This window comes from Paramisgurnus dabryanus, chromosome 6 (genome assembly GCF_030506205.2).
Source record: "Paramisgurnus dabryanus chromosome 6, PD_genome_1.1, whole genome shotgun sequence".
NCBI classification, from domain to species: Eukaryota; Metazoa; Chordata; class Actinopteri; order Cypriniformes; family Cobitidae; genus Paramisgurnus; species Paramisgurnus dabryanus.
In genome coordinates, this window is record NC_133342.1 from 6,473,977 (window position 1) to 6,546,065 (window position 72,089).

At 38.4% G+C, this 72,089-nt stretch overlaps 2 protein-coding genes and 1 long non-coding RNA gene across 4 annotated transcripts; 1 reads left to right on the top strand and 2 right to left on the bottom strand.

Moving 5' to 3' along the window:
• The first annotated feature begins 12,131 nt into the window (after positions 1-12,131).
• Positions 12,132-25,690, top strand: LOC135744312 (uncharacterized). The gene is made up of 7 exons (XM_065262339.2): positions 12,132-12,181; positions 19,921-20,822; positions 21,092-21,188; positions 21,668-21,769; positions 21,929-22,104; positions 24,318-24,419; positions 24,689-25,690. Exons 1-7 carry the CDS (start codon positions 12,158-12,160, stop codon positions 25,446-25,448), a joined length of 2,163 nt encoding a protein of 720 aa, XP_065118411.1. The 5' UTR covers positions 12,132-12,157; the 3' UTR covers positions 25,449-25,690.
• Positions 25,691-25,739: 49 nt separating this feature from the next.
• On the bottom strand, positions 25,740-35,594 carry LOC135744121 (uncharacterized). The gene is made up of 22 exons (XM_073815064.1): positions 35,371-35,594; positions 35,243-35,268; positions 34,400-34,521; positions 34,284-34,316; positions 34,042-34,131; positions 33,862-33,933; positions 33,600-33,688; positions 33,400-33,502; positions 32,624-32,723; positions 32,235-32,260; positions 32,124-32,151; positions 31,681-31,710; positions 31,523-31,570; positions 31,311-31,358; positions 31,099-31,146; positions 30,887-30,934; positions 30,675-30,722; positions 30,463-30,510; positions 30,318-30,372; positions 27,479-27,669; positions 26,419-26,545; positions 25,740-26,289 (listed from the first exon to the last, which is right to left on the bottom strand). The coding sequence occupies exons 2-22, from the start codon at positions 35,247-35,249 to the stop codon at positions 26,133-26,135; spliced, it is 1,518 nt and encodes a 505-aa protein (XP_073671165.1). The 5' UTR covers positions 35,250-35,268; positions 35,371-35,594; the 3' UTR covers positions 25,740-26,132.
• Positions 35,595-45,851: 10,257 nt separating this feature from the next.
• On the bottom strand, positions 45,852-47,738 carry LOC135744315 (uncharacterized). Of its 2 annotated transcripts, XR_012336921.1 has the most exons (3): positions 47,026-47,738; positions 46,360-46,807; positions 45,852-46,216 (listed from the first exon to the last, which is right to left on the bottom strand). It is a non-coding gene; the product is annotated as an uncharacterized lncRNA (long non-coding RNA). The 2 variants fall into 2 exon arrangements; XR_010530716.2 differs by having other exon boundaries at positions 46,360-47,738.
• Between the last annotated feature and the right edge of the window lie 24,351 nt (positions 47,739-72,089).

Genomic DNA, 72,089 nt, shown 5'->3' on the forward strand with positions numbered 1-72,089 from the left:
AGTTGGGAAATACTGGTTAAGGGTGCAAGCACTTTTTCACACAGGGACATGTGGGTTTGGATTTTGTTTTCCCCTTATAAAAAAAATCATTTAAAAACTGCATGTTGTGTTTACTTGTGTTATCTTAATCTTATTTAAAAGGGTCATATTATGAGATTTTTTTAAGTTGTAAAATAAATATTTGGTGTCCCCAAAGTGCATATGTGAAGTCAGGGACGTGCACAGGAATTTTTAGGGGCAGTTGCTCTGACTTAAATAAAGGGCACCCCCCCCCCCCTAAAAATTTTTTTTTTAACTCACGGCCTATATGAAGGACTGAGAATAACATGGTCTTTATTAAAATCAGCAAACATGTTTGCCTAATGCCTACCAAAAAAATTGTAGCCTAGGCTGCTTGTCTGCAAGCTGTAGCTAGCTGCTATCTGTCTGATTATTTAGGCTTAACTGTGGCAAACTCAGCCTAGATTCATGAAGATTTTAACAGAGGTGGAAAGAGTAGCCAAAAACTTTACTCAAGTAAAAATACAAGTAACTAAATTAATAATTACTCAAGTAGATGTAAAAAGTATGCTATGAAAATAATACTCAAGTAGCAAGTTACTAGTTACTCATGAAAAAATAAATCTAGATATACACGCGCAAACACACACACACACACACACACACACACACACACACACACACAATACAGTGCCCTCCATAAGTATCAGAATTGTAAAGACAAGATTTTTCTGTTTGCTATGGAGACCAAAAATTGGTAAGATAAATATCAGAATGTCAGAAGTTTAGAATGTCACATTTTATTAACCTTTGTTTATGTTTCAACACATACATTCTTTAACAACAAAGAACAGCATTAAATGCTGACTTATGTGTGTTGTACACAAATGCACATAAGTGAATCAAACTGATCCTACACATTTTATGCTTTTCATGTGTAAACAATCAGGACACAGCTAAGTGACCATTAAAAAATAATGATGTGACAGATGCTGTACTTTTGTCTCATGTTCATCTTTTAATGTTTAGACATTTCTTGAATCCACAACAAACAGAAGAAAACTTATGAAGGGCACTTCTACAGTATGTGTAAAACTGCAACATACACAAACAGTACAGAAAAAATAATACAAACACAGAATAGACAAGCATTTCAAATTAACTCTAGTCTCAATGTTGATGTAGCTTATAGCTGAAATATCAGACAAGTAAACTGACAACAGTTTTGCATATGTATAAAGTTGGAATCTCCTAAGATGGTCTGAGGACATTGACAGTTTACACATAAAAATGATTTGAAACAAAACTCATGTTTTCTTACGTTGTCATGTCACGTGTGTTTTGTGAGAATCACTTACATCATATACAGTACAGTATACAGCGAATCAGACGTCAATCATTGATGGATTTTCTTCAATCTGTGCTGCAATGCTTCTGGAGGTTGCACACGTTTAACTGTGTCTGACGACGAACAGGTCGCGTGTATGCAATGGCGGGTACATGTGTGAAGTTTTGCTTTTAGTTAAAAGATTAGTAAATTCATTTCCACGTCACCCAACACTGGTTATATTCTGCGTGTTTCTACATAGGTTACGAGTAAAACAGCTTCGAACGATTCCGTTTTTGCAGCGATCTGAACAATTCATTCAAACTGATTCGCGAACCAATTGTCACAGGTCGGGGCGGACCCGAGATAGCTAAAGGGTCACGCCCCTACCTAGTTCCCACCTCGAGGAGGTTCCCAAAGTCACCCCAATGACCAAACCAACACAATATTAAAATTTAACAACTTTTATTAAATATTAAAAGGTAAAGGGGGAATGGGGAAGGGGCAATTTAAAATGTCTCTCTTTCTCTCTTCCTTCTGGTTTTAGACGGGTCTCCACAAGACGTGAAAGAGTGGGGTCCCTATCTGGGGTTTCCCTGTTGTCCGTGGCGCCCTCCGCTGTCAGACTGGAGCTTTAAGACCTCTCTGCACCGGTTGGTGGGGAGCAAAGGTAAGTTAGCATTCATAGAAGTGCGTGACCCACCGACTGGGCTTTCTGGTTTCTCCACAGGTTCACTGAGGACGGAGGTAAGTGGTCGTTTAATAACACACGTTACTCACAACGTAGGGCTCTGGAACGTTCTGCACAGGCTTGCTAGAAGCAGAGGTAAGTTAGCATTCATAGAAGTGCGTGACTCACAGACTGGGCTTTCTGGTTTCTCCACAGGTTCGCTGAGGACAGAGGTAAGTGGTTAATACAGATGTGGCCTTTAAAAATGCGCGTCTCTGAAAGCAGAATGCCGGGGGCACTTCCGAAATTCTGCGAGATCCCGCAGAAGGGGGAATTGGTGGGGGACGCAGGAAATAAAAAACCTGTAGAGGGCAGTCGTGTTTCAAGTAGGGCATAGCCTACTACGACAATGTGTGCTCGACTTTATGCTTTAAGCATTCTATATGATATTGAAGTAACATGACAGGGATTCTTGGTGCATTGGCAGTACTTTGATGTCACATGCAAGCTTTTTGACAAACATTTGGTTGGCGAAGTTTTCTTTTAGCAGTTACATAAACAGTCAAATATTTTTCATAAAAATCTGACTTAAACGCGGATCATTCGTCTTATTTTTTTTGTGTACACTTACAGTAGAAGAGACGTGATGATAACGGAGTCTTATAACAAAATAATTCGCAAAGACCTTTGAAGAAACCGAGAGCATTTGCGCAATATCATTAACTAGTTTATCTAATTGTACATTTAGTTTATCTTTGCATCTGAGCGTTTTTAATAGCTTGATTGTAATGCGCTTTTCTGCATTATTGTACTTTTTATATTATCATGTTTTCCTTTACATGGTATGAAACTCGACATAAAGTGTGCAATGATGTTGAATAAATTTGTATAATGTGTTATATTTTGTAGTAAGTAAATAAAATCATGTTGTAAGTGTAAATATTCAATTCGAGGAGTTTCTGAGGTGTTTGTCATCGGCAAAAGGCGCAGTTTCTCTGTTGCTGATTAAAACCCGTTGGCTATATGATTTTTCAAATTAACATTTGTTCTACTTATTATTTTATTTATTTGCCTACATTTACTCAAATAATATCAATGTAAAAATAGTAAGTAAATCATAGTTCAAGTTAGGCGTAAAACGTACATTTTTTTAAGTTGTTGTTAAATACAAATAATATTAATTTGAAGAAAGCAATTATTACAGGTTTAAAAACTTAAATATATAATTCTGACATTATCAAATATATTGATTAAAATAATCTGTAAATTATATTATTAAGGCGTATACATCAAATAAAATATGTACATTTTAAACAAAATATCTATTTCTAGTCATTAATTTTGGTTTGTCTAACTAAAAAAAACCACATAACTGAAATTAAAAGATTTTATTAAGTTACTTTAATCATTTATTTTAGATAGCCTACATTTACAAAGCCACTGAATCATTTTTTACAGTGTATACATTGTGATCTTACGGTATTATTAAATGCATATAAATAAAAATATGTAAAACTAAATAAAATAGATGTCATACACGGACTCCATGAAAGCATACGTTTTCTTGTTCGGTCCACGTGGGTTAAACGGTCACATAGCCTATTCTCCATAAAAATCCGACTAAAATGCAGATCATTTGATTCATTTTTTCTGTGCAATTAGAAGAGACGTGATGTATAACTGAGTCTTATAACAAACCTCTATTCGCGTAGACCTTGAAGAGACCGAGAGCATTTGCGCAATATCATTAACTAGTTTATGTAATTGTACATTTAGTTCATTTTTGCATCTGAACGTTTTTAATAGCTTGGACATGGTTGTAATGCGCTTTTCTGCATTACTGTACTTTTTATATTATCATGTTTTCCTTTACATGGTATGAAACTCGATATAAAGTGTGCAATGGTGTTGAATAAATTTGTATAAGGAGTTATATTTTTGTAGTAAGTAAATTAAATCATATTGTGAGTGTAATAATTCATAAATTCGAGGAGTTTCTGAGGTGTTTTTCATCGGCAAAAGGCGCAGTTTCTCTGTTGCTGATTAAAACCTGTTGGCTATATGGGATTTTTTAAAATTAACATTTGTTCTACTTATTATTAATTTATTTTTTTGCCTACATTTACTCAAATAATATCAATGTAAAAATAGTAAGTACATCATAGTTCAAGTTAGGCGTAAAACGTACATTTTTTTAAGTTGATGTTAAATGCAAATAATATTAATTTGAAGAAAGCAATTATTACAGTTTCAAAAACGTGATGTATAACGGAGTCTTATAACAAAACTCTAATTCGCGTAGACCTTGAAGAGACCGAGAGCATTTGCGCAATATCATTAACTAATTTTTCTAATTTTAAATTTTTTGTGATTTGTGAATTCATGTTCTGCTTGCCCCAATTCCAAATATTCTGTTGTATTATTATTCCCATTTTTTGTTAAACCGAGTATAACTCCCAAGCTGAACACCTACAAAACTAACCGTTTTGTCCAGTCTTAACAGTGTATGATATTCAGCTGTCTTAATTTAATTATTTTATTCCGCCGAATGGAAAAAAAATCCATAGGCTATCTGAATGAATGGGATTCAGGAATTAAGTACAATAGTCTATACGTGCGTTAGTGAGACCTGTCGGCAGATCACGTTTGCCAAAACATGAAAAGAAACGCGTTTTCAAAACATATTGCGAGCAAACACAGACGTCTTCATCCGGACGGGATTACATTTCTCAGATGACCTCTGAGTTCGGCGTGAAACAGTAGGTAAAATGCTCTGAAATTTACAGATTACAGAGGTCGTCAGAGAAAAACACAGATATGGCCGATTCAGACGGGATTAAAAACACAGTGGACCTCTGAGAAGCATGATTTTCTCAAAATGATTTTTGTCGAGGGTGCCCCGCAAGCACGAGTTTGAAGCCTATGAATGAAAACGTTATTATTCGCTTTGCGTCAAACCCTGTTGCTGAAGGAGACGGACCGGAGCTCCGGCAAGGTGTGTTGTGGACCCGAGGAGGCGGAGCTGCGCTCCGGCCCAATTTAACCTATTACTTCCACTAACTGAGGTATCCTTCCTCCTTTGCTGTCTGCCTGGTATGATTTTATTGGTCATCTAGGAATAATTTTCACTTTATCTTACTTAATGGGGCGCAGCGCAAACGTTGGCCTGTGACATCACACTACCGCGAGATCTATTCAAAAGCATACTGTAGGCCTACTGTCTCGCGGTGCTAAGACGTCACATGCCGTCCGATCGGGCTGCGTGGCGCCGCAAGTCGTCAAACGAGCGCTGAGCATTGAGTCAAATAAGACACGCGTCAGAAAATTACAGAGGTCCGGGCGGCCATGCCCTTTTTTGCCTCAAAATGCAGACAAATAATGTTTTTAGTAAGGCATGTTTGTTAAAACTAGTTATATTTCCTATTTAAACTAAGTCCTGGCTTAAGCTTATAAAGACCCCGCAAAAACCCTGCTACAGCTCCTGAGGGGGTGCTCTCACTATTCACATGTAAATAAAATGGTTAGAAACCGTTTTTTCTGGTTCTCATTGCAGGACTGTGCGGGGGGAGGGCATTCCGTTTCCATGTGGAGACATTTAACAAACACATTTGATATAGGCTACACCAAGTTCCAGATTACAACACCAAAAACACATCACGTTTGATAGCAGTGCATGTAGGCCCTACTTATTTGAGTATATTGATAGAGTAAGTATTATGTTGGACACTATTTTGGATATCAAATTGTCCTTTTCTCCAGACAAATAAAACACTGATGTGCATGTCTATAGATCTTATCTAAAGAGTCATTGCTATCATTTTCACTTTTGTGTTGGGTTAATTCCCTGACCAGACCTCTGTCATTTTCTTACGCTCGTCTTATAATTTGACTCAACGCTCAGCGCTTGTGTGGCTTCTTGCTGCGCAGCGCAGACCAATCGGCATGTGACGTCTATAAGCAGAGGTGGGACAAAGTGAAGGTGGGGCACTAAACAGAAGATACAGTCTGTCAGAATATCTCTCCATAGTTAGAAATGTAAAGCAGAGACGAATCCTCACTAAATACAGACTCAGTGATCACAGTCTGGCAATAGAGAAAGGCCGACATAGACAAACATGGCTCCCAAAAGAAGAGCGAATCTGTGTCCATTGTGACAGTGGCGAGATCGAGACAGAGACACACTTTCTCCTTTACTGTGGTAAATATAAAGAGCTTAGAGAAAAACACTTTGACAAAATCTCAAAGCTCATACCAGAGTTTCATAAATCTTCAGACTCAGATCAAATGAAGATGTTACTGGGGGAAGACAGACACCCATCAGCTGCTGCTAAATTCATTTATCAGTTACACACCATCAGAAATAATCCACAGCCCTGATCTTGTACAGTACTTTTATTTTACCTCTCATGTGCCTCCATAAATGTACATTTGTATACTTCATATTTTTATATTTCAAAGTCAACTTTATATTGTAAATATCCTCTGATTCTATTTTATTTTATTTTGCAGTAGTACTTCATCCATCACCCAGCACCTTAGCTTAATTGCACCTTAATGTTTGTTAATATTGTGTTATTGTATGTTTCTTGTTTTATGTATAATGCTTTGGCAATATTGTAAGTGACACAATCATGCCAATAAAGTTCTTTAAATTGAAATTGAAATTGACAAAGTCATTGTTATGCAAGTCACAAGTAAGTCTTTGCCCTCGAGTCCCGAGTCAAGTCATGTCAAAAATGAGGCAAGTCCCAAGTCGAGTCAAAAGTCAAAGCCAACAAGTCTCAAGTCGAGTCCAAAGTCCTACCATTTTAGTTTCAAGTCATGTCAAGTTCTCTTACAACAGAAATAAAATGCATGCTGTGGACAGGTGGAGGGAGGCCCCTATACTGCATTGCATTTTCAAAAGATCAAATTGGCCATGATGCCACCATGGCTGAAAACTCGCTCCACTGTAGCACTAAGCAGGCACTGCCAAGGCTACTTGAAAGAGTGAAGGAAGAGTGCCCAGAACAAAATGGCATTCTGTCCTTCTGCCATGTCAATGTAGTGACTTAGCTGCAGTGGTATAGATCTCTTGGTGATGTCAAAGTACCGCGAGAGCGATTCCAGTTATCACGTGGCTAAATCCGCTTTGAATCGCTCTCGCGGTACTTTGCTGTCACTCGCCTGTGGGTTTTGTAGCGCCACACTGCTCCCCAGTCACTTTCGCGCCGCTATAGGGATTTCATATGCCGATCGGATCGCGCAGTTCGGCAGAAAGTCAAACACACCAAATATATAGCCTAATATGTATATGCATTTCAACCCGCTAAAGTAGCAAGTGTAGCATGCTAATGGTCAGTGCTTCACTATTACTAAAAGTTTGAAATGTCACAAAACCATGCTGTTACGCATCCTCACGCTATTTTTAGCGGGTATACGGAAATCCTTTACAATTCCTAGTAGACTACACCACTGCTGAGCTGTACTGGTACGGTCCCAACATCCAAACCAACGTGGGACTGCAGTGATTGGATGTCGTGCAGGCAGCGCGCGTGCTCTCTGCATGCAGGTGGTGCACATTTTTTTCATAGATGCAGACACACAGAGACCGGCGCGGCCGTGTGCATTTTTTGTGTAATGGGTAGGTTGCTTCACTGCTGATTCTTGCCATACCTCCGTTGCCTAATGCGCACGCATACGGTGCCATGTCAACATGGTGTACAAACAGTTAAAGGGTCTATTAAGTAAGATGAAGTCAAAATGAAACCGAGATGACCAATAAAATCAAACCAGGCAGACAGAGGTGCAACACAGAGGTCAGATGCGCAGTTAGTGGAAGTGCAAGAGAGATGTAAGTAATCAAACGCTGACTATTATACAGCAGTTTATTGACGAGAAATATGAAACCGTAGTGACTGTCAAGGTGACAGGACAAGAAACATTAATGCCGCTGAGCACTTGGGTGTCCAAATTTAATGCGCTGCTTTCTCTCCCTCCAGTAATTCACTTTCCGTTATTCAGCATGTTTATTAACAACATTCCACGCCACCCTTTAATTCTTGAAGATATGTTTTTAACTGTATAATGATTAGATTCCCTGTGTTGCACTGGACTTCTGCTAAGCTTGAACTTGAAAACAGGATGCATCACGTGCGCGGTACAACGCTTCATCCACCCGTAGCGCGCGTGCACGGAGTTTAAATGTTCATATTTTGGCTTGAACATTTTATTGCATTCAGTCTTAAAGCCTAATAAACAGTACCTGTTGAAGTCATTAAAGTTAAATAAATAACAAAAGAAGAGAAAGTGTGCAGCAGTGTGCCCAGGATGGTAAAATAATTATTACAATGTATTCCTAATGACCAACACAAGTCTTCTGCATACTGACATGGTTTGAAATCTATAGGTATTTGATTCTTTGGTTTTCTGATGTATTAAAATTCATATATGTAGAGCAGGGAAATAAGAAGCTTTTTTTCCTGGGGTGCATGCCCTGGAAAATACTTATATGGACCTCGGTATTTATAAAATCATGCAATGCGGCGTGTTTGTCTTTACAGTTATGAAATTTATTATTTTAAACACACATTTCACAAAGTATATATTGTAAGTGTAAATATTCATAAACTCAACACTTCGGAGGCGTTTTTCTAAAGAATAATGTTTAAACTTTATTGGTGGTGGTTGAGAATAATTCCTCTTTCCATATGTAACGCATTTTAGCGCAATATAAATGTATCATATTGTTATTCTTAATATATAAGAATACTAATATATTTTTTAAAACATTTATAACATATATATATACATAAGATGCTTAGGACAATAGCTTTGCTTCATATAAGTTTCTGTAATAAATCTTTAAATCAATCACAAAACGTGTTGACAGTGGCAAATAAAATGCTTGTTAATTTAAACAAGGCAGAAAGGTGTATAAAACAGCTTTAATTAACAATATCTGAATTGGCTCTTTGCACACTTCTAATTTTCTCATGTCATAATTTATAATTATTAATTAGATTTAATATAAATAAGTTTTGAAAAGTGTTGAATGCGAACGTGTAAGATATCTGGAAGGCGATGCGGCGTGTTTGTCTCTACAGCCACATGTTATAAAATTGATTATTTTACACACACATTTCACAAAGTACATATTGTAAATATTCATAAACTCAACATTTCGGAGGTGTTTTTCGTCCGCAAAAGGCACAGTTTCTCTGTTCGCGTCAATTATTTTGGTTTGACCAACTAAAAAAACACAGAAGTGACATTAAGACATTTTATTAAGTTACTTTAATAAATTATTTTAGTGATATTCTATTTTACAATAATATTTTTTACAATTATGAATTACGTAGAAACACTGACTGCATATGCGCAAGAAAGGTAGCCTATTATTAAAGATTTTATAAATATAAATATGTAAAAACGAAATAAAAAAGATATCATATGCCAACTGTACAGCCCGGGTTTAAACGCCTTTTTTCTAAAGAATAATTTGTAAACTTTATTGGTGGTGGTTGAGAAGAATTCCTCTTTTCATATGTGAAGCATTTTAGTGCAGTATAAATGTATCATATTGTTATTCTTAAAATATAAGAATACTACTATATTTTTTACAACATTTTTAACTTTAAAACATGTCTTTTTTTATACCACATTAATCTCTTTAAAATATTGATACTTTTAGAAAAACTGACAATTATAAATATTATGAACAAACAATGAAACGGTGTCAAAATTCGACAACACAAATAATTAAGATATTCATTGTAAATAGAGTCGCGTTTATTAGGCTCACACTAAATTCTCTGTTGCACTTCCTATAAGTTCGCATTGCACGTATCTTAATAGTTGTATGCGCTGTTATGCTGGCAAGAATGGGTTGACATATCACTTTGCTGTTTTAATACAGTAGCAATGTAAAATATTCAGCAATGCCCTTATTAACCCTCTGGGGTCTAAGGGGTTTTTAGGGCCCTTGGGAAGTTTTGACATGCACTGACATTTGTGCTTTTTTCAGTTGCTTAAAAACATATTAATGGCAAAAGTCTCATAACACTGTGTTCATCACAAACTGGGCTACAATATCATATAATCAACATGTATGTACATGTTTGTATTTTTGAGAGAAAAATGTTTATGCGTGGTTTTTGAAAAAGCAAAATTTTTAAGTCACTGATATAACTCCACAAAACTCATTCTAAACATGTTTTCCCAAGACTTTCCAAACTGGATCTAGTAGTCTAGAGTTTTTTCTTCAAAATGATGTGGAAATCATATGGCCTACTCAATCACATAAAGCAAGATATTGATTTACAATTTCTAAGACACTTTTGCTTGGGAAAGGCTGTATGCATGGAGGCGGGAAAGCTCCTGAATAATCAGTGATTGACAGCTGAGAGACAAAAGAGTTGAATAATGAGCCACTAATGAGCCTTGTGTGGATGTTCAACAGGAATAACTTTCTCTGTAGTAAAACCATGATAAGGTTTACTTTTCAATATAATGTAAATACACACACACACACATTATATATATTTATATATATTTCTATTGAAATATTTTCTATTAATTTCACAAGTATAAGTTACCTTTTAAAAACCATAGTAGCTTAATCATGGTAAAGATACTGTTTGGCCATCTTAACATGAACACACTTCAACCCAGGGTTAGTGTTTGGTTGGCCAGCGAGAGGTTTACTTCTGTGCAGTAAAAAGCTCAAAAGAACAACTGCCTATCGTTGTCTGGACTCTTATTTGTGTATTTGTAATCATTATAGAAGAAACACAACAAGGGACACGCGTGGTAAACGTATCAATGTTTGTTTACAACCGCCGCCATTACCAAACGTGTTGATCATGAAAGCAGTGAATGTGTGCACACGCGAGTGATCCTGTGTTTAATAAACTTGCTGTGCGGAGATATGCGCTTAGACGCAACTAAATAAGGATTGTACTGTTTGGAATCGCGCATTATATAAGAATACCAAAAAGCGCGTCGAGTTTCCTGACTCGCGTGTTTGTGTATGTGTGTTCCAATCGCGTGAACTCTTTGACGGAAGAACAAAGAAAACACTCGCGTCTGGAGATACTGACACACATACGCAAGGAAATAAGGATTTATGTCATGTTTGGTGCAATCGGATGGAACAACAAGGAATGGAGAGACTGGATTGTGGATTGCATATCCATTGACTGCAGGAGGCACGAGTCATGCATATGGATGTTTCTGCTCATCATTCACTTCAATGGCGCGGGGGTGTGGCGATCCGATCTCATTACAGATAATGAGGTAACTGGCGAAATACGGTACTTCTCCTCCTTCTCATACAGTTTACACCGAATGACAATATCTGTTTACAATTTCACTTATATCATTTAAAAGGAGACATTCCAAGCATTATGTAGACATTTATCTTTTGTTTCTACACCAAGTATTCGTTAAGTTACAGTTTATTTTTCTGACGCGTTTCTGAAAGGACTTCACTGAGGGAGAGAGAACAAAACGCGCATTATGTTTATTTTCTTAATTTTGCGAAAAGCACAACATTCTGTTTTTATTGGGAGTGGACAGAAAAAAACTAGACACTTTAACGTTTGAAATGATGTATAAATCATATCTGTATGTCAAAAATCAGCAGAGTAATTTAAGTCTCTTTGCGGAGTGATTGAAAAATAAAGAGTTTGCGGCGCCCGCGCCACCGTCGACCCCAGAGTGTTAACTTCTGGAAACAACGCAATGCAATGTTTTTATGCGCCACCTGGTGGATATTCTGTGAAGCGAAACACATTAAGGGAAAATGGAAAGTAGCCCCCCCCGAAAGCACTTGCAGAATGCTGCGAGACTCTGCGAGACGAATTGGCGAATGCCGCGGGAGAAAACGCGCATTTTTAAAGGCCACATCTGTAACACACATTACTCACAACGTAGGGCTCTGGAACGTTCTGCACAGGCTTGCTAGGAGCAGAGGTAAGTTAGCATTCATGGGAGTGCATGACTCACAGACTGGGCTTTCTGGTTTTCTCCGCTCGTGGGAATTTTCTTGACTCAAAGTTGTCCTGAGGGCAGAAATGTTTGTGATTGGTTTAATCTGACAACCAATCGTGAGAGAGGAGCGAACTGCAGAGGCGGGGCCACCATTTCCAAGCTCAACCGTCAAAGTCCCGCGGCCGGGGATGCAAGAGGACGAGCGTTTCAAAGTAAGTTTGTAAAAACAAAAACGTAATATTCTCGAAAATGGAGCTTTTTATTAAAAATAAATAAATGAATATTTAGGGCGTTGTAGTCTAATTTATAAATTTGGCTTTTCTTCATGACTGTTTAGTCTCATCTGGTCCCAGGGCAGAGACTTTTTCCCACAATTTTGTCCTAGAGCACGGTGAATCAATCCTGACATATCGTTAGTAATTATCTTAAGACAAATAGTCTTACTAACTAAACTGAAGAAAGACCATTGCATAAAATAAGCTCACATCTATCTCGGAGGACCATCTCAAAATGAAATGGACAACGGAAATGATAATTGAAATATACGGAGACGAATCTCCGATGTTTTGGGGATTCCCCGGGGGGAGCAAGAGCGGAGTACCGGGCGCACGTTACCCACAGCAGGGAAAGATACACGCGGTCGCGCCGTCGCGGTCTCCGCTGTCGCATCGATACTCTCGTGAGTAATAATGTTTTGATGGCGATTATTATTATTTGCTTCATTTTAAACACTGCAAGCTAGCGGGCGCACGTTACCCCCAGCAGGGAAAGATACGCGCCGTCGCGGTCTCCGCTGTCGCATCGATACTCTCGTGAGTAACGTTAATAATGTTTTGATGGTGATTATTATTATTATTTGCTTCATTTTAAACACTGCAAGCTACTGCCGTTTTAGATTGAGTAACACTTATAATCTTCTAGTTGAATATGAGATGAAACTTGACAGTTTATTTGTTTCCATGGCAACATAGATTGTAAAGGAAAGTTAGCCAAGGGGTAGCCTACCAGTCTTACTTTTTTGGCTTACTGTAAATTAGACCAGTCTATAATGTTATGCAACTGACTTAAAAAGTAAATACCAGCGGCCGGTTGCATAAACATAGCCATAATGTTTAGACAGTGTCTTAAGTTCTAGTATGACCTACTATCAGCTAGTCACCGGTTAATTACCGGTCTTAATTTTCGGTATCAATGTAGGCTTATCTACGTTTTTATGTAACTGATTTAAAAAAGCTATGAACCGTCTTGAAGAAAATAAATTGATGTCTAACTTGTAAGACTAGTCTTAGAGGTTTATGCAACCGGCCCCAGTCTTAAAGAAAAAAAGTAGACGACTAACTTGCAAGACTAGTCTTAAATAGATTTATGCAACCGGCCTGGTCTCAGGGCAGGAGTCATATTTTTCTCTTCTCAGGACAACGTAGTTGCACAAAATGGAGTAAGCTGTCTTCTCTGGTCTCAGGGCAGAAGTTGTCTAGGGGCAGGTGAATCCCATACCCTCCTGGTCTCAGTGCAGACAGATATTTCTAGATTTGGCTTTTCTTTATGACACTTTATCTGGTCCCAGGGCAGAGACCATTATTTTCCAGGTGAATCCCTCCTGGTCTCAGGCCAGAAGTCATATTTTGTATGTATTATTTAGTATATAAGTTGTAGGGCTGTCACGATATGATATTGTGATTATCGTATCCAAAATATAATTTTGTATTTACATTGTAAATGTGTGTGTACTGTGTATAATTATATGAATATGTGTGTATGTATATATATATATGTATGTATATATGTGTATATATATATATATATATATATATATATATATATATATATATATATATATATATATATATATATATATATATATATATATATATATATATATATATATATATATAGACACACACACATGCTTGTATATATTTAAGAAAAAATTGTTATTAGATATACAAAATTTATATTTATATAAATTATATTTTAATCTATAAACATGAATACAAATATTTATACATTTATACATGTATATACATGCAAATATTTCTTAAGGGAATAGTCTACTCATTTTCAATATTAAACTATGTTATTACCTTAACTAAGAAGAGTTGGTATCCCTCTATAATCTTACTGCGTGCACGTAAGCGCTGGAGCGCGCTGCGACACTTCGATAGCATTTAGCTAAGCCCCATTCATTCAATGGTATCAAACAGAGATAAAGTTAGAAGTGACCAAACACATCAACGTTTTTCTTATTTAAGACGAGTAGTTATACGAGCAAGTTTGGTGGTACAAAATAAAACGTAGCACTTTCTAAGCGGATTTAAAAGAGGAACTACATTGTATGGCGTAATAGTACTTATGGGAGTACTTCGACTCGCCTGAAAAGTCGAGATGGTCCTCACTGCGGAACACAACATCCAGGGGGCGGGGTTGGATCTAGATCCAACTCCTCCCACTTTATATACTTTGTTCCGCCAAATGAACCAGTATATTTGCGTTGTTGCAGCCCGCAATTAGTTGCAACCTGTGGTCGCCAACGTTTGCTCTTATCAATTTAAGTGTACGTTTGATTAATAATATAGTTGAGAAAGATTCATAATTTAGAAAGTATCACAGTTAGGTGTAAGGAGAGGTACGGACACGTTCCCGACAGTTTGATATCACTTAAGGGATTTATTTGTACATTATCCCACTTATAACACAGCTATTCCTATACGAGAAAATATAAAAACAAATGTATTTGATATCTTTTATTAGCAAATAAAAAAAAGGAAACCATCTACGAGGGAAACCTGTTTCCTAATGGCTGTAAGCAAAGACGCTGTAAGTTCAAAGTCCATACAAGATAAACATTCAATTTATTAATTTCTAAATAACATGCCATAGCCTATATATTTTAATAATTATGCATATTTGTACTGTATCCATTAATAGGTATTAAACTGCATGTGGTAAGATTACTCATAGTAGGCTTACCCGAAATGTTTTACTCCAAAACATTATAGCAAAAAACTTACATTTCACCCTAAAGGCACTACTCTTATTGTAGACATAAGTAAAGTTAGTTTTTATGTCAAAATAATAACTTAATTTAGTTACGACTTAATGCGGAACTGGTAACGCAGCAACACGTGTATGACGTGTCTTGTGGTAAAACTGCCGACCAATGGGATCTCTGGATCGGGATCCAGCTCCGCCCCTGGATCTAAATCCAACCCGCCCCCTGGATGTCGCGTTCTGCAGTGAGGCGCTACTGGAAAAGTCTGCTCCCCTTCTCCCTCTCATAATGGGAGAGGGAGGGTGTTACTGCGCAGAGTCGAAGTACTCCCATAAGTGCTATTACGCCATACAATATAGTTCCTCTTTTAAATCCGCTTAGAAAAGCGATACGTTTTATTTTGTATCACCAAACTTGCTCGTATAACTACTCGTCTTAAATAGGAAAAACGTTGATGTGTTTGATGTGAACTTTATCTCTGAGTGGTACCATTGAATGAATGGGGCTTAGCTAAATGCTATCGAAGTGTCGCAGCGCGCTCCAGCGCTTACGTGCACGCAGTAAGATGACAGAGGGATGTATCAACATTTCTTAGTTAAGGTAATAACATAGTTTAATATTGAAAATGAGTAGACTATTCCTTTAAAGGGCGTGTTGCAGGTTAACCACCACTGTTGATTAATGGGTACATAAATCACTCAAGATATGTATATCATTTTTAAAATGTCTCAAAAAAGGTCTTAAAGACCCTTTTTTTAAATGTTTTTGGTATTAACGGTTTTTTTAAGCAATTCGGCGATGACGTCACGTTGGGTAGAAGTAGATGAAAGCCTCAGCCAGAGCTATAGAAATAGATGAGACATTTATTGCCGTTTTATTAATACTTACGTTTATAATATGGAAATCATATATACATAATAGGAAATATATAATGTGGTATACTGCAAAGTTACCCTGCTAATTATTATTTATGATATATGTGGAGATAAATAAAACTTTGCAAATCTGCTGATTCAATCCATTCATGTCCTGACCACCAGGCTAGAGAGTTTTAAACATCCTTAATCCACACTTACTAGTCCATCATATAATATCTAAAATATATTTTTATGTGAAATAAAAGGAAGTTTTGTTATATTGTTTATGCGATCATAACGAATCACACGATCATTTTATACACAGAAGCAGCGGTCAGCAGCTGCAGCGGGCTTGAATCCAACCGCATACTGCAATAAACAGGCGTTCGGCGGCTTTTTACATCAAAGGATGACAGGCTAGAAACCAATCACTGAGTGATCCCCGTATTTTTATAAATCCTGGACATGATTGGACCGGCCGAACGGGTTGAGCACTTTTATATTTGTTGAGCAGAGAGGCTGCATAGTTTGACCAGCGGGCTGCGGGAACCGGCCGCACATCAGACCGACAGACGGTGTTGCTAATATAACTCACAATGTATAACTATTATCAGACCGGCCAACCGGGAAAGTCCCGACTCTCCCGACTGAAACTCCGCTACTGGCTGTAGGGAAATGTGTGCGTTTTGATCGGTGTTCGAGGCTCTTACCTCGCGACCAGATGTGACGACGTGACGCCTCACTCAGCTTCCAGGATTTGAGTCATGCTGCCTGAATTCGTTTGTGCTGAAGATCGCATACACCCATTTCAGCAGGATTATGGTCCCCCTCAAACCAGCATGCACGAGTATGTTAATTGTTTGTTTACTTTCTACACGAAGTTATGCTAAGGCTATCTGGCTTTCTGCCTATTTCTCTATACTAGCCCATCTATCTGTCTGTCTGTCTGTCTATCTATCTATCTGTCTGTCTGTCTATCTATCTATCTATCTGTCGTTCTGTCTATCTAGTCTATCTATCTAGTCTATCTATATCTATGTATTTATCTATAATTTGCATTGATATAATCTGAATATTGTACTTTACTCATCTCTCTAGTCACTCTCAATGCTCTTAAGGCAAATTCTCTCCCCAACGTGACGTCATGCAGTGCGTTGAGGGGGAAAGGAGAATCCTTGCAAACCGCTGTACTTTTTCGTTTTTTATTCCGTTTTATGATAACCAACAACATAAAATACAATGGATAACAATTTAAATGTTTATTATCAACAAGCAAATTGCCCAAATTCGTGGAAAAATTTTACCTGCAAAACGCACTTTAAATATATACACCTTTTGTATATTCACCTGCTAATTGCATGTGTGTCAAGCCAATCAAGCTATAATCAGGTAAGCTAGAAAGCTTGTTTAAGTCCATTGCAATAAGCTTTACTGTACTCTTATAAAAAAAAAACTATTTAGGGCATTGTAGTCTAATTTATAAATTTGACTTTTCTTAATGACTGTTAGTCTCATCTGGTCCCAGGGCAGAGACAATTTCCACAATTTCCACAATCCCAGGGCAGGTGAATCCCTCCTGGTCTCAGGGCAGACAGATAATTCTAGATTTTGGCTTTTCCTCATGACTGTTTAATCTTATCTGGTCCCAGGGCAGGTAAGTCCCTCCTGGTCTCAGGGCAGAAGTCGTATTTTTCTCTTCTCAGGGCAACATAGTTGGACAAAAGGGAGTCAGGTGTCTTCTCTGGTCTCAGGGCAGAAGTTGTCCCAGGGCACGTGAATTCCTCCTGGTCTCAGGGCAGAAGTTGTCCCAGGGCAGGTGAATTCTTCCTGGTCTCAGGGCAGACAGATATTTCTACATTTTTACTTTTCTTTATGACTGTTTAGTATTATCTGGTCTTAGGGCAGAGACCATTATTTTCCACATTGTCCCAGGGCAGGTGAATCCCTCCTGGTCTCAGGGCAGACAGATATTTCTAGATTTTGTCTTTTCCTCATGACTGTTTAATTTTATCTGGTCCCAGGGCAGGTGAATCCCTCCTGGTCTCAGGGCAGAAGTCGTATTTTTCTCTTCTCAGGCCAACATAGTTGGACAAAAGGGAGTCAGGTGTCTTCTCTGGTCTCAGGGCAGAAGTTGTCCCAGGGCAGGTGAATTCCTCCTGGTCTCAGGGCAGACAGATATTTCTAGATTTGGGCTTTTCCTCATGACTGTTTAATCTTATCTGGTCCCAGGGCAGGTAAGTCCCTCCTGGTCTCAGGGCAGAAGTCGTATTTTTCTCTTCTCAGGCCAACATAGTTGGACAAAAGAGAGTCAGGTGTCTTCTCTGGTCTCAGGGCAGAAGTTGTCCCAGGGCAGGTGAATTCCTCCTGGTCTCAGGGCAGACAGATATTTCTAGATTTTGGCTTTTCCTCATGACTGTTTAGTCTCATCTGGTCCCAGGGCAGGTAAGTCCCTCCTGGTCTCAGGGCAGAAGTCGTATTTTTCTCTTCTCAGGGCAACATAGTTGGACAAAAGGGAGTCAGGTGTCTTCTCTGGTCTCAGGGCAGAAGTTGTCCCAGGGCACGTGAATTCGTCCTGGTCTCAGGGCAGAAGTTGTCCCAGGGCAGGTGAATTCCTCCCGGTCTCAGGGCAGACAGATATTTCTAGATTTTGGCTTTTCCTCATGACTGTTTAATCTTATTTGGTCCCAGGGCAGCTAAGTTCCTCCTGGTCTCAGGGCAGAAGTCGTATTTTTCTTTTCTCAGGGCAACATAGTTGGACAAAAGGGAGTCAGCTGTCTTCTCTGGTCTCAGGGCAGAAGTTGTCCCAGGGCAGGTGAATTCCTCCTGGGGCCTCATTTATAAAGCGTGCGTACGCACAGATTTGATCGTAAAGTTTGCGTACGCAAAAATCCACGGCAAAGTGCATATTTATAAAAGCTGTCTTTGACGTGGAAAAGTGCTTAGCGCCACGTCAGGGTCTGAGCAGACGTACGCACTTATGCTTGTCTGATTGCTGCAGGTTTTTATGAATATAAGCCAATCTTGCTGCTCGAAATTTGGTTTAAACATTGAGAAGTGCTCTTTTATATGTCTGTGACATTGATTAGGCATCGTTTAAAGGCGGAGATCTGAAACTGCTCGGCTGTGCACAAGTTCAAGTTCATTTGCGATTTATAGATTTGAAAGGGGTACGCGCGTTTTTTGCGCGAACGTTCGGTTTATGAATCACACGTACGCATTTTTGATAAATGATCGTAAGATCAAATGTAGGATGGTTTTTACGCAGCATTTTATAAATGAGGCCCCTGGTCTCAGGGCAGACAGATATTTCTAGATTTTGACTTTTCTTTATGACTGTTTAGTATTATCTGGTCCCAGTGCAGAGACCATTATTTTCCATATTGTCCCAGGGCAGGTAAATCCCTCCTGGTCTCAGGGCAGAAGTCAACTTAGTTGGACAAAAGGGAGTCAGCTGTCTTCTCTGGTCTCAGGGCAGAAGTCATATTTTTTATGTATTATTTAGTATATTAGTAGTAGGGCTGTCACGAAATGATATTGCGATTATCGCATCCAAAATAAAAGTTTGTATTTACATAATAAATGTGTGTGTACTGTGTATAATTATTTTGTATATTTAAAAACACATACGTGCATTTATATATTTAAGAAAAATGTTTTATTTAGATATAATTATATATTAATCTATAAACAGTATATACATGCAAATCTTCTTAAATATATACAAGCATGTATACACAGTACACACACGCTTATATGTAAATACAAACTTTTATTTGGGATGCGATAATTGCAATATAATTTCATGACAGCCCTAATTAGTATTTTTTATAATTTGCATTGCTGCCTGCAAGACGCTACTGAGGGCTCAATTTTCCATAAAGCGAAAAAGAAGTCAGGGGAGAGATAAATGCAGCCAAGACTTGATAGAAAATAGAAAATAGAAAAGCGCAAGATGAAAAGACATGTTTATTTTCTTATTATTATAATATAGACTATGTAAGTTAAATATTCAAAATATTTATCAGAACCGATCAGTTTGATGCTTAGCCTGTGTTTCTCCAAAAATCTATATGTTCAAGTATAGTGTCATTTCTAATTTCAGAATATGGCGACACATTGGGTGAATGGTGTTAAAAAACGGTTGAAGAAGCCATGTGACTCCAGGGTCCACCAAGAAGTTCTTATTATTAGGGGGGATGCCAAGGAGTTCATGGAGGGTTACATCAATGAAGTGCAGGAGAAGGAGCATTGCTACTTCAGACCACCAGTCTGCCCCCGGCAAGACTATTATTACTATGGCTGTGACCGTGGGAATCATGCTGCAGGCAAAAGTAAGGGAGAAGCCACACAAACTCGGGCCAATTCTTGCAAGGCATACATCTCTTTCAAAGTCATCACGGATGCCGGAATATCAGGTGCCATAATCCAAAAGATGCTACAACACACTGGCCATGACGAGGCTAATTCTAAAGAGAAAAACCGCATCCATCCAGACCTGCATTCCCTCATCGAAATATGGCTTCAACACGGTTGTTCCACTTCTGAGATCTTAATAAAAAGCTATGATTGGGCTCAACAAAATGGGCATGTGGACAAAAAAGACCGCCGGTTTTACGTGACCCCTAATGACATTCGACTTTTAAAGAAAAAACTCAGAGGTGTGAGTGACAGTGATTCTGTCAGTGTGGACCATTTGGTTTCCATGGAACTCAGAGACAACATCTGTTTTTATCAGCCACTTCACAATGAAGAACCATTCATTTTAGTTGTACAAACACCATTTCAAAAACAACTTTTGCAAGAGAACCCCCATCCAATGGTTTTCATGGATGCTTCATACAAAGGCATAACAGCCTACGGGTATGCATTTTATGCACTGTTATTGATAAACAAAACTGGAAGAGGCGTGCCATTTGCCTATTTTATCCTGAGCAAGGAAACTACTGCAACCGTAAGCCTCTGCCTACAGAAGCTTCAATTGAGTAACCCAGGCTTCTATCCAAGGTCAGTCACATGTTAGCATCATTTTTGTTATGATGTATTTATTCTTTTCTTTGTCATTGGAACTACAAGAAATAGGCATGTTTGAATCTGAAAGTACTGCACTGAGCTACAGCTTTTGCATTTTGGATCTCACTAGTTTCGTAACATTCTATTCTAAATATCTTGATACAATGTTTACACTGTATACAATACACTCTGTCTAATGAATGTTTTTGGGTGTAGTGCAACTTTTTCCTCTTTTTTTTATTTTCCTTTTTTCAATGTTACAGGTCAGTGATGATGGACCGTGACTTGAGAGTGCTTAATGCTATTAAAAGCGTTTTCCCAAAGGCAAAGCTTCTCCTTTGTTGGTTCCATGTGCTTCAGGTAAGTCGATGAATATACAACATCGCTATTATCTACGATGTTATGCAGTTGACATTGACAAACTAACAGGAAAGGTCAACTGAGCAGGTACAAGTGCTATCTAAGGATCTTTGGCACAGTGTGCTGTTTTCAACAGTGTCTTTAAACGTGTGTGTGTGTGTGTGTGTGTGTGTGTGTGTGTAAACAAGTGTAATCTTTAACTGTAGTGTATATTTAAGGGAAATCAACTAGTGGTCTGTAATGTAACTGCAGGTGGTTGTGACAAATACTTATAGTTCACAGTATGCCTATTTAAAATCCCGAATTCTACTTACATTGTACATACCTGAGCTTTCTGGTGAAAATTTGGGATATATACAGTTACATTGCAGTACAATAACATAAACTCCCTTTTGGCCAAGCAATGGAGACTAACTCCTATGTGACAGGGTGAAATAATATAACCTAATGTGCATCTGAAGCAATTTATGCTGTGATAGGCTGTTAACCGGTGGCTTGTGAAGACAGATGGAGGTCACCTGACACCTGAACAAAGAAATGTGGTCATTCATGCAATGGCATCAATGAAAGCATGCCTGACGGTACTATATTTATATTTATATTTTTAACATTCATAACCCCAGTGCAACTAAGTGGTCCTGACCAATTTATGCATTCTGTAGTCTACATATTAGTGCGTTTACAATTATTTATGCTTTTTAATGTTTGTATATCTCAGATTAAATATGTTTTTCCCTAAGGAGGAAGAGTTTCTCAATGTATCTGCCAAGAAATGCAGTGAGATCGACAACTTTTTGGATAGTCCCCATGTAACAACTTATCTGAAGACAAATTGGTTTACTTATGCCGAGCTGTGGGTAAACTTTGGAAGAACGTTCTATCACTGTAGCAGTGAGACAAACAACAAGGCTGAAAGGTATTGTACTTACATTTGCCAATAATATTTCAAATCATTTATTTTCATATTGGGAGTCAGAGGATTTGCTTAAAACATCAAGGTGTTGCCCCAGCTAACAGAAAAAAGTTCTAAGAACGTTCCCTTAAAAGTTCCCAAGGTTCCCAAAAACGTTCTGCCAACGGAAAAAGTGTCCAGATTTCTTGACGTTCTAAGAATGTTTTTGTGTTGTCTCAACGTTAGAGGAATGTTACATTTTACCATTTTTAAACGTTATGACAATGTCATGTTTTAATGTTCACACAATGTTTAAAACAACAACTGTTTGTTATATTGACAGGTTTGACTATTATGTAAATTATAGAAAAAAACATTGCATTTTATTATTTTATAAAACATTATTTCTGAATGTTCAGTAAATATATTGCTGTAGAAAACACAATTCACTTATTAGGCTTAGATGTTGATGTTTTGTTTAATTTTAAGTCATCATTATTGTGATTAGTGTTTGTTTTAGTTGGACTCTTGTCTTTTTGCTTGCTTGTTTTTTCCCTGGTTGTGTTAACTTTGTGCTAATACACCACATTTGTTATGAACATGTAAAGTTAATAGTGTAATTCTGTGGTTGTTGGTACATAATGGTAAAGATCATCACCTAATTAATTTACTGATCAAAAGTTTATTTTCTGTCAATAATGTAAATGAGATCAGCACTTTCACAGCAGTTTGTCATTAAGGAGTTTTAGAAACTTTGGACAAAAAAATATCTGCTGTATAATTGGGACGCACAAACATCAAGAATCAGAGTATGAATCTCAACCATGGTGACAAATAAAATTGTAAAAAATCATTATTTATCCATGCTGCAGTGCATGTTGGGAATCCTGAATGAGATTTGTAATTTGTTGATACCCATAAGTTGTTGATACCCATGATAAGTTTTTCATTTATTTGTCACCATGGTTGAGATTCATACTCTGATTCTTGATGTTTGTGCGTCCCAATTATACAGCGGATATTTTTTGTCCAAAGTTTCTAAAACTCCTTAATGACAAACTGCTGTGAAAGTGCTGGATCTCATTTACATTATTGACAGAAAATAAACTTTTGATCAGTAAATTAATTAGGTGATGATCTTTATCATTATGTACCAACTACCACAGAATTACACTATTAACTTTACATGTTCAGAACAAATGTGGTGTATTAGCACAAAGTTAACACAACCAGGGAAAAAACAAGCAAGCAAAAAGTCAAGAGTCAAGAGTCCAACTAAAACAAACACTAATCACAATAATGATGACTTAAAATTAAACAAAACATCAACATCTAAGCCTAATAAGTGAATTGTGTTCTCTACAGCAATATATTTACTGAACATTCAGAAATAATGTTTTATAAAATAATAGAATGCAATGTTTCTCTATCATTTACATAACAGTTAAACAAGTCAGCATAATAAACAGTTGTTGTTTTAAACATTGTGTGAACATTAAAACATGACATTGTCATAACGTTTAAAAATGGTAAAATGTAACATTCCTCTAACGTTGAGACAACACAAAAACGTTCTTAGAACGTCAAGAAAACTGGACACTTTTTCCGTTGGCAGAACGTTTTTGGGAACCTTGGGAACTTCCAGGGAACGTTCTTAGAACTTTTTTCTGTTAGCTGGGATCATGTTGCTAAAATTATGCATGCAAATACAGTGCCAGTCTCTAGCTGTTCTCAAAATGGCATGGGCCTACTAAATACCACATACTGAACACTGACTTACTATGCCCTGAACGTTACGTCTTACCACAAGGTCGGCTCACCTCGTGGCCTGACTATTGGGAGGCAAAGTTTACCACAAGCTGAAAAACCCATATTCCCCAAATCAGCAGTTAATGCAGCTTTCAATTATGTCAATTATTTTCTCCCAATTTAATAGGAAGCCAATGGTATGGTGGGTGTCAGATTTGTAATGGGCTTTATGTCAAGCTGCACTACTTCCTGAACTTCAGCCTGCTCCTTTGTTTCCTGTCTATCATTATTGGACAAACTGATTAATCCAGGTGTGTCTGTTTAGTGTTGCTGTTACTACATAGGTCAGGCACACCTGGATTAATCCGTTTGTCCAATAATGACAGACAGGAAACAAAGGAGCAGGCTGAAGTTTAGGAAGTAGTGCAGCTTGACATAAAGTCTATTGTTCAAGCTTTTCACGGTTTTCATGCCTTTCTGTCTTAAAGATTCTTCCTTACATTGAAATACCAGTTTCTGCGAGGCCAGGCAAACCGAAGAGTCGACCAACTTCTGCTCTTGCTATGTGGAGATGTAGAAAAGTATTACAGGTTAGTAATGTCTCTAACAGGGAATGTGGATGTTGCCAAATGGCTATTTCAGCCTGTTATAGAATAAAATAAAATGAGACGCATAGCTACTTTTATGAAGTTTGCCACTCTCTCAGTCTTAATAGTGAATTTTTTTTTTTATGGAGCTGTTGCATTAAAAAACAATCACCATGGCAATGACTACACAATGAAACTTTCATTTAGCTAAAATCTAAAGGCTACTATTTTACTGTAATTCCAAATTTGTGTATTGTTTTTCATTACTGCAGCTACATGGATGGCCTCAGCGAAGCAGGACGACTGACATTATCCAGCTCTGCTGCTCACCAGGCTGCTGCGCTGCTATTTAAAAATGGCGTGGGCAAAGATTTGGACATAGAAGCAGGGCAGTGCTCTGTGCCGTCACAATCAACCAACACAGCCTACAAAGTTAACTTGTTACACTTCACGTGTGAATGCACCAATTTCCGGATGGGAAACATATGCAAACATCTTCTCTTGGTGAAGATGGAGGTAGACAGGAGAGGTATTGACATTGAAAAAATGCGGAATACTAAAGCGTTAGAAATCATCAGCCTCCGTCTCTACCAGCAGACTGAAGATGAAATAACCATCTTCAGTAGTGATGGGACTATGAGTATTGTGAATAGGAAAACTCCGACTTTGTGCACATGCATTTTTGGAGAAAGATGTGTTTGCATACATGTCACACATGTCCTCAAGCCTCAAGACATTCTCACAGACCCCAACGAAAATGCACACGTTTCTGAAGCCTCCCATAATCCTCCCATACAGTCCATGTTATTAGACCTACTAGAGTGGAGCAAGTCCGAAGCATTTGAACATACCCCTGAACTGTACAATACCATCCAAAGAGCACACAAGCGGGCTTTTGGAAAATTCACTGCTGTGTCCAGAAAAAGAAAAATTACCCCTTTACATGGTTACCGTAAAAAAATTAAAAAAGCTAGACTGCAGAGAGCAGTAGTTGAGAACTTTAAAAACAAAAGAAGAGCAAGAAGCACTTAATTCTGTTTTCTGGAGGTGCCACTGTTTGCATGTGAAAGTGCCCGTCTTGATTGGTTGATTAATTTTCTTGGTAGTTCATAAGGTAAATAAAATACTGATAATTAAATCAAAGCTTTATGAAGTTTTGGGAAATATATAGACTACTTACATTAATGGCACAAGCAATAGCAGTGTTTTACCAATGTGAAATGTAAATTATACCAGCAGTGGTGAAGTACACAGGTCCTGTAATTTAGTAAAAGTATTGATCATAAATAAAATTATATGTACTCACAATTACAAATAAAGAAAAGAACTTTATAACTTTAATGCTTTGATACATTCTCAGATACATTCTTATGGTCAAACATAACATTTATTTGGCAAATTATATTTTCACCCTTATGTTGTCTTCCCGTCTACCTTGAAAAAAAAAACACTTTGACGCCAGAGTTTGTTTTTGCTTTTTCCAACGTTTTAAATTGTAAATTTTTTCTTTTACACATTTTCAGCACTTATTTTTGACATCCCATATTTTCTGATATGAAACAAAATTGAAATCGGGTCAAAAACTGATTTTTCAACACATGGTTTAAATCACATCTATATTGTGCAAAGTGGTTTATTCAGTAAACAATCTGAGGCTATTCCTTTGTCAAGGCTACCCATAAATGCTGATACCACTTTAAAATTGAGATGTTTTATTTACTTCTGGAAGCAGTGGAGGTTCTCTGCCTCGACCAGGCACGCATCAATTAAAGAAAACGCACCCTTCAAAATTTCTGGCCCAAGGCCATGCGTAGCAAGATTGTAATCGGACCAGTTGGCCTCCATCGCTGTCTTTATCCTTGTTAGTGTCTGCCTGCAAAAGAGTTGAAAACAGATGTTATTGACATAAAGAACAGTGGTAGAGGTGTTTTAATACAATACTGCATAGATCTAAGCCTTTTTAATTGTGCATACTGGAATTGGTAACAACAGATCAATGAACCTGCAGTGTTGGGCCTTGACGATGGCCTCAAGATGGTCCTCCTCCAGGCAAGCCTGGCCCATTTTTTGAATTGGTAGGTATTTAAAACCCATGTAATTTAAATCCTCTGCAAGGGCCAGACATTCTTCTACAAAAGCATAGTGCAAGAGAATACAAAAAATTATATTTTTTGTCAAACTAAGAATGGAGTATAGACTGTTAAGGACAGAAACAAGATGCAGTCATTCCAAACAAGTTCTGATCAACATGTGAAAGTGCCTTGATGATGCCACTTGATGAGTCCGCCTAGTTGATAAGATCTATGAAAATTTCATAATTACAGCCTAATGTTACTTGGAGAAGAGAAAAGTCCTGTTAATTCAAGACCTCTCAGTAAGACAAAGGCAAGGTGGATTCTTCCTGAGCCTACCCATCCTATAATCTTCATTTAAGTGGGCTAATATCTTAGAGACATAAGACACGATAACGAGAGCTATACACAAAAGATGTTTACCCAACCTCCTATCTCACTGTTTTCTGCAACCAAAAACATTTACATCAGTTAATAATTTATGTGCATCCGTGTTGGTGGCAAATTCTAAGTGAATAGGTCAATGATGCAATAATCACAATAAATAATTGTTTAACTTTATTTTATTAAATTTTATTTTATTATTAAAAGAATTAAAAATTATTTTGCTTATTGTCTTATTCTTATAGTTTGACATCACACTGAGGTTGCAATTTCACACCGATTGCATGCCATACTGCTGTATAGTGTAAGATGGTGGTATTGGAAAAGCCAAATATTTTCTGAGGTGGTACTCAAGGTAAAAAAAAAAATCACTGCCTAATGTCATGCAGAATAGTTATTTCTGGCAATGTGTTTGTATTGTGCGTAACGGGAACCAATTTCAATGCCTTCAAATCCTGCCGAAATAGTGCAAAATTTTAATGGTAACAAAGATATCCACCTAGCCAGACTATTTAGAAAAGATTCTTATGTCAGCTGTGTGAAGTGATGGATGGTTCACTGCCCTTCAACTCTCGCACATGTTCTTAACCTCTAAACCTCAGTTACCTTCACACAACTTGCTGACACTTGTTGACAGCCTGATTCGTGGTCCTGGCTCCACCTGTGAGTCGTGCAACTTGGCCATGAGCGCCTCTTTCTGGCTCTTGCCTTTCCTTAAGTAGGCCACCAGAGCATTGGGTGAAAAGCCCTCTGGTGGCCCACACCTTCTAACCAGTTCCTCCCTAGTCACTTTATATCTGCAATATCAGTGGAGATTTTAAGCAGGCATATAGAGTTAAAACCATCTTCTACCTTGTAGAAATGTTAGTAGGTAACAAAAGGAACAGGAGAACACATACATGACACCTTAAAAAGGATTTTAAATAACTTATTCCTAACAGCTTCTTAAAGGTATAGACCAATTTCGTGTTTGCAAACAGAGATGACGTTTTTTGTGGGCGGAGCCAAACTGGTTGCAGAAAGTGACTGCTCCGCAGTAGGGTTGTGAAGTGTTTTAGCATTAAACCGTGATTTTTATGGATCCGGTGTTCTGTCGAAGTCTGATTCCTTTATGTTTCCTTTTAGTGCAATGTTTCTTATAGCGTTTTAATCACATTACGTTTATTTTTTTAGATAGATAAAAAGTTTAAATGGCTTGGCTACTGATATGCATGTATGTAATGTATATGTATTGTTCTTTTTTGCTAAATCAAATATTTTTACAGTCTGAATCGCTAAAGTACATGTAAAAGCAATACTATCATGTATTATATATAATAGCGTTTATTAAATATTTCATAATTTTCCTGTTTTTTATTATTTCTTCTTTAATAAATTATAATTGTAACATGATAAAAACGCTATAAGAAACACATGGAGGGAACAGACTTCGACAGAACACCGGAAATCTTCTCTACTTATTTTCTATTCTAATTATTAAAAGATTTCCAGATGATTTCCTTGCTCCATTCTGTCCGTTTAAGGGCTTATTGTAATCATAAACACCTACGTTTATCTTCAAATGATGTCTTTGACGATGGTATTCTATAAAAATGAAAGCCATCTTTTTTGGCATTCTTATTCTGACACTTAACAGCACAACCGGACATTTTCCAGTGAGTTATCTTGCTCTTTTCACTCGTGTCTAATTCATTTCCACTGTTTTTCTGCAACCGCATTGCGCGCGCAGCTTGCAGTGACGTAACTGTGACGTCTACTCTAAATTGGTCTATAGCGGAAGATTTTCGTTTTCGGGGTGGATCACCTCTGTTATTGGTCATCCCAGATGTCAATCATTCTGATTATATGTTGACATATAACCGTCGTACGTGCTCGCATCTAGGTTCGCTTTCTGCACATGCGCACTTTCACGTGTATGTGTGTTGTGCTACGGTATCAACCATTCATTAAAGGTCGCATTCTCACGATGTTTTTTTTTTCAAAATGTCTGAGGGTCGCAAGAGAAAAAGTGTCTACGAATTGTATGACAAGAAGAGAAAGGACTATAAATAAAGAAACAAGACCAGATGTTTATGGGAGACTATTTCACACGCTGGCTTGAGCTAAAAGGACAGGTTGGGCTTCCCACGCGAAGTTTCTACTGGAAAGGTACATTTTGTCATGCTATTTGGAGAAATCCATTTAAAATCACTGCTAGTAAAAGTTGATGTAAGCTATGATTAGCGATGCTAGCCCTGGCACAAGTCACAAACCGCACAGACACGGTAAACTGACCGACAGCAACTTGTAAACAGAGCGAAGACAAGAACTGAGCTCCTGCACGCTCTCTCTCTGTCTCGTGCACGCGTTTAACAGGCGTTCCCTCTCGGGAGGAGGGAGAGTGTAGCATGTGCATTTTTGTAAAAAAAATATGGAGGGGCGGTTCTTTTAAATAATTCTGGAAAATCTTCCGCTATACCTTTAAGACTTGACTCGGGATTAAAGGGATAGTTCAACCAAAAATGAAAATTGTGTCATCATTTACTCCCCCTCAAGTTGTTTCAAACCTGTATGAATTTCTTTCTCTTGCTGAACACAAAGAAAGATATTTTGAAAAATGTCAGTAACCAGACAGTTGATGGACCCCATTGACTTCCATCATAGGAAAAAAAACTATGGAAGTCAATAGGGTCCATCAACGGTCTGGTTACCGACATTCTTCAAAAATATCTTCTTTTGTGTTCAGCAGAAGAAAGAAATTCATACAGGTTTGAAACAACTTGAGGGGGAGTAAATGATGACACAATTTTCATTTTTGGGTGAACTATCCCTTTAATGGCTTAGGCCCAGTATATCTAGGTGGAAGCTAGGGAGTTTTAAAGATTTATTCCACAGCAAAGGTGCTGCAAGTAGGAATTGTGTGCCATGTTATGATGAGCCATGTAAGAGGCTGTTATGAACTTTTGTAAAGGCTTAGGAATATTATATGCACCTGTCCTTACAGCATAAGTTTACCTAAATTTATGGGAAAATATGTCTTAAATCATAATTTGGGAAATCAGTAATTGTCTGTAGAGAAACCAATTTCTGCTGAAAAATTCCTTCTGTGTACTTTGATAGCCTGGTTACCAGCCCCACCTACTTCCTTTCATACAGCAAGTGTGACCCCGCGCAATCACAGTTCCGTACTTTGAAAACATACCGAACCAATCACGTTTCCCCCTTGTACACAGAAACATTTTTTGTCTACGTTCGTTGGTACCTCCCAAAAAGGTAATTTCTCACGGCCAGACAGTAATGCAGAATAAATTTAAATATAACAGCGTGCAAAACAGAGGGTTATACCCAGTCTAATACAAACTTGCAATGTGTAGACCTGTGCACAGTAATTGTTTGGAACTATTAATTCCTTAGGAAGAATTATGAAAATGTATGAAATATTGATGGTAATAACATACAAAGTTACCTTTTGGCCTTGGTCCCGTCAGGTAATCGGAGAACACTCTCCACTTCAAATAATGCTGTAAAAGTGAAAAAAAAAAGTTTTTATTTTAATGTCAACTCATTTCATGCCCAAAACTATGCTGACCAAAAAAACAGTATCTTCCTACTTTGTTCACACTCTGTAGACTCAGATTCCTGTGCAGGGTCACCATCTACTATAAGACCAATCAGAGGACAGCATTCAGGGAACAAACAGTTTAAAAAAAAGATTTTTGTACTTTCCTAACAGCAAAGTTAGTTCATCAGACACAATTGCTTACACTGAAAGATTTGTGAGTAAGTGACTCGAATGCTGAGCATAAATACAATATCTTCCTACCTTGTTTACACTCTGTAGACTCAGATTCCTGTGCAGGGTCACCATCTACTATAAGACCAATCAGAGGACAGCATTCAGGGAACAAACAGTTTAAAAAAAAGATTTTTGTACTTTCCTAACAGCAAAGTTAGTACATCAGACACAATTGCTTACACTGAAAGATTTGTGAGTAAGTGACTCGAATGCTGAGCATAAATACAATATCTTCCTACCTTGTTTACACTCTGTAGACTCAGATTCCTGTGCAGGGTCACCATCTACTATAAGACCAATCAGAGGACAGCATTCAGGGAACAAACAGTTTAAAAAAAAGATTTTTGTACTTTCCTAACAGCAAAGTTAGTACATCAGACACAATTGCTTACACTGAAAGATTTGTGAGTGAGTGACTCGAATGCTGAGCATAAATACAATATCTTCCTACCTTGTTTACACTCTGTAGACTCAGATTCCTGTGCAGGGTCACCATCTACTATAAGACCAATCAGAGGACAGCATTCAGGGAACAAACAGTTTAAAAAAAAGATTTTTGTACTTTCCTAACAGCAAAGTTAGTACATCAGACACAATTGCTTACACTGAAAGATTTGTGAGTAAGTGACTCGAATGCTGAGCATAAATACAATATCTTCCTACCTTGTTTACACTCTGTAGACTCAGATTCCTGTGCAGGGTCACCATCTACTATAAGACCAATCAGAGGACAGCATTCAGGGAACAAACAGTTTAAAAAAAAGATTTTTGTACTTTCCTAACAGCAAAGTTAGTACATCAGACACAATTGCTTACACTGAAAGATTTGTGAGTGAGTGACTCGAATGCTGAGCATAAATACAATATCTTCCTACCTTGTTTACACTCTGTAGACTCAGATTCCTGTGCAGGGTCACCATCTACTATAAGACCAATCAGAGGACAGCATTCAGGGAACAAACAGTTTCAAATTAAAGATCTATATACAGAGGAAAAGGTGTGTATGTGCGTGTGTTCTCTGTATGTTTCTTACCTGCACATGGGTGCTCTCCAACAGGTTTATCTGTCCAAAAACATAAAAAAAAAAACAAATGCCTACATGAAAGATCTTTGGTTGGGCTGTGTGTTTGTAGTTCTTACCTAAAAGACAGTGCTATGTGGATGTTTATACATCAAAGACACAATTGCTTACTGAAAAGATCCTGGTATGTACGTTGTGAGGGACTTGAATGCTGATCACCATCTACCATATTTAAGACTGTGTGTGAGTAGTGTGTGTCTAAGTTAATCAAGAGCAGAACCAGTCTTGGAACAACATTGGTACAAATTTACTTCCATTCCTCCCTCTGTATGTATGTAAACAATTATACTAGGTTTGGTTGTAGCTTGTCTACATACATCAGCACTACTTACCAAACAGACTTGCCTAGAATCTCAATACACCTAATATTAGTCCCAGTCTGTGGCTGTTCTTACCTGTATTTTTAGGCTTGTCAATTTTTCCCTAGAAAAGAAAGAAAAAAATAATTTAGTTAAGTATACAATGTGTTGAGAAACAGTATGTATATTTAGATCATTAACCCTTGCCTTTTTTCTCCTTAGAGTCTTCGTATCTAAAAGAAATGAACATGTTTCTTAATGTCATTTTAATGTTATTATAATGTTATTATAATGTTTCAAAAACCAAATAATAATCTTGAAAATAATTATTCATTTTGCATGCTTATTTCAATGTGCGTAGAACCAAGAACCCTTCTAAGAAAGATTGTTAATAAATAGCATCTGATTTTGAATATAAACTTAAATGTTGTATTTTATGCATGAAATGATGTAGTAACAATGTACCTACCTCAAAGTATGACATCCTCGAAATTTACAAGTTAAAGCTACCACTCCAAATCATCAATAAGTTAAACTAAGGTAGCCAGGAGAGCTAAATAAGGAACACACATAATGTACAAATGTCTACTACTTACCAAGGGAGTTAATCAACAAAGTCCCAAGTCTCTCCCGCTCTTGAGCAATGGGGAGGCATTGGAGGTGACCTTCTTGTCCCTGGAGGACCATTTCTGCAAACTAAAAGAGCAACAGAATGAAATAATGTAACTTATAATAAATGTGAACAACAAACTGTGAAAAAAATTGCACTATATTAAAAGGAAGATTATTGTGCTCATTTAATAATTATACGATCATGACTCCTGTATCGTATGCTGAACAGTGTCCATGTCCAAAATCCATTAATATTTGATCTGCAACTTTCATTCAAAATTGCTCTAAAGTAGTGATGCACCGATGTATCGGCCGCTGATATTTATCGGCAGATTTTTGATGAATTTGAAACCATCGGCATATCGGCAACAGCACGAGAAAGGCCGATACCAATTGTTTATTAATTAACCGCATAAAGGCAATGAGTTGCATGTCTGTTGTTTAATTAAAATGATTGTTCTGGTGTGTATATTTGTTTTAGCTTAATTTGTGCCTCTCTTATTATGTTGGTCAGTTGAATGTTAATTAGATCCAATCCATTGTGTAAAAAAAATTTGATGCAAAATAAACTAGCTAATAGACCAACTGTATACTATTGTATACAAGTGTTTAATATCGGTATCGGTCAGAAGTTGCCTGTTTAAATCGGTATCGGCCCAAAAAATCCTATTGGTGCATCCCTACTCTAAAGTGAAAACTACAATTATTTATATTTTCAAAAGAAAACAGAAACATTATGCAGAAAACTACCAAGCTGTACCATTATTGCAAACACTCCACATGACACAGAGTCGTTTTGCAAGTCATGGTCCCTCTGTATCAGCTTCCAGGGCCCTTGGCAGCCTCTGCTAGCAGCAAATAAGCTGAAAGATTATACAAAATAATTGTGAAGGGGATCTCTGCTAAATTGTAAATTTTCTGTAAAATCTCATTTTATAGAGCAATACAAAAACCGTGTACCTCCAATTTTCTATTATTTGGAAGCAACGCTGTGGTTGCTCCCCCAAGGAATCAATGTAAGTTATTGTTCCCTCTTTCAAGTTGCAATGCTATAAAAAAGATGGGAAAACATATGAGAAAGGGTTGAAGGAGAATTTCAACCAATCTTTTAAAATGTGATGGACTAACAGCTCAAACAACACAAATGATAATAATACAATAGCAACAATAATGACTTGTGTGATGTGAATAATAGTCTCTGCATAACCTAACAGCAACATACAAAGAGGGTCCAGTGGCACTCTCCCACCAAGTAGGGCCCGAAGACGGCACTGGCTTCTTTAAGAATGTTTTTCTGACAGGAAAAGAAGAAAACATTCATGAAAAAACATAAATAAACTTGACACCCCTAATGTGTTCTTCAGCACTGAGCAATAACCTTAAACATTTACATAACTCTTACTTTTAAGAAATAAGTACTCCTGGCCCTGGAGCTGCCCTCCAAAATCAGGCTCATAGCCTGACTATTAATAGCCTCTGTCCCAGGCTGGCTCTAAGCGAGGGAAAGAAATGGTTTAAGTCATTATTATTGTATTATAAATGTATTATTATTATTATTAAATCATGTTATATCTATATTTGACTTGTATGCATGTATGCATGTATGTGAGTGAGTGAGTGAGTTTTATAAAAAGGTAAAGTTACCCTGCTCATGATGAGAAATAAGGCATTCATCACCTGGGGAAGTAATAAATAATTTTTATATATTATATTATATATATATTTAAAGAGGATATTTTTTTAAAGAAATAGAAAATTACCTCATCTGGAATTTCGAAAGGGCCTAAAAGGGCCTCCAAACTGCCCAAATAGATTTTAAAAGGCCCAATTGTCCCAAGGACATCATCACTATGAAGTCCTTGGGACTTCAGTGTTTCTAAGTCTGTATGGGTGAATAAAATAAAAGTCTCAAAATAGGTCACCTTACTTAGGCTAACAGGCACAAATGGAATGGAATTAACTATTACATGTAGCATAGAAAACTACTTTAAAGTAGTGTTGGCAATTTAGCAAATTAGTTTTTCCCCCAGATTTTTATAATCTCTGGCAACTAAAAATCACATTTATGGACTAGCAACTTTTTTGATGACTTCTGAATGTTTAGGTTTCACACATTTTTTTTTTTGTGATAACCATCAAAATACACAGTCTAACTTCCCTACAGTACTCTGTTTCAAGTGCTTGTCTGTGAGTTAGTGATGTCACACTAGGCTGAAACAGGCAGATAGAGCATATGGGCAAGGTTTTAGACACATGTACTATGTTGAGGCAAGTCGGGGCCACATATTATACAATTTATAAATAGCCTAGTTGTGTTGAATGCCATGCCAATGATGTTTTATGTTACAGTAGCACTTCTCATTAGTTCAAAATTTTTTGGTAGGCTACAGCCTCATCATGGGCCTATTACATAAAAAAAAAAATTCAAGTGCCTGGACCTTGTGTTGCCCATGTGTATAATTGTCCTAAAAACACCAACTAAAAAAAGTACCGGAATGTGCTCTACCTAGTCGGATGTAAATATGCAAATTACATCACTATGTATTCAGATGACGCAAATGAGCATTATAGATTAGGGGGAAAAATAGTATTGAATAACTTACTGTTCATTTGGCTTGGTTACGTTTCCCTTTACAGGCAAAGATAAAAGACAGAAATTAAAAACATGTATTTCTCCTGAAGCATTAAATTGTAAACTTACTGTATGACAACCTATGACTATGATACTTACTTTTCTGAGGCAAAACTTAAATGGAGAGAGCAGGGTAGCCTGGGATCAGTGCAGAGCTTTGTCCAACTTCGTTGCCCTGAGAAGAAATCATGAAGAAAGGCCAAATTTATAAATTAGACTATATGCCCTAAATAGTCATAGATTTTTTTAATAAGAGTACAGTAAAGCTTATTGCAATGGACTTAAACAAGCTTTCTAGCTTACCTGATTATAGCTTGATTAGCTTGACACACATGCAATTAGCAAGTGAATATACAAAAGGTGTATATATTTAAGAAATATTTGTGAATATATACTGTTTATAGATTAATATAATTATAAATTTTGTATATCTATCTAAATACATTTTTTTTTCTTAAATATATACATGCATGTATGTGTTTTTAAATATACAAAATAATTATACACAGTACACACACATTTATTATGTAAATACAAACTTTTAGTTTGGATACAATAATCACGATATCATATCGTGACATCCCTACTACTAATATACTAAATAATACATACAAAATATGACTTGCTAACTAAGTTGCCCTGAGAAGAGAAAAATACGACTTCTGCCAAGAGACCAGGAGGGATTCACCTGCCCTGGGACCAGATGAGACTAAACAGTCATGAAGAAAAGCCAAAATCTAGAAATATCTTTCTGCCCTGAGACCAGGAGGGATTTACCTGCCCTGGGACAATGTGGAAAATAATGGTCTCTGCCCTAAGACCAGATAATACTTAACAGTCATGAAGAAAAGCCAAAATCTAGAAATATCTGTCTGCCCTGAGACCAGGAGGAATTCACCTGCCCTGGGACAACTTCTGCCCTGAGACCAGAGAAGACACCTGACTCCCTTTTGTCCAACTATGTTGCCCTGAGAAGAGAAAAATACGACTTCTGCCCTGAGACCAGGAGGGACTTACCTGCCCTGGGACCAGATAAGATTAAACAGTCATGAGGAAAAGCCCAAATCTAGAAATATCTGTCTGCCCTGAGACCAGGAGGGATTCACCTGCCCTGGGACAATGTGGAAAATAATGGTCTTTGCCCTAAGACCAGATAATACTAAACAGTCATAAAGAAAAGTAAAAATGTAGAAATATCTGTCTGCCCTGAGACCAGGAAGAATTCACCTGCCCTGGGACAACTTCTGCCCTGAGACCAGGAGGAATTCACCTGCCCTGGGACAACTTCTGCCCTGAGACCAGAGAAGACACCTGACTCCCTTTTGTCCAACTATGTTGCCCTGAGAAGAAAAAAATACGACTTCTGCCCTGAGACCAGGAGGGACTTACCTGCCCTGGGACCAGATAAGATTAAACAGTCATGAGGAAAAGACAAAATCTAGAAATATCTGTCTGCCCTGAGACCAGGAGGGATTCACCTGCCCTGGGACAATGTGGAAAATAATGGTCTCTGCCCTAAGACCAGATAATACTAAACAGTCATAAAGAAAAGTAAAAATTTAGAAATATCTGTCTGCCCTGAGACCAGGAGGAATTCACCTGCCCTGGGACAAAATTTTGGAAAACAGTCTCTGCCCTGGGACCAGATGAGACTAACAGTCATTAAGAAAAGTCAAATTTATAAAGTAGACTACAATGCCCTAAATAGTTTTAATAAGAGTACAGTAAAGCTTATTGCAATGGACTTAAACAAGCTTTCTAGCTTACCTGATTATAGCTTGATTAGCTTGACACACATGCAATTAGCAGGTGAATATACAAAAGGTGTATATATTTAAGAAATATTTGCATGTATATACATGTATAAATTTATAAATATTTGTATGCATGTATAAATATTTGTATGCATGTTTATAGATTAATATATAATTTATTTAAATATACATTTTGTATATCTAATAACATTTTTTTCATAAATATATACAAGCATGTGTGTGTGTGTGTATATATATATACACACATATATATAATTATACACAGTACACAAACATTTATAATGTAAATACAAACTTATCTTTTGGATAGGATAATCACAATATCATATCGTGACAGCCCTACAACTAATATACTAAATAATACATACAAAATATGACTTCTGCCCTGTCTATTTTTTTTTCTTTAAGACTGGGGCCGGTTGCATAAACCTCTAAGACTAGTCTTACAAGTTAGACATCAATTTATTTTCTTCATAACGGTTCATAGCTTTTTTAAATCAGTTACATAAAAACGTAGATAAGCCTACATTGATACCGAAAATTAAGACAGTAATTAACCGGTGACTAGCTGATAGTAGGTCATACTAGAACTTAAGACACTGTCTAAACATTATGGCTATGTTTATGCAACCGTCCGCTGGTATTTACTTTTTAAGTCAGTTGCATAACATTATAGACTGGTCTAATTTACAGTAAGCCAAAAAAGTACGACTGGTAGGCTACCCCTTGGCTAACTTTCCTTTACAATCTATGTTGCCATGGAAACAAATAAACTGCCAAGTTTCATCTCATATTCAACTAGAAGATTATAAGTGTTACTCAATCTAAAACGGCAGTAGCTTGCAGTGTTTAAAATGAAGCAAATAATAATAATAATCACCATCAAAACATTATTAACGTTACTCACGAGAGTATCGATGCGACAGCGGAGACCGCGACGGCGCGACCGCGTGTATCTTTCCCTGCTGGGGGTAACGTGCGCCCGCTAGCTTGCAGTGTTTAAAATGAAGCAAATAATAATAATCGCCATCAAAACATTATTACTCACGAGAGTATCGATGCGACAGCGGAGACCGCGACGGCGCGACCGCGTGTATCTTTCCCTGCTGTGGGTAACGTGCGCCCGGTACTCCGCTCTCGCTTCCCCCGGGGAATCCCCAAAACATCGGAGATTCGTCTCTGTATATTTCAATTATCATTTCCGTTGTCCATTTCAATTTGAGATGGTCCTCCGAGATAGATGTGAGCTTATTTTATGCAATGGTCTTTCTTCAGTTTAGTTAGTCAGACTATTTGTCTTAAGATAATTACTAACGATATGTCAGGATTGATTCACCGTGCTCTAGGACAAAATTGTGGGAAAAAGTATCTGCCCTGGGACCAGATGAGACTAAACAGTCATGAAGAAAAGCCAAATTTATAAATTTGACTACAACGCCCTAAATATTCATTTATTTTTTTAATAAAAGGCTCCACTTTCGAGAATTACGTTTTTGTTTTTACAAACTTACTTAGAAACGCTGGTCCTCTTGCCTCTTGCATCCCCGGCCGCGGGACTTTGACGGTTGAGCTTGGAAATGGTGGCCCCGCCTCTGCAGTTCTCTCCTCTCTCACGATTGGTTGTCAGATTAAACCAATCACAAACATTTCTGCCCTCAGGACAACTTTGAGTCAAGAAAATTCCCACGAGCGTTTTCTCCACAGGTTCACTGAGGACAGAGGTAAGTTAGCATTCATAGAAGTGCGTGACTCACAGACTGGGCTTTCTGGTTTCTCCACAGGTTCGCTGAGGACAGAGGTAAGTGGTCATTTAATAACACACGTTACTCACAACGTAGGGCTCTGGAACGTTCTGCACAGGCTTGCTAGGAGCAGAGGTAAGTTAGCATTCATGGGAGTGCATGACTCACAGACTGGGCTTTCTGGTTTTCTCCACAGGTTCACTGAGGACAGAGGTAAGTTAGCATTCATAGAAGTGCGTGACTCACAGACTGGGCTTTCTGGTTTCTCCACAGGTTCGCTGAGGACAGAGGTAAGTGGTCATTTAATAACACACGTTACTCACAACGTAGGGCTCTGGAACGTTCTGCACAGGCTTGCTAGGAGCAGAGGTAAGTTAGCATTCATGGGAGTGCATGACTCACAGACTGGGCTTTCTGGTTTTCTCCACAGGTTCACTGAGGACAGAGGTAAGTTAGCATTCATAGAAGTGCGTGGCTCACAGACTGGGCTTTCTGGTTTCTCCACAGGTTCACTGGGGACAGAGGTAAGTGGTCATTTAATAACACACGTTACTCACAACTTAGGGCTCTGGAACGTTCTGCACAGGATTTCCAAGAGCAGAGGTGAATAAGCATTCATAAAAGTACAGGACTCTCAGACTGGGACTTTCTGGTTTCTCCACAAATCACACTAATGTTACAGGCAAGTAATTTCTATCCACTGCGCTGGTCAGTTCGACACATTGTTATTTTCACACGGAGCCTCTGGGATGAAACAGTCTCTATCTCCAAAAGAAAGCACAGCACTACACTGCAAGCTTCAGTGAAAACACACAAATTGAAAGTCGGGACTCACCCACAGCATCACACGCACACACTTGTTGTGAGGTAAGGACATAGGCAGCTAATCTCAGATTCCTCCTGTGGCTCGTCGGCCGAAATTTCCAACACACAGGAAAGGTGGAAAGCGATTACTTCTGGATTTGTTCTTCGTATACACTAGACCAGTGGTGTCAAACTCAATTTCATCCCGGGCCACATCAGCATTACGGTTAATCTCAAAGGGCCGGTTGTATTTGAATGACTGTATGAATCTATCAACTCTTTTATTACTGTATATTGCATAATTTTCTCTGCATTTGCTTACTATTGGTTTTGTTAATAACTCAATTAATACCTAGCTTTGAAAGTAAAAGCCCAGGCAAATAATGACAAAGTGTATAGAGTACAACTATTCTACAGATTATTTTTAAAATAATTGTGGTGACAAAAACACATGTTGTATGTGAGTACAGTACACTCAAAATGTTATGTTATCCTTCATTGTGCAGGTCAGAAAATGAGAGGCATTTTAGATACTAATAAAGAGTTTTACAAACTCCACCACAATATGCATTTATTAAACACATCTATCCTCGCTTGTCATTTTTTGCCCTCTTTACAAAAAAGCTGTGATTTTTTTTACCTGGCTTTGAGTGTCTGACTGTTTGACTGACGTCTCATGAGTTCAGTGTTGTAGGCTACAGATCAATAGATTCAATCGTTTATTAATGAGTCAGATGGGTCATTAGTTCGCGTATTCAGCGGAAATAGACGCGTTGTAAACTAATCCCAGCTGGACATCGCGAAACATTTCTGTACACGAGTCGGAAAACATTTTCTCGCTGGATGCGCGTGAGCGGGCGCGAGAGAGGGAGAGAAAGAACGAGCAGATACTGTCCGTTTCCATATGCGGAGGTCGCATAGGCAGCGTCATCAAGCCTGGTTTATTTAAGTTAACTGACCATTACATTCGCAAGTCATACGCATAGTACAACTATTTACTATAAACAAAGAATAATATTTAACTTTATAATTGTTAATATTCTGAAACAAGACAGTCTTGATGACGTATGCAGCCTGGAAATGCGAGCTCCGGACGCTGCAGCGTTCGCATTCAGACACGCCCATTCTAGTAGTGCGCGCGTGCGGGGCACTGCTCGTTCTTTCTCATGCAATCATCAACATTATCACTATATTTACATTACAAAAAGACTTTGGCGGGGCAAAAATTAGTTTTTGTGGCTGCTAAAAAAATCTATATAGGAAATAACCTGCAAAAATAACACTTATAAAAACAATAAAATAATCTGTAAACTCTCGCAGGCCACATAATTAACATAATTTGTAAACTATCGCGGGGCAGATGAAATGAGGGGGCGGGCCGGATTTGGCCCGCGGGCCTTGAGTTTGACACCCCTGCACTAGACGTCCATCAGCTCACCCACACTTATTCCTCCGGTGGAGCCGGAACTATAAATAGACACTCCAAACACGCACAATAATTCCACCTCTGCAACGTATATACAATATCCCAGCTGTACTCACATGTCGACCCATCTCATATTGTTTTCTTCACCCAGTTATCCTCACATAACTTCCTCCTCAAGGTAAACATCCACCTCTTCCTGTCTCTTTCTTCCCCAAGGGTTTAGATCGTCGCTCTCCAGCCTATAACACAGCCAACCGTACACAAACACCGGCACCACAGAGAAGCACTCCAGTGCAGTGTTCCTTTAATTCTCACGCTCCGTCCTTTTCGCCTCCCTTGGCTGCCGCACTCTTTCCTTCCGCTATAAGCGCTTTGTGGATCAACGGCGCCCTCCGGCTCCTCCAAGGACGGAGCGTGTGATCAAGTCTGCCCTAGGCAAAAATGAACTCGTGCCTGCAACAACCGCCGTCCTTCGGGCTTCTTCGGGCCTTTTTTTATGTGCGTTGTCTCTATTCCCTCCTCCAATCATGAATTCCCAGCTTGATTCGTCACACCTGTTGCTCGTTTGTCCATGATCTGAGAGCTAGGGAGACCAGGAAGTAACATTGTGTTTATACACAGAGGTCTGGCAGGAAACCATCTTCAAGTGGAACCAACCTCCTCTGCTTTTGGTTCCGCTCCATTTTAGTCACCCTGTGACATCCCCCCCTGCCAAACCGTTCTAGTCCCTAGAACGAGCAGTTGGTGATGGAGAAAGTTAAGTGGGTTCTTTTTAAAAAAAAAAAATGTAGTAGGCCATTGGAGGGCCTTGGTCGCTCAACTCGAGGTGGGGCCCTGCCGACTGCGCCAAATCTGTCACAGGTCGGGGCGGACCCGAGATAGCTAAAGGGTCACGCCCCTACCTAGTTCCCACCTCGAGGAGGTTCCCAAAGTCACCCCAATGACCAAACCAACACAATATTAAAATTTAACAACTTTTATTAAATATTAAAAGGTAAAGGGGGAAGGGGGAAGGGGCAATTTAAAATGTCTCTCTTTCTCTCTTCCTTCTGGTTTTAGACGGGTCTCCACAAGACGTGAAAGAGTGGGGTCCCTATCTGGGGTTTCCCTGTTGTCCGTGGCGCCCTCCGCTGTCAGACTGGAGCTTTAAGACCTCTCTGCACCGGTTGGTGGGGAGCAAAGGTAAGTTAGCATTTATAGAAGTGCGTGACCCACCGACTGGGCTTTCTGGTTTCTCCACAGGTTCACTGAGGACGGAGGTAAGTGGTCGTTTAATAACACACGTTACTCACAACGTAGGGCTCTGGAACGTTCTGCACAGGCTTGCTAGAAGCAGAGGTAAGTTAGCATTCATAGAAGTGCGTGACTCAAAGACTGGGCTTTCTGGTTTCTCCACAGGTTCGCTGAGGACAGAGGTAAGTGGTCATTTAATAACCCACGTTACTCACAACGTACTGTAGGGCTCTGGAACGTTCTGCACAGGCTTGCTAGAAGCAGAGGTAAGTTAGCATTCATAGAAGTGCGTGACTCACAGACTGGGCTTTCTGGTTTCTCCACAGGTTCGCTGAGGACAGAGCTAAGTGGTCATTTAATAACACACGTTACTCACAACGTAGGGCTCTGGAACGTTCTGCACAGGCTTGCTAGGAGCAGAGGTAAGTTAGCATTCATGGGAGTGCATGACTCACAGACTGGGCTTTCTGGTTTTCTCCACAGGTTCACTGAGGACAGAGGTAAGTTAGCATTCATAGAAGTGCGTGACTCACAGACTGGGCTTTCTGGTTTCTCCACAGGTTCGCTGAGGACAGAGGTAAGTGGTCATTTAATAACACACGTTACTCACAACGTAGGGCTCTGGAACGTTCTGCACAGGCTTGCTAGGAGCAGAGGTAAGTTAGCATTCATGGGAGTGCATGACTCACAGACTGGGCTTTCTGGTTTTCTCCACAGGTTCACTGAGGACAGAGGTAAGTTAGCATTCATAGAAGTGCGTGGCTCACAGACTGGGCTTTCTGGTTTCTCCACAGGTTCACCGGGGACAGAGGTAAGTGGTCATTTAATAACACACGTTACTCACAACTTAGGGCTCTGGAACGTTCTGCACAGGATTTCCAAGAGCAGAGGTGAATTAGCATTCATAAAAGTACAGGACTCTCAGACTGGGACTTTCTGGTTTCTCCACAAATCAAACTTATGTTACAGGCAAGTAATTTCTATCCACTGCGCTGGTCAGTTCGACACATTGTTATTTTCACACGGAGCCTCTGGGATGAAACAGTCTCTATCTCCAAAAGAAAGCACAGCACTACACTGCAAGCTTCAGTGAAAACACACAAATTGAAAGTCGGGACTCACCCACAGCATCACACGCACACACTCGTTGTGAGGTAAGGACATAGGCAGCTAATCTCAGATTCCTCCTGTGGCTCGTCGGCCGAAATTTCCAACACACAGGAAAGGTGGAAAGCAATTACTTCTGGATTTGTTCTTCGTATACACTAGACGTCCATCAGCTCACCCACACTTATTCCTCCGGTGGGGCCGGAACTATAAATAGACACTCCAAACACGCACAATAATTCCACCTCTGCAACGTATATACAATAACCCAGCTGTACTCACATGTCGACCCGTCTCATATTGTTTTCTTCACCCAGTTATCCTCACATAACTTCCTCCTCACGGTAAACATCCACCTCTTCCTGTCTCTTTCTTCCCCAAGGGATTTAGATCGTCGCTCTCCAGCCTATAACACAGCCAACCGTACACAAACACCGGCACCACAGAGAAGCACTCCAGTGCAGTGTTCCTTTAATTCTCACGCTCCGTCCTTTTCGCCTCCCTTGGCTGCCGCACTCTTTCCTTCCGCTATAAGCGCTTTGTGGATCAACGGCGCCCTCCGGCTCCTCCAAGGACGGAGCGTGTGATCAAGTCTGCCCTAGGCAAAACGGAACTTGTGCCTGCAACAACCGCCGTCCTTCGGGCTTCTTCGGGCCTTTTTTTATGTGCGTTGTCTCTATTCCCTCCTCCAATCATGAATTCCCAGCTTGATTCGTCACACCTGTTGCTCGTTTGTCCATAATCTGAGAGCTAGGGAGACCAGGAAGTAACATTGTGTTTATACACAGAGGTCTGGCAGGAAACCATCTTCAAGTGGAACCAACCTCCTCTGCTTTTGGTTCCGCTCCATTTTAGTCACCCTGTGACACAATTTAAATGTTTGGCCCATTCGCGTTGTAAAGAATCGACTCAAAAGACTCGTTTATTTGCAACACTTTGTAAGGAATCGACTCAAACGAGTCATTAATTCGCGAATACGCCAGAAACACAAGATAGCAATTTAAAACTAAAATACAAATTTCGTAATTAATTAAAATACAGTAACGAAGGAACGCTGCATAGTGTAAACGAAGTAAAAGTACAATTATTTTTTTCCACCTCGGAAGGGCAACTTGAGTCGAGAAGGGCATATGGGCAGTTGCCCGGGCAACCTGAGCAACCCCCCTGTGCACGTCCCTGTGTGAAGTTTTAGCTCAAAATACTTCACAGATAATTAATTGTAGCATGTTAAAATCGGCACTTTGTAGGCCTGAGCAAAAGGGTGCCGTTTTTGGGTGTGTCCTTTAAAATGCAAATGAGCTGATGAAATGGAAACACTGAAAAAGTGGAAAAAGTTTGATTTTCACACTATGACCCTTTTAATATTTAAAATTGTTTCTTGATCTAAAAATGTAAAGTGTGACAAACATGCAAAAAAAAAAATTCAGGAAGGAGGCTAACACTTTTTCAAAGCACTGTATATATATATATAATCTTTATGTTAGAATGAATGTTCAACAAATATTGCTAGATAATTCCCTAGTGTAAATGAACACTACTCAGTGTTAATATAGGTCCACACTTCAGAGTACTAAACAGTGTTAAAAAGCTGCAATCTATGACTTTATCCTCTCTATCACCATCTCTGTTTGAAACCTAAAATTGCATTTTACACCTTACACTGCAAAAAATGACTTTCTTACTTAGTATTTTTGTCTTGTTTTCAGTAGAAATATCTAAAAATTCTTAAATTAAGATGCTTTTTCTTGATGAGCAAAATGACCTAAGTAAATAAGTCTAGTTTTAAGACAAATAATATACAATTTAAGTGAAATTGTCCTTAAAACAAGCAAAATCATCTGCCAATGGGGTGAGAAAAAAATTGTGAAATAAGATTTTGTTTTTCTTAAACACTTAATTCAAGTTAAATTTTCTCACCACATTGGCAGATAATTTTTGCTTGTTTTAAGCACAAATTCACTTAAATTGTATATTTTTTGTCTAAAAACTAGAATTATTTTCTTAGGTCATTTTTCTCATCAAGAAAATACATCTTGATTTAAGAATTTTTAAATATTTCTACTGAAAACAAGACAAAAATACTAAGTAAGAAAGTCATTTTTTGCAGTGTACATCTGGAGTTATTTATGAAGTTAGGTTTAGATTTTGCATTTGTTTTATTTAACCTCCTAAGACCCAAGCTTTTGGCTTTCAGATTTCTTCCAGCAATTTTGAGGTTAGGAAGAACCAAATATTTTTCTTTGAACATGAAGCAGTTTAACTGTCCACGTTTGTGTACAACAATCAGTTTTCAGTTGGACTCTTGTTTTTTTCTGGCCACTATAACTTTGTATGTTTTAAACACATTTTACTGTTTTGGTTAGAATATAATGTCAAACATCATTGTCACACCCCGAGGGCGGACCCAACTATGCTAAGGGTCACACCCCTCTCAACTCTTCCACCTCGAGGAGTTTCCCAAGACAACCCCAATGACCAGACAGACGAGTATACTATAATTAAAATAAACTTTATTAAATATTTAAAAGGAAAGCGGGGAAAGGGGGAAGGGCAATTTAAAACTAATGTGTCTCTCTTTCGCCTCCAGGGCCACTTGAGGGAAAGACTGGGGACAGGGGCTCCGTAGGGGCTCTGGCCCAACAATCCGTGGCGCGCTCCGCTTCTCCTGGAGGCAGAATCAAACAAAGGTCAGACAAGGTAAAGTACTTCGATGTCAAACGCTGTTCGTCCACCCGGGACCTTCGGCAGAACAAGTAAGGGTTTATACACCGGTCAAGTTTACTCCACAGGTTACGTGACTCACAGCACTGGGGATCTTCGTACACACACAGAGCTTCACTTGTACAGGTAGGTATTTGCTATAAGCACAGAACAGGTTTACTTTACAGGTCACGTTACTCACAGCACTGGGGATCTTCGTACCCACACAGAGCTTCACTTGTACAGGTAGATATTTGCTATAAGCACAGAACAGGTTTACTTTACAGGTCACGTTACTCACAGTACTGGGGATCTTCGTACACAGAGCTTCCCTTACAAACAGTGGGCTTTCGCTACAGTGCTGGTACACCGTATTCCTTCGCCCATCCACTCAAACTGTCCGGGCGTCGTAGGGACTAGTGGGACTGATGACACGGAGCCGAACGCTTCCCGAACTCCCCCTCCTTCTTCACCAACCGGGGTCATGAGTTGGGGCGAACTTTCGTCGGGGCTCCGCTCACCACGAGCTTCTGGTGGAAAGGTCAATACATACACTGCTATAACCCACAGTCCGCACAGTACACTCTTGGTAATACTCACTGGGCTTCACCACTGTCTGCTCTAGGGATAAACGAAGCTCTCGTGGACACACCCCGGGCACAGGGCTAAATATTCTCACTCTCCTTAGGACCCAGGCCACAACGGATGTTGTCGTCTCGCGACTCGTCTGAGGCTAGGCAGTTTGAACGCTACAAGCACAGCATACACACAGCAAGTAAAGCGTAAACACCATCAATCAGTGAAACTCACCCACAGCACTCTTATAAACTTCACGTGGTTTTTAAATCGCCCTGCCACCTGGCTACGACGACCTCGAGAGGATAGTTGGGCAATAACTGGACCGCCAATGGGGGTAAGATGTGTGTATTCACAGGCCCGGCGTGTTGATTTCTCTCCCCTGGCTCACCTGTGTTTCTGTTTCCCCACAGGGCCACTGCTCTACTAGCGAACGGTGCTTCCCATCAGGTCCTTCGTCCGTACTTCCGGTCAACCCGCGGCTCACCCACGCTGTCCTCTCCAGAGGGGCCAGGGACCTCAAAAACACAAAGGAACACACCAAAACAACTCTTCGTACAAGTATGGCTCAGATAAGTACCACATCTGTTACTCACGCTTAGTTGCCCACAACTGTTATTCGCTACACTATTGATGGCTCTGTGTTCACTCCTTCTCTGATGAAACTCCTCAATGTTCCTTCGTCAACTGACTGTCCCTTTTCTTCTCTCTTCCCCAATAGCACGATCCAACCAGCCTGGTCTCTCTGCAAAGCAGCAACACAGCGTAGACAAGTACACCACGAGCACTCTGGTGTGGTGTCCCTTTAATTTCGTCACAGCCCCGTCCTTTTCGCCTCTTCTGGCGGCCGCACTCTTTCCTTCCACCATAGGTGACTCACGGATCAACGGCGCCCTTTGGCTCCTCCAGGGACGGGGCATGTGGTTCGGTTTGCCCAAGGCATAAAGGGACTCACCCCGAAAACAGCTCTCCTCCCTTTGTGCTTCTTGGACCTTTTTATATCTTGTCTTTACTCTCTCCTCCAATCATGTGCTGCTTCACTGAGTCGCCACACCTGTTGCTCGTTTCCTCATCATTTTCGTCGTCAGGGAGACCAGGAAGTAAACTGGTGCAGTTAAAAAACGGGCCCGGGCGGAAACCATCTTCGCGGAACCTTTCTCCGCCACTTTTGGTTCCCGCCCTCCCATCATCATCTAAAAAAATATTTATTATTTTAGTGTTTGCTTACCAGAAGTATTTTTTCTGTCAACAATGTGATACTAAAGAGATCCAGTACTTTCAGTTTGTCAAAAATTTGAAACACTGTACAATTAAAAATGAACCATGGTGTAATCGAAACACACAAACATCAAGCCTCAAAAGTATGAATCACAACAATGGTGACAAAGAAAATGGTCAAAATTTTTATGTTTGTTTTATGCTGCAGTGCATTCTGGGAGTTCTGGATAAGATTTGTTATATGTTGATACCCAGCATGCATTACAGCATAAATCTTTTATTTTTATTGTCACCATTGTTGAGATCCATACTATGATCCTTAATGTTTGTTTGTCTAAATTACAGGTTCTGAATATGGTTCTGGACTGACAACCTACCTAATATACACATGAGTTGCATGTCGGGCAGATGTTTCATGTTTGCTACCTGACCAGTTGAGTTATATGTTATTAATCTGTTGAATAGAGACTTCTGGAGGACAAGCAGGAAAAACTCCAGCAGAGAATCCAGAAGAAAGAGAAAAAGCTTCAGGAGCTGAGAGATGCTGTGGAGACTCATAAGGTGAGTTTTGATCAATAGAGAAACATAAATACTGGAAGAAGTGTTTGAGATTGAGTTTAATGTTTCTCTCTGTGTGTCCTAACAGCACTCTGCACAGACAGCAGTGGAGGACAGTGAGAGGATCTTTACTCAACTGATCCGATCCATTAAGAGAAGATGATCTGAGGTGACACAGCTGATCAGAGATCAGGAAAAGACTGCAGTGAGTCGAGCTGAAGAACTCTTGAAGAAACTAAAGCAGGAGATTGATGATCTGAGGGGGAGAAATTATGAGATGGAGAAACTTTCACAAACTAAAGATCACATCAGTTTCCTTCAGGTAACTCAACACAACATACATTACAATAAATACATCTTGACTTCAATCTTGACTTTCTTTGTCTTTAAATCAGGTCACATGAGGATTTAAAAATATCACCTTGACTTGGATTGATCAATACAGACTTGAATCAATACAAAAAGACTGATTTAAAACTTATGTGAAAGTGTAATAAAATTTATGTGAATGTTAAAAATGTTTAGAATGTCATTTTCATTTTCTGAAAGACTTGCCAAGATAAATTAAATGAGCACAAATCTGATTGTTGTGTATTTTAGGTTTGTGGTTAAGTTTTTTTCATTGTGTTGTGTTCACGTAGAGTTTTCAGTCTCTCTTCATCTCCTGGATCCTCAAACACCATCACTTTTAGTTATTTTCTCTCTTTTGATGATGTGAGAAAATCTGTAACTAAACTGAAAGAAAAGATGGAGGATTTCTGTAAAGAAGAGATTGAAAAGATATCTGGCAAAGGTAAAGAAATATCTATCTCAGACATGAGCTGTACAATAGAAATAAATGCAGAACAGATAAAAATGTGTATGATTTTACATGAAAATCAACTAAATAGTTTCATACACTGAAATGATTCCCAATGAACTCAAGCCCAGAGCGGTGTTTATACAATGTAAGACACATTATCTCAATAACATATTAAAATAATGCAGCATTATCTGAAACAATTCCTTTAAAATAATTGGCTTTTTGAAAAGACTCATCATTAAATTTTCGTGTTTATGAGGATACTTACAAAGAGGGGAAGTTTGACGCATATGTATATTTAAGGTGTATTTGCGCTTCTTTCACACATAAACAATGTGCGCATTTAGCACTGTTGTTTGTGTGTCAATGGCTTAGAACGGGGGTCATTAACTACTCTTCTTCGAGGACCAGGTTTTAAAAATTTAAATATGATGCGGGCCAAACTTTAAATTTTTACCTTTTATATATTTTTTACATTTACCTATTATATATATATACCGTAAAACTTCAAATAATAGCCGAGTCCCAAATAGACGCCTGTCTCTTTTAGACGCCTGGTGTGACGACACACTGTTAAACCTTGCTGTAGATTTCTAGGTAAAAAACTGTAAAATTGGCAGTATTAAGCTTTAACATCGGTGAAAGGTATTTTACTGTGATATGAGGTGCAGTTATGCTGCTCTAATAATAAACTACAGTAAATTACTCTTTGCACCAATTAAGGGAAATAACTGTAATATTTTCTGGTAAATTACTGTCCTCTACATTCCCCATGATGCACTATGTCACAATTTATTGAAAACAATTTATCTTCAGTCAGAAAACAAGGATTAATGCATTAACACACACACATACATGTGCATGCATACAAACAATTCATCCACAGGTTTAGGTGTCACCAATTTGCCTTGATAAACTTGTTTGTTTACTCTGAAGTGTGCTGTGTTTAACAATATAATAGTGGATTTGTATGTTTAAAAGCTGAAAATGGATCACACAACTATGAGTAAGTAAAGTGTTAAAATATTTGTGAGTGTCTTTAAAACAGATAAAGTTAAGATTCCAAATAACTTCCTGATTAGCAAGTTTTTAGCATTTCCTATCAACGTTAACCCTTGTGCATTGTTCAAATTCACTGCCCTTTCATGTTGTTTGTGGCCAAAAAATGCCACTAAATTGTAAACATTATCAGATTAATATTATTATTTTTTATTAAATAAATCTGTTAATCAACCTCAGTACTGATCAAAATTACCAACAAAAATTCCATGATTGTAACTCTTTAATTGCCAAGTTCATAAGTGATGTTACTTAGTTGGGAAAAAACACAACATGACTTATTTTCAATATAAAAAGTGACTTTGGACTGGATTTTTAAACCCTTTTCACAGTCTTGGGCCTTTCAAAGATTAGTAAAAACATTGGCTTTGATGAATGTTTTGATGTTTTTAGTTTTTGTGCAGCATCAGATTTTTTTTTTCTTCCTCATTTACTGTTAGTGGCTGTTTTTGCTCCATTGACTTCCATTATAGCAACATGTTTTGATTGCAAACCCATGACACCTTATTATCATGCATTTTTGATTGTTGGTGGTTTTTCCTTTTGCAAAGAGGTAAAATTTTTAATTTTTACTGTTGATCACCATGTGGCACCATTAACCCATTACTAGACCTGTGCAAAAAACAGCTTAATTTCTGGTTTCTACTTCGAGTTATATGGAGTATTTTTGTTAATGCTTGAATTGTAAGGATATAAGAAGGTCATTTAAATTATGTTGAATTACTGCAGGTTTGGAATAACCTGAGGGTCAACGGTGACTGAGATCTTTTTTTTATTAGGGTGGGATTTGACATGATTTTGTTAAGTGTCTTAAAATAATTTGTCTATTTGTATTTATCTATTGTCAGGATCCTGCAGGAGTCTTGTTTTGTATTTATATCTGGTCATGATGGCAGGGTTCTGACAGTCCCATGCTCTGTGTGGAGGTTCATGGCCTTGTTTATTGGTTCATGTGCCTCCGGTGTATTGTCTCTTGTCCCCACCCCCTCGTTTTCCTGCTTATTAGTAATCATTGGTTTTCTCCCATCACCTGTTCCCCCTCGTTATCTTGTTTGTTTTTTTCTATATAAAGTCATTGTGTCCTTAGTTCTGTACAGGTTCATTTTGTTTTGTTCTCGTTTTCATGTGGTTATCTAGCCGAGTTACCTTGTCAAGTTTAGTGTTATCTGTCTGCTTACGGTGTTTCATGTCGTGTACCCCCTCGTGGGTTTTGTTTTATGTTAGTAAATAAAGTGTTTTCTGTTTTCCCGACTTTGTCTGCGATTGGGTTCATCCATCCTATGATCCTGACATCTATTGCCACAGTAATAAAGTGTATTTGTCTAAATATGTTGGTGTTATTTCTCCCTTTTTAATAAAGTAACATAAAAAAAGAATCTTTCAAAAGATTTAGAGTACCACAATGAGTACGCCATTTTATATACTGTATATACAGTATTGAACCTGAAGCATGTGGTACAGTACAGTAATTAACTGAAATCACTGCTGCCAGTTATTAACTGTAATTCCTAACCTCCAGTATAAAACTGGCAACATTGTTGCCAGTAAAACACCGTAATGGTACAGAGACAGTAAATTACTGGCAACACTGTTGCCAGTTATTCACTGTATTGTCATAGGAACAGTATTATACTGGCAACACTGTTGCCAGTAAGTCACCGTTACAGATGCTGTACAGTAACTAGCTGGCAACAGTGTTGCCAGTAATTTACTCCTAAAAAGTCTTGTAAGGTTTAACAGTGGAGGTTTGGGTAAATAAACGCCTGTCTCAAATAAAGGCCTGGTCTGTTTTTTAGTTTCGGGTTGTATTTAATCTTCTAAAACCTGTCAGATAGTCTGTTTAAGACAGTTCTATGGTGCAGATTGAACACGCTAAAGTTTTTTTTTTTTTGCTTACCGGTAGATTTCACGCAACAACCAATAAAAAAACATATCCTTGTTTGCTTTATTTATACTGCCAATAATTTAAGACTGTTGTTATTACACAAACTAATTTGTTAAACACATTCAAATTAAAAATAAAACGTAATATGTGGTAACCTCCTGCTGTCATGCTGGAACAATTAAATTAAAAGCCTGTCTCTTATAGACGCCTGTCTCTTTTAGACGCCTGGTGTGATGATAGGTTTGGGAAAATAAAAGCCTGGGCTATTATTTGAAGTTTTACGGTATATATATATTATAATTATATATGTTACAACTTATGATGTTTTAGTTACTTTTATTATAGGTCATATATTAAGAAAACATGCATTTAAAAAAATAATAATTAACACATCTTGAATACAGTATTTTGCATATAAATTACTGAAAATGTTTTATTATTTTTTAATATTTTAAAAACAATTGCAAATTAACATTTGCAAGAGACAAATGTTAATAGTTCAACTATGAACATTACACAAATAAACTACAAGTGTAAATAATCAACACATGTATTTTTGTATAGCACTAACTGTGATGCAGAGCTCTTAAACTGCTTTTGTTTATAACTGTTTAACTTTCACATTGTTACATTTGAAGTATTCACAACATATAGTCAGTCTTCTCCTTATGACTAAAATTGCACTTCCAGTTTTTTAAATATATATTTTATATAATATTTGCAATTTCTGAATTTGCTCATTAAAATGGTTCAGATCTATATTTTATAATTTAAACCAATGGGAAATAAACACCTTGCCCTTAACAATATTTTCTACGTCTAAGAAAACCTGGCACAAAAAGTATATTTTATTTGTTGAGAAGTCCATATACTTTTAGTCCATTTTCTGTTTTTTTGTGTGAAGCTTAGAGGAATGTTAAATTTTATAATTTTTAAACTGTTACAAACATTATTTCCGAATGTTCTGTAAAAACATTGCTGCAGAAAACACCATTCACTTAATAATAAAAATAATAAAATAATAATAAAAAATAATCTTCTTCTTCTTTGAATAATGTGGTACTACCAATACACTGTAAAAAATCTTCTGAATTTGTGAATAAAGTTAGCATTATCTAAGTGTGTTTTACAAACAAATACTATTTTGTCTTTCTACTTCAAAATGTCACGTTTATTTCAATGACTTACTTGCAGTTTCTTTTTTATTATTTGTGGTCAAATACATTCATAAATTTAACTGGAATTGCTTGACTAATATTAACTTTGTGCTTTGTCATCGAAATCAATTGGTGGAAAAAAAACGACAAACGCAAGTAAAATATACTTAATAACTCAGATTATAGATGCACATGCCCAGCTAACATAAAAAAGTTCTAAGAATGTTCATTTAAAGTTCTTTTAAGTTTTAAGAACATTTCTGGGTTGTCTGAACGTTAGAGGAATGTTACATTCTACCATTTTCAAACATTATGACAATGTCACATTTTAATGTTGACACAATGTTTAAAACAACTGTTTTCTAAATTTACTTTTGCTTGTCATGTAAATGAAAGCATTATTAAACATTATTTCTGAATGTTTGGTAAAAATATTGCTGTAGAAAATATTTTGTTTCATTTAAAGTCACCATTATGGTGATCAGTGTTTGTTTTAGTTGGACTCTTGAGTTTTTGTGTGGTGGTTTTCACTGCTTGCATTAACTTTGTATAAAGCACATTTGTTATAGTAATGTAAAGTTAGTGCAATTCTGTGGAGTTTGGTACATAATAGTAATGATCATCATCTAATTAATTGATTTACTCACTCATCAAAAGTTTTTTGGTCAAAATGAGATCCAGCACTCTCACAGCAGTTTGCAAAAAAATTTAAATATTTTGTCACCATTGTTGAGATTCATACGATGCACAGATGTTTGTGCATTCCAAATACATTACTTAAAAAATCCCATAAACATTACTTAGAAAATTTTAGTTAAAACTGCTGGTAATTGTGTTTAGCCTTTGCTTGGCAATTCTTTTAAATTTATTAGCATAAACCTCCTATTGTTTCCTAGCTTTTTTCAAGTAAATCCTACTCCAATTTTTTTTTGTGTAGTAGTTTGTAATTCTTGAGTATGAATGAATAAAAAACATTTAATTAATTACATTCCATTTATTTTAATTACAGATTTACATTTAATGAACATTCTTCAAAAAGAAAAATATACTTTGTGTCAGGTTTTTATAGAAGTAGAAAATATTGTTAAGGCCAAGTTGTAGATGTTGCTTCAACACTGCAAAAAAATTACTTTCTTACTTAGTATTTTTGTCTAGTTTTTAGTAGAAATATCTTAAAATTCTTAAATTATGATGCTTTTTCTTGATGAGCAAAATGACCTATGAAAATAAGTCTTGTTTTTGATAAAAAAAAAAAATACAATTTAAGTGAATTTGTGCTTAGAACAAGCAAAATTATCTGCCAATGGGGTGAGAAAAAAACCTAAAAATAAGTTTTCTTTTTTTCCTTAACACTTAATTTTAGCAAAATTTTCTCACCCCATTGACAGATAATTTTGCTTGTTTTATTATCTTAGGTAATTTTGCTCATCAAGAAAATACATCTTAATTTCAACTGAAAACAAGACAAAAATACTAAGTAAAAAGGTCATTTTTTTCAGTGAATACAGTACATTAGACCATAATAAGATATCATTAAAAACACAGTTTGAAGCAATATACAGAATTAAACAAAGAATTAAACATCAAAGAGCTGTAAGGCAAATGATTTGACACAGCGACACCTCTTGATCAAATCCATTTGTGTTTTATTAAGTTTAGTTTTACTCATAACAGTAAGAGTCGACTCTAACAATAATAAATGTGGTAGCACTTTATTTTACAGTACGTGTATTTACCTTGTACATATATGGTAAATAAGTTGTACTTACCGACAAATGTGTGGTACTTACTTTTAGGTATCTAAATGGTAATTAATTGGTATCATTACTGTACTTACCAGTGGTACATACTAGTTATTATGTAAATCTAGATAAGTACTGGGTAATAACAGATACATACTTATAGTGTAGGTATACTGTAACTAACTGGAACATTACTGTACTTACAAATAAATGTACAATATAAGTATTTAGTATTTACAGGCAAGTTAGGGTAAATGACAGGTATTTATAGTGTACATATATGATAACTAATATCAAACACTACTGTACTTACAAATTGTATATACACAATAAGTGTGTACTAGTGAATGTACCCAGTAGTTAATGCATATGAGTCAATAGTTGGGTTTGCCTCACAGTGACATGTATATGATGCTATATCTAAGGTGGTAGGTCCTATGTAATAACTGTGTAAAAAGCAACACTTTATTTTACAGTCCTGTATCCATGCAGGTACCATGGATGTACTAGTGAATGTACCCAGTAGTTAATGCGTATTATAGTCAATAGTTGGGTTTGCCTCACAGTGACATGTATATGATGCTATCTTAGGTGGTAGGTCCTATGTAATAACTGTTTAAAAAGCAACACTTTATTTTACAGTCCTGTATCCATGCAGGTACCATGGATGTACTAGTGAATGTACCCAGTAGTTAATGCGTATTATAGTCAATAGTTGGGTTTGCCTCACAGTGACATGTATATAATGCTATATCTTAGGTGGTAGGTCCTATGTAATAACTGTTTGAAAAGCAACACTTTATTTTACAGTCCTGTATCCATGCAGTTACCATGGATGTACTAGTGAATGTACCCAGTAGTTAATGCGTATTATAGTCAATAGTTGGGTTTGCCTCACAGTGACATGTATATGATGCTATATCTTAGGTGGTAGGTCCTATGTAATAACTGTTTAAAAAACAACACTTTATTTTACAGTCCTGTATCCATGCAGGTACCATGGATGTACTAGTGAATGTACCCAGTAGTTAATGCGTATTATAGTCAATAGTTGGGTTTGCCTCACAGTGACATGTATATGATGCTATCTTAGGTGGTAGGTCCTATGTAATAACTGTTTGAAAAGCAACACTTTATTTTACAGTCCTGTATCCATGCAGGTACCATGGATGTACTAGTGAATGTACCCAGTAGTTAATCCATATGATAGTCAATAGTTGGGTTTGCCTCACAGTGACATGTATATGATGCTATATCTTAGGTGGTAGGTCCTATGTAATAACTGTGTAAAAAGCAACACTTTATTTTACAGTCCTGTTTCCATGCAGTTACCATGGATGTACTAGTGAATGTACCCAGTAGTTAATGCGTATTATAGTCAATGGTTGGGTTTGCCTCACAGTGACATGTATATGATGCTATATCTTAGGTGGTAGGTCCTATGTAATAACTGTTTAAAAAGCAACACTTTATTTTACAGTCCTGTATCCATGCAGGTACCATGGATGTACTAGTGAATGTACCCAGTAGTTAATGCGTATTATAGTCAATAGTTGGGTTTGCCTCACAGTGACATGTATATGATGCTATATCTTAGGTGGTAGGTCCTATGTAATAACTGTGTAAAAAGCAACACTTTATTTTACAGTCCTGTTTCCATGCAGTTACCATGGATGTACTAGTGAATGTACCCAGTAGTTAATGCGTATTATAGTCAATGGTTGGGTTTGCCTCACAGTGACATGTATATGATGCTATATCTTAGGTGGTAGGTCCTATGTAATAACTGTTTAAAAAGCAACACTTTATTTTACAGTCCTGTATCCATGCAGGTACCATGGATGTACTAGTGAATGTACCCAGTAGTTAATGCGTATTATAGTCAATAGTTGGGTTTGCCTCACAGTGACATGTATATGATGCTATATCTTAGGTGGTAGGTCCTATGTAATAACTGTTTAAAAAGCAACACTTTATTTTACAGTCCTGTATCCATGCAGGTACCATGGATGTACTAGTGAATGTACCCAGTAGTTAATGCGTATTATAGTCAATAGTTGGGTTTGCCTCACAGTGACATGTATATGATGCTATATCTTAGGTGGTAGGTCCTATGTAATAACTGTTTAAAAAGCAACACTTTATTTTACAGTCCTGTATCCATGCAGGTACCATGGATGTACTAGTGAATGTACCCAGTAGTTAATGCGTATTATAGTCAATAGTTGGGTTTGCCTCACAGTGACATGTATATGATGCTATATCTTAGGTGGTAGGTCCTATGTAATAACTGTTTAAAAAGCAACACTTTATTTTACAGTCCTGTATCCATGCAGGTACCATGGATGTACTAGTGAATGTACCCAGTAGTTAATGCGTATTATAGTCAATAGTTGGGTTTGCCTCACAGTGACATGTATATGATGCTATATCTTAGGTGGTAGGTCCTATGTAATAACTATTTAAAAAGCAACACTTTATTTTACAGTCCTGTATCCATGCAGGTACCATGGATGTACTAGTGAATGTACCCAGTAGTTAATGCGTATTATAGTCAATAGTTGGGTTTGCCTCACAGTGACATGTATATGATGCTATATCTTAGGTGGTAGGTCCTATGTAATAACTGTTTAAAAAGCAACACTTTATTTTACAGTCTTGTATCCATGCAGGTACCATGGATGTACTAGTGAATGTACCCAGTAGTTAATGCGTATTATAGTCAATAGTTGGGTTTGCCTCACAGTGACATGTATATGATGCTATATCTTAGGTGGTAGGTCCTATGTAAAAACTGTGTAAAAAGCAACACTTTATTTTACAGTCCTGTTTCCATGAAGTAACCATGGATGTACTAGTGAATGTACCCAGTAGTTAATGCGTATTATAGTCAATAGTTGGGTTTGCCTCACAGTGACATGTATATGATGCTATATCTTAGGTGGTAGGTCCTATGTAATAACTGTGTAAAAAGCAACACTTTATTTTACAGTCCTGTATCCATGCAGGTACCATGGATGTACTAGTGAATGTACCCAGTAGTTAATGCGTATTATAGTCAATAGTTGGGTTTGCCTCACAGTGACATGTATATGATGCTATATCTTAGGTGGTAGGTCCTATGTAATAACTGTGTAAAAAGCAACACTTTATTTTACAGTCCTGTTTCCATGAAGTAACCATGGATGTACTAGTGAATGTACCCAGTAGTTAATGCGTATTATAGTCAATAGTTGGGTTTGCCTCACAGTGACATGTATATGATGCTATATCTTAGGTGGTAGGTCCTATGTAATAACTGTGTAAAAAGCAACACTTTATTTTACAGTCCTGTATCCATGCAGGTACCATGGATGTACTAGTGAATGTACCCAGTAGTTAATGCGTATTATAGTCAATAGTTGGGTTTGCCTCACAGTGACATGTATATGATGCTATATCTTAGGTGGTAGGTCCTATGTAATAACTGTGTAAAAAGCAACACTTTATTTTACAGTCCTGTTTCCATGAAGTAACCATGGATGTACTAGTGAATGTACCCAGTAGTTAATGCGTATTATAGTCAATAGTTGGGTTTGCCTCACAGTGACATCTATATGATGCTATATCTTAGGTGGTAGGTCCTATGTAATAACTGTTTAAAAAGCAACACTTTATTTTACAGTCCTGTATCCATGCAGGTACCATGGATGTACTAGTGAATGTACCCAGTAGTTAATGCGTATTATAGTCAATAGTTGGGTTTGCCTCACAGTGACATGTATATGATGCTATATCTTAGGTGGTAGGTCCTATGTAATAACTGTTTAAAAAGCAACACTTTATTTTACAGTCCTGTATCCATGCAGGTACCATGGATGTACTAGTGAATGTACCCAGTAGTTAATGCGTATTATAGTCAATAGTTGGGTTTGCCTCACAGTGACATGTATATGATGCTATATCTTAGCGGGTAGGTCCTATGTAATAACTGTTTAAAAAGCAACACTTTATTTTACAGTCCTGTATCCATGCAGGTACCATGGATGTACTAGTGAATGTACCCAGTAGTTAATGCGTATTATAGTCAATAGTTGGGTTTGCCTCACAGTGACATGTATATGATGCTATATCTTAGGTGGTAGGTCCTGTTTCCATGAAGTAACCATGGACATACTACTGAATGTAACCAGTAGTTAATGCATACTGTTATTTAATGCTTGGTTAAAAGGACAAATATACTGAGTACCAAAATGGCATATCAGTATTGTTTGTTCTTAGTTATAATATACGTATGGTATAAGTATGGTATAAGTATAACTTACCACACACTTATTTGTAAGTACAGTAGTGTTTCTTGTTAGTTACAGTATACATACACCATATGTGCCGGTCATTAGCTTACACTGGCCTACAGGTACCACACACTTATCATGTATATACAATTTGTAAGTACAGTAGTGTTTCTGGTTAGTTACAGTATACATACACTATGTATGTATCTGTTATTACCCAGTACTTATCTAGAGTTACATAATAACTACCAAGTATGTACCACTAGTAAGTACAGTAATGATACCAATAATTACCATGTAGATACCTCGGGTAAGTACAACTTATTTACCATATATGTACAAGGTAAATACACGTACTGTAAAATAAAGTGCTACCATAAAGGTGCATAAAACAAGAAGTCTTTCAGAATGCAGCACAATATCTTACAGCAACTATAAGCAAAGGTGAGGTGTAAGATTCATGGAGGATGTTAAGCATCGAGCAGGTGCTTTCAGCAGGTAAGATCACCTGTGTGGTTTAACTGGAACACAACTGACAGCTTTCAGGCATTGAGTTTAGTTTTGGAAAAGTGATGCTTTGGTTTCATAGCTATTGTGCAGCAACCTGAAATGAGTGAAACGCTGACCTCAGTGCTGGAGGATTTGACAGGTACATTCATTTAGTTTTTTTCCTCTGTGCTTTGTGTCCTTTCCCTGCTGAAGACACAAAGCAACTCTTTCATGTGTGTGCTGTGAGTTATGTGGACGTCTTTTCTTAACATCTCGAGCTGATTTTATAATCCTATTGTTTTCACTGCTGCTATACTCGGATCAGTCAATGTATTGAGATATTTACTGTTTATAACTTGATATAAGCAACGCTGTGACAATGATAGTTACGATACTGTGAGAAATGACTTTAGCTACTTATCTATGATGAAAATTACGATTTTTCTTCTTCATGCAGTTACTTCTGTCCATCATATGACAAATACTGTGTTTTTGAAGATAAACCAAAGTCAATTTCCCACAGTGGAAACTATGTAGAGACGGAGTGTACGGTCAATTCTGATGAATCTCATTGTGTAGTCAACACTGAGCTTTATTATATGTACTGTGATTGGCCGAAAATTATAATAAAACAGCTGCGTGCCATTTCTGCAAGCGTTATTTGTTAGCTGGACTATTACTCTAATTCTTAAATTATCCTAAGAAAATGTTCTCATAGTTATACAATCTTTTATTATTCAAAATAAGATCTCAATATTATACATGTTCATTTTCTTTTCTTTATATTGACTATGTACAAGAAGTGCAAAAAGTCAACCTTCGTCCCTTAAGTTATGGCCCTCTCTCTCTCTCTTTCATTTACATCCAGAGGACAAACCCATCTGTTTTTATAGATTTAAATATTCAGAAATGTTGCTGCTCTTGTTTGGCCTGATATTGAGGGATGTTTTTTTACTTTTTCTGTCTTTTCTTTTTAAATATCACAACACGATTTTAAATTCTGAAATGATACAGTAGAAAATAACTTCCTTTAGTACAATTCTTATTTCTTACGTTACGTTTTTCTTTCTCTCTTTTCACTCATTTTTTTAAGACAACATGAAAGAAAACATTTTGTTCAACAAATTCAAAACCTTAAATCTGAAATTTCAAACAGTCTACTATGAAATATAACATGAAGGATTAAGTATACAACACTACTAACTAAACATGAACTTAACATGATGTAAAAGAAGTGACGGTAAGAAGAAATATTTCATTTCCTACAGTCTAAAACAGCTCGATGACAACATTGTCAAATACAAAAAATGAATTTCACAACTTTATATGCAAACAATAACACAATAAATTTCTAAAAAAAAGATTTGAAATAAAAGAGTGAACGTTAAGTGTAACATGATTAATAAAGTCAATAAAATATAAGATGTCATTTTGGGTTTGTGATTGAATATCTGTGTGGGTTCAAACACTGAAATATAAGGCTTTAGTGAGAAAACTGCAATGCTGTGCATCTTTATGAATCTGTGCACCTAAACCAGGAAAACCAAACCTGTAATCCAGACTCAAGTGATCTTAAATTAGCAGTCAGCCAAGCTGAAAAACTTTTTTGTCTGGTTGTGAACACATCTGTGAACATTAATGTGAATGATCTGTCTCCTGGTTTACTGGATCTGCCTTTGGCCAGCGTACACAAGCAGCTTTGTATGTAAAATCAGGCTATACAAATGATTCACCTTTCATAATCACATACCCATTAAAAACACATTTAAATAAAATAAAAACTTTGGCACAACTTAATAGTAAAAGCGTCTCATTTTATACTCTGTTATACAGCCACTAAATGACGTTGTCTTAGATTAAGTCCAAAAAGTAACAAATCAAAATCAACAAACATGAGAACTGAAGATAAACCCTGACCCATCGCTAACCTCGTCTTTTCATGTACCTACACAAGCTCAAAATCTCAAACAAGCAGCGCTTTCTCCAGCATCAGTTTTAGAGTCCTCACGCTCGATCGTGAAGACTTGAGCGCTGTCGCTCCATTTCGAGCCTAAGCGGGACGGTCGAGTCTACCTCGACCTCCTAAAGACACTCGGTGACTATCTATTCGATTTCTCCATTTCACATTCTTTCAATCAAGGCAATTGAAAGAAACAGGGCTTTAGGAACAAGGCGACCCTGTTCTTGTAAGAGTCAAAAAAGGCTTCAGAGTTCTGCAAGGCCTAACGGATGATCGACAAACTAAATCCAAATGGCATGTTTCATAAAAAACCCACACACGTTGTGAAATTATGTATAAAAACAAGCGCTGTAAAAAACATGAATCTCTAGTAAACATAATAACACTGTTGATATAACACTCTAGGTTTGGCGTATGGTATTCAGATCGTGGTTATCGCCAGAATGTGCTTTTTAAAAGTTTTAGGTGATCGGTCTCTACCCTAGACATTCATCCGTCATGTCCGATCCTGACTCTGTGTTTACAATCTAGTTTGACTAGAAGCCAGAAGATGAGATCGAGATAACATACATTGAGATATTTCAATGGATGATTTGTGCCATATTCATAATTATTTTACTATCTTTGTAAACCTTCAGATAAATTTGGCAGAAAACAAATCATGAATCACAAAAAAATCTCTTGGGCGTCAAACATGTCAAAACTGTGTTGGGTCAGACGTGATAAAAAACAACTTTTTCTAATAATTTTCCATTTGAGAGTAAAAGTTTTAAATCATCTAACATATTGGTGTACTGTAGTTAATCTGAGTTGTACACATCACACAGAGCGACACAGTTTCACCCTGTGTTGTTAAAGTCTACAATCAACCTCAAATATGACCAAATTGTCTTCAAAGTTGAACTTGTCCAGCGTGTTAATATTTTGAATCCTATCAACACTTTACAAGAGGAGCACTTTTAGTTTGCATCACTTTGATCTCAGGTGCAGTAACATCATCACTCCTGACTGCTCCTCCTCTCGATCAAACCTCTGAAGTCAGGAGTGATGATTTTACTGCTCGTTCTTGTGCTCTTCCACCATACAGTACAATATAGTTCTCAATTTTATCCGCTTAGAAACTCGACATGTTTTATTTTGTGCCACCATACTCACTTGTGTAACTACTCATGTAAGAGTCTTTAAATAGAGAAAATATGGAAGTGTTTGCTGGCTTGTAAATTCATCCCTGTTTGGATCTTAATGAATGAATGATGCTAGACTAAATGGACGCGCTGTATGACGATTAATTGCACGGATTGAGAAAAGAGAGGTATGTATTAATTTGTTTAAGTTAAGGGAAGAACATAGTAAAATATTGATAAACGGTGGTGTTATAGTTTGGTGAAGGATGAACCCAAATGCAGACTGAGATGAACACTAAAGACTTTTATTGAGACAAAACTGAAAACAAAAACCCACGAGGGGGCAAAACAATATAAACAAGATACTAACACAGGAAGTGAACACTAAACAAGACTAGATTATAACTACACTTAACTGGGTACACTTAACAATAAACTAGACAAAAACACTTGATATATAAACACTAGACTGACTTTTAACAGAGTACTCACAGGTAAGGGCACAATGCACAAGCACAGGACAACAAACACAAGGATCTTAAATAGAGGACAACTAATGAGGGCAACAGGTGACAGGAATTAAACAATAATGGGATAATTAAAGAGGAAACAAGAGGGCGGGATCAAGAGACGAGACTGAGAGCACATGGCTAGGAATAAACAAAGCCAGTGCTCTCACACAAAACATGGGTCTGTCATGGTTCTGCCACAAGACTAGATAAAACAAAGGACAAGATGGCAGAACCATGACAGAACCCCCCCCTTAAGGAGCGGCTACCAGACGCTCCCCAGGGGAACACTAAACACGAGACATGACAGACTGGAAACTAGACAGAACCCAAAAAAACATGACAAATAACAGCAATGGTAAACAATGAAGAATTACAAAAGGGTTGGGGTGACACAATAAAAACAATAAACAAGGGAGGGGGGGAGTGGGAACAGAGTTTATGTGAGGAAGTCCAGGTAGGGTGGAGCTGGGTGGACAAGGGGTCTTGGGTTCAGGGGTAGTGGAGGACTTGGGACGAGGAGTCCGGGCAGGCTTGGTGGGGATCTTGGAGGGAACAGGCTTGGTTGGGGATGCAGGCTGGGAAAGGGGAACAAAAGGAGGCAAGGCAGGGTTCCAGGGCGTGGTAGGGGTAGACGAGGGAGCAGAAGGGGGCGAGCCAGGACTCACAGGGTAGGGGAGAGAGTTCAGGGAGGACATGGAGACAGTAACAGGGGAACAGGCAGACAAACTGGATGACAGTGCAGGGGAGAAAGCAACTGAAGGAGCTGGAGAGACAGGGGGCGCTGCGTCCGGCAGCGGAGACGAGACAGGAACAGAGACAGGGGGCGCTGCGTCCGGCAGCGGAGACGAGACAGGGACAGAGTCAGTGACAGGGGGCGCTGCGTCCGGCAGCGGAGACGAGACAGGGACAGAGTCAGTGACAGGGGGCGCTGCGTCCGGCAGCGGAGACGAGACAGGGACAGAGTCAGTGACAGGGGGCGCTGCGTCCGGCAGCGGAGACGAGACAGGGACAGAGTCAGTGACAGGGGGCGCTGCGTCCGGCAGCGGAGACGAGACAGGGACAGAGTCAGTGACAGGGGGCGCTGCGTCCGGCAGCGGAGACGAGACAGGGACAGAGTCAGTGACAGGGGGCGCTGCGTCCGGCAGCGGAGACGAGACAGGGACAGAGTCAGAGACAGGGGGCGCTGCGTCCGGCAGCGCAGACGAGACCGAGACAGTGACAGGGGGCGCTGCGTCCGGCAGCGCAGACGAGACCGAGACAGTGACAGGGGGCGCTGCGTCCGGCAGCGCAGACGAGACCGAGACAGTGACAGGGGGCGCTGCGTCCGGCAGCGCAGACGAGACCGAGACAGTGACAGGGGGCGCTGCGTCCGGCAGCGCAGACGAGACCGAGACAGTGACAGGGGGCGCTGCGTCCGGCAGCGCAGACGAGACCGAGACAGTGACAGGGGGCGCTGCGTCCGGCAGCGCAGACGAGACCGAGACAGTGACAGGGGGCTGCAGCGGTGGCTGCGCAGACGGCAGGGGCTGCAGCGGTGGCTGCGCAGACGGCAGGGGCTGCAGCGGTGGCTGCGCAGACGGCAGGGGCTGCAGCGGTGGCTGCGCAGACGGCAGGGGCTGCAGCGGTGGCTGCGCAGACGGCAGGGGCTGCAGCGGTGGCTGCGCAGACGGCAGGGGCTGCAGCGGTGGCTGCGCAGACGGCAGGGGCTGCAGCGGTGGCTGCGCAGACGGCAGGGGCTGCAGCGGTGGCTGCGCAGACGGCAGGGGCTGCAGCGGTGGCTGCGCAGACGGCAGGGGCTGCAGCGGTGGCTGCGCAGACGGCAGGGGCTGCAGCGGTGGCTGCGCAGACGGCAGGGGCTGCAGCGGTGGCTGCGCAGACTGTGAGGTCAACCCCCTTCTCCTCCTCTTCTTTCTCGGGCGTGGTGCAGATGCGGTGGCAGGTGAGGTGAGGACAGTGGTGAGAGCAGCAGGCTCCGAGGAGGACCCCTCGGACGGCGACTCCCACGAAACCCTCCTCTCACGCTTACCACGAAGGTCAGGGGGCTGGACAGAGCTGGCAGGAACAGTAGTGGTCATCGCTGGGTCCTCCAGCGCCAGAACTCCCACGGTGAGACCCTCCGGGATGGCAGACAAAGGGATGGGACCAGCGGTTCTGGCTGGCTCCCTTCTAGAATTGACCCCGGGTCCAAACAGGAGAGGATCGTACCAGGTGGGACCCGGTTCAAGTACAACAGAAAAACTGCGTCCTCTCCTAGCGCAGCGACGGTACATCCAGTCCGCTGGGTTCTTAACTGGCTTGTGCATTCTGTTATAGTTTGGTGAAGGATGAACCCAAATGCAGACTGAGATGAACACTAAAGACTTTTATTGAGACAAAACTGAAAACAAAAACCCACGAGGGGGCAAAACAATATAAACAAGATACTAACACAGGAAGTGAACACTAAACAAGACTAGATTATAACTACACTTAACTGGGTACACTTAACAATAAACTAGACAAAAACACTTGATATATATAAACACTAGACTGACTTTTAACAGAGTACTCACAGGTAAGGGCACAATGCACAAGCACAGGACAACAAACACAAGGATCTTAAATAGAGGACAACTAATGAGGGCAACAGGTGACAGGAATTAAACAATAATGGGATAATTAAAGAGGAAACAAGAGGGCGGGATCAAGAGACGAGACTGAGAGCACATGGCTAGGAATAAACAAAGCCAGTGCTCTCACACAAAACATGGGTCTGTCATGGTTCTGCCACAAGACTAGATAAAACAAAGGACAAGATGGCAGAACCATGACAGGTGGTGTTTTTAAAATATTCTTAAATTGAAATAGTTTTGTAAAATGAAACTGCTGCCCATTTTTTATGATTTAATCAATTTCAGTTTGACTTAAGTGTTTATCTTTTCAGCTCTGTAAATATGACCAATAGCCTAACTATCAAAGATGTTATTTTCTACTATTAATATCACAAAATGTTTTTCATTGAAAATACTGTAAGGTTTTATTTTATATGATACATTTTTCATCCACAAACAAGAATGGCTTAAATCCCCTTTCTACTTTCCACTTTTTCTTGCTGAAATAAGATCCATTGTTTCATCTCCAAGACTTATAAAGAACAATTGTAAGAAAAATGTACACTATTTTTGAAATGCTATGATGATTTATTTAAAGATGTAACTTCAATTATGCAATTTTCTCATTTATTGAGTTTATAACTCTGCATATTGGTTTATGCAAACCAAAACTGATTTTGATATTTTTTTTCTGTTGTTTTTAGAATTATCTGTAATTTAACAATGTTTCTCTTTCCCTGAATTGATATGTATTCTTAAAATTCTATAATAAAAAATTCATATTTGGAAATAATTTCTTAAAGTGAATAACAGATCAATTCCCTCTGATGTGTCATCACTGTTCTGGCATTGCTGTTTCTGATTAATGTGGTCATATTTAAAAGTTTACAGAACAACCTTTTTATATTCATAGTGACAGTTTTAATATCTGAAAGCTATGAAGATGTCTCTTATCTTAATTTATACAACATTGCTAAATCTGACAAGCAGGGGCGCCGCTAGCAATTTTGGGCCCTATGAAAAAATAGGGGGTCAGGCCCCCCCCATACCCATTTCGTACCAAACATACAATCCAACCCACTGTAGCTATTCAAAATCTTTGTCTGTAATTTAATAATACAAAACTATTTATTTTGCTATTGTTTTGACCACAGTTATCAGTATTTATAGATACCTAAAATGTCTGCAGCTAAGATAATTTATTGTGCAATGCAAATTTAATTGAAAAATACAGTACATTAAATCAAATATTCAGAGAAAATGCAACATTCTTAAAGATTAAAGATAAATGTGACCATGCCTGTGAAAACCCAGCTGAAGTATTTCTTTGTGATTTACTGTTTTCCACATAAAATCATCCTATATAATGTAAAGAACATTTGTGAAAATATAAACTTGATATCTTTAATGTTGACTGAGTAATGTCATGTCAGCTATTAAATCATAGTGAAATTAATGCTTGAAATTAAACTGTGATGCTTTTTATCTCACAATAAGATTTGAGGCTTTAGTCTGATGTTCAGAGACAGTCTTAGTGACATACTGTATACTTGAGCTGTTACACACACGACATTGTAACATTTAAAAATGGCGAACAACAACAATGCATCTTTTCTATGTACATTCTGCCTGAAATAAGACTGGGTCAACAATGCTTACATCACGATGCATTTTTTGGACCCAACATTCAATAGGAAAATTCAACTGCAGTAGCCACCGTTCAACCTGAAGAGGGCAGCACTCAGACGTTTTTACACCAGTATTGAAACACTTTATATCTAAATGTCAAAAAACTTACTAAAATCAATGAACAGCACTAATAAAACCCCATTCTTACAGATCATTAACTAAAAAAATTTGGTTTAGGGTTTAGTTACTCTTTAAGAAAACAGCTATACTGTTATTAAATGATTCTTCAGACTGTTTTTTAATCAATGGGGCTCTAAAATGAAATGAATGACAACTATAGCAGATTACGACATAGATTTCCATTGATTTCTTAAACCTGTTGCAGGTTGAGAAGCTTTAATATACATAATTTGACTAGTTTAGCCTTAGTTGCATTTCAGTTTTATCACAACCAACTCGATTTACAACTGCATAAAAATCCTTCCTTGGCATATTGCGTTACAAAACAAAACAGTGTGTAACCGATCGCATTTCTAGTTTATGTTAATTAGCTTATACGGGCTACGTTAATTTAAACAGCTTATAAGGGCTGACTTCGCGTTAGAATCATAACACAAAACAGGGAACGTACCTTGTGTTTTTTTAAACTGAGGTGAACAGAGCGAAGACTTATTACAGTGGAAAGAAAACTGCATTGTATTGATCCAGCGTCACATTGTGTAAACTGCATTTATAGTAAGGAAGTGCACATATGCAGATATCATAGCAAATAGCAGTAAATACACACACCTTGTTCTCTTCTGAAGTTCACGCGCACTGTGAGACCGTGGATTGAAGACGGCGCTAAAACGCAGAGTAAAGACGGGGCGGAGCTAAGAGGGCTCAGCTTAAGGGGGTTGCGTGTGCGGCACAGTCCTTGGCTGGGGCCCTCAAAAGTTCATGGGCCCTTAGAATCGTCCTAACTTTCCCCCCCTTACGGCGCCCCTGTTTATAGTAAGGAAGCGCACATATGCAGATATCATAGGAAATAGCAGTAAATACACACACCTTGCTCTCTTCTGAAGTTCACGCGCACTGTGAGACCGTGGATTGAAGACGGCGCACACGCAGAGTAAAGACGGGGGCGGAGCTAAGAGGGCTCAGCTTAAGGGGGTTGCGTTTGTGGCACAGTCCTTGGCTGGGGCCCTCAAAAGTTCATGGGCCCTTAGAATCGTCCTAACTTTTCCCCCCCTTACGGCGCCCCTGCTGACAAGACACCATAGAGATGCAACAGTGAGTTATTGAGAGTTTGATCAAAGGTCAGACTGTAATATTGACTGAGAAGAAGAGAGGACCATCATGACTGTCTGTGTGTAATGATCAGCCTTATTCACTGAGTCACAAAAGTTAAAAGGTCAGATCTTACTGTGTGAGATTAAAACAATGTTAAAAGGATGAGACAAACAAGTGAAAACAATAAAATAAGACTGATTTACAATGTTCACATTGAACTTTAAACAACACACTAAAACTTAAGACTGTTAAAAGAAAGGAAAAAACAATCCTAAAACAATTTTAAAAGTCCAAATGTGCAAAGTGTTCACAGTGTAACGGCTGTCCAGGATGTTTGGATCATTATCAGCTTCAAGCTTTGACCTCAGCTTATTTGTAGGTGTGAGCAAACATGTGGCATTTTTGGGCGTGTCCTTTAAAAAGGAAATGAGCTGATAAAATGCTAACACTGATCGCCATAATGGTGGTTTGTTGAAATTAAAACCCAATTGTGCTGTCAATTGTTTTTTCTCTCTCTTTCTCTTTGGACTAAATTGCAGTGTTGTGGTTGGATATTGCAGATTAAGGAGTGGTATTATTATAATAATAACCCCATATAACATCATAAGGAGAGCCAAATTTTAAAGACCTAATTTTTCACATGCTTGCAGAGAATGGTTTACCAAAACTAAGTTACTGGGTTGATCTTTTTTAAATTTTCTAGATTGATACAAGCACTGGGGACCCAATCATAGCACTTAAACATGGATTTTCATGGTATGTCCCCTTTAATGGTTTTATTGTACTGGGACATTTTATTGCGCGCCTGTCACTCTGCGCTGGTTGTTATTTGATCACATCACCAAACTCATTAATCAGTCAAATGTATTCTGCCTTTTCTCTTTTTCGGCCGAACAAAGAAAATGAGTTTTGTGGGCTGAATAATTTCGGTTGTCCCCTTTAATGGTTTTATTGTGCTGGGACATTTTAATTAAGTAATCTGTATTTAATCTGTATTTAAGTAATCGAATTTAAACCCATACATTTTAGTGGATTGTATAACATTTTATTTATAGTGGTTTGTACACATAAAATAATACACGGCTGTAGATGAATAATATTAACTGTGAATATAATTACTGTACAGCTACCTCTGTTTGACAAGACAAAATATAATTATTATGTTGGCTTTGAAAAAGCCAATATATTGTTATTGCTATTAAACTTATTATTATTATTAGTGGTGCTTGCATTTATGCAAGGCATCACTATTATTATTCCCCATACTTATTAGTGGTGCTTGCATTTATGCAAGGCATCACTATTACTATCTTGCATACTTATTATTATTATTATTAGTGGTGCTTGCATTTATGCAAAGCATCACTATTACTATTCCTCAAAGATATTATTAGTGGTGCTTGCATTTATGCAAAGCATCACTATTACTATCTTGCATACTTATTATTAGTGGTGCTTGCATTTATGCAAAGCATCACTATTACTATCTTGCATACTTATTATTATTATTATTCTTCTTTTTCTGGACACTTTTTTGGCGCGTAACTCGTCCCGCACGCTTTGTCGTAGACCCATAAATTAGGGCTCAAAACGACCGGCTTATTGAGGAGAGGACTGCTATGACTTTTATAAGCGATCGGGTGCAGGATTTCCGAAAGGGGGGCGAAAAACCACCCAAAAAATCCCATTGACTTAACATTGCGCCCAACTTTGACGAGTCATAGCTCCGCTCGAGGATTTTGTAGAAACATGTGGGTTATAACATTTGAAGAGGGTGGTAGGCTCTTTAAGAACATGGATCACAATGGGGTGTAAGTTGTACCCCTGGGGTGTAAGAGGTGCCCAAAAGTGCCCCAATGAAAAGTCAATGGGGCAAAATCCCATAGACTTACCATTGCAAAAATTTTGACGGGTCATAGGTCCGAGCCAGGATTTCATAGAAACATGTGGGTTACTACATTTGAAGAGGGTGCTAGACTCTGTCAGGATGTCCCCCACAATGGGGTGTAAGGTTACCATAGCAACCATTTTGGGCACCCTAGCAACCTATACCATAGACTGCCATTATAAAATGCCTGGATGGATATCTTTGCACCACAGTGTCATAGAGACATGGGGGTGGGCTCATTTTACTCAGGCATCCAATCAGTCTCTCAGGATCCTTACAGACTTACTAAGCCACGCCCCTAGCAACCACTTTTGAGCACCCTAGCAACATAAAATACAAACAGTTATATCTCGGCATCAGAACATCGTAGAGACACGGGGGTTGGACCGTTTTACTTGTGACTAGGGTTGTAACAATTGGGCACATCATTGGCCACTCCCAAGCCACGCCCCTAGCAACCAAATTTGAGCACCCTAGCAACCGAATAAACAAAGCCTTATATCTCCGCATCAGAACATCGTAGAGACACGGGGTTTGGACCGTTTTACTTGTGACTCGGACTGTAATCACTGGGCACATCATTGGCCACTCCCAAGCCACGCCCCTAGCAACCAAATACAGTACCCTAGCAACAGAGTAAACAAAGCCTTATATCTCCGCATCAGAACATCGTAGAGACACGGGGGTTGGACCGTTTTACTTGTGACTCGGAGTGTAATCACTGGGCACATAATTGGCCACTCCCAAGCCACGCCCCTAGCAACCAAATACAGTACCCTAGCAACAGAGTAAACAAAGCCTTATATCTCCGCATCAGAACATCGTAGAGACACGGGGGTTGGACCGTTTTACTTGTGACTCGGAGTGTAATCACTGGGCACATCATTGGCCACTCTCAAGCCACGCCCCTAGCAACCAAATACAGTACCCTAGCAACAGAGTAAACAAAGCCTTATATCTCCACATCAGAACATCGTAGAGACATGGGGGTTGGACCGTTTGACTCATGACTCGGAGGGTAATCACTAGTGGATGCCATTTTTTTCCCTAGCAACCAAATACAGTACCCTAGCAACAGAGTAAACAAAGCCTTATATCTCCGCATCAGAACATCGTAGAGACATGGGGTTTGGACCGTTTGACTCGTGACTCGGAGGGTAATCACTAGTGGATGCCATTTTTTTCCCTAGCAACCAAATACAGTACCCTAGCAACAGAGTAAACAAAGCCTTATATCTCCGCATCAGAACATCGTAGAGACACGGGGGTTGGACCGTTTGACTCATGACTCGGAG

What these genes read in the sequence shown, in the direction of transcription:
- LOC135744312 (XM_065262339.2), top strand. Translation starts at nt 12,158, where the DNA reads ATGCAAGAGGACGAGCGTTTCAAA. An exon ending in AACCCAGGCTTCTATCCAAG is followed by an intron (nt 20,823 to 21,091) that starts GTCAGTCACATG and finishes TCAATGTTACAG; the next exon opens with GTCAGTGATGATGGACCGTG. An exon ending in GATGTAGAAAAGTATTACAG is followed by an intron (nt 24,420 to 24,688) that starts GTTAGTAATGTC and finishes TCATTACTGCAG; the next exon opens with CTACATGGATGGCCTCAGCG.
- LOC135744121 (XM_073815064.1), bottom strand. An exon ending in TTTGTTGATTAACTCCCTTG is followed by an intron (nt 32,261 to 32,623) that starts GTAAGTAGTAGA and finishes CATTTCTTTTAG; the next exon opens with ATACGAAGACTCTAAGGAGA. An exon ending in TGTCAGCAAGTTGTGTGAAG is followed by an intron (nt 26,546 to 27,478) that starts GTAACTGAGGTT and finishes ATGCTTTTGTAG; the next exon opens with AAGAATGTCTGGCCCTTGCA.